General features: G+C 38.4%; 4 protein-coding genes, 1 long non-coding RNA gene and 1 pseudogene across 8 annotated transcripts; 4 read left to right on the top strand and 2 right to left on the bottom strand.

Annotated features, from left to right (window-relative positions):
- Window positions 1–27,538: 27,538 nt before the first annotated feature.
- LOC112164382 lies at window positions 27,539–28,881 on the bottom strand (annotated as a pseudogene).
- Window positions 28,882–32,456: 3,575 nt separating this feature from the next.
- LOC112165333 (disease resistance protein RUN1) lies at window positions 32,457–41,437 on the top strand. Its single transcript, XM_024301827.2, has 12 exons — window positions 32,457–33,007; window positions 33,220–34,306; window positions 34,642–34,923; window positions 35,029–35,088; window positions 38,170–39,358; window positions 39,451–39,611; window positions 39,882–39,973; window positions 40,061–40,145; window positions 40,233–40,360; window positions 40,552–40,661; window positions 40,948–41,033; window positions 41,108–41,437. The coding sequence occupies exons 1-6, from the start codon at window positions 32,484–32,486 to the stop codon at window positions 39,525–39,527; spliced, it is 3,219 nt and encodes a 1,072-aa protein (XP_024157595.1). The 5' UTR covers window positions 32,457–32,483; the 3' UTR covers window positions 39,528–39,611; window positions 39,882–39,973; window positions 40,061–40,145; window positions 40,233–40,360; window positions 40,552–40,661; window positions 40,948–41,033; window positions 41,108–41,437.
- A 267-nt stretch (window positions 41,438–41,704) lies between these two features.
- On the bottom strand, window positions 41,705–43,172 carry LOC112165334 (peroxidase A2). The gene is made up of 4 exons (XM_024301828.2): window positions 42,954–43,172; window positions 42,630–42,830; window positions 42,289–42,454; window positions 41,705–42,198 (listed from the first exon to the last, which is right to left on the bottom strand). Exons 1-4 carry the CDS (start codon window positions 43,170–43,172, stop codon window positions 41,744–41,746), a joined length of 1,041 nt encoding a protein of 346 aa, XP_024157596.2. The 3' UTR covers window positions 41,705–41,743.
- A 371-nt stretch (window positions 43,173–43,543) lies between these two features.
- LOC112165337 lies at window positions 43,544–46,632 on the top strand. The gene is made up of 4 exons (XM_024301830.2): window positions 43,544–43,847; window positions 45,269–45,347; window positions 45,695–45,898; window positions 46,029–46,632. The coding sequence occupies exons 2-4, from the start codon at window positions 45,320–45,322 to the stop codon at window positions 46,529–46,531; spliced, it is 735 nt and encodes a 244-aa protein (XP_024157598.1). The 5' UTR covers window positions 43,544–43,847; window positions 45,269–45,319; the 3' UTR covers window positions 46,532–46,632.
- Window positions 46,633–55,944: 9,312 nt separating this feature from the next.
- On the top strand, window positions 55,945–59,057 carry LOC112166501. The gene is made up of 5 exons (XR_002923293.2): window positions 55,945–56,099; window positions 56,205–56,527; window positions 57,419–57,568; window positions 57,744–57,880; window positions 58,753–59,057. It is a non-coding gene; the product is annotated as an uncharacterized LOC112166501 (long non-coding RNA).
- Window positions 59,058–64,651: 5,594 nt separating this feature from the next.
- LOC112168345 (proline--tRNA ligase, cytoplasmic) lies at window positions 64,652–66,676 on the top strand. 4 transcript variants are annotated; one of them, XM_040507373.1, is made up of 7 exons: window positions 64,652–64,772; window positions 65,015–65,107; window positions 65,205–65,290; window positions 65,381–65,473; window positions 65,905–66,141; window positions 66,323–66,427; window positions 66,562–66,676. In XM_040507373.1, exons 2-5 carry the CDS (start codon window positions 65,032–65,034, stop codon window positions 66,019–66,021), a joined length of 372 nt encoding a protein of 123 aa, XP_040363307.1. In that variant the 5' UTR covers window positions 64,652–64,772; window positions 65,015–65,031; the 3' UTR covers window positions 66,022–66,141; window positions 66,323–66,427; window positions 66,562–66,676. The 4 variants fall into 4 exon arrangements, with proteins under 4 accessions (XP_040363307.1, XP_024161237.1, XP_040363308.1 ...); XM_024305469.2 differs by lacking the exon at window positions 64,652–64,772 and having other exon boundaries at window positions 64,905–65,104; XM_040507374.1 differs by lacking the exon at window positions 64,652–64,772 and having other exon boundaries at window positions 64,905–65,107; window positions 65,905–66,065.
- The last annotated feature ends 4,730 nt before the right edge of the window (window positions 66,677–71,406 follow it).

Here is a 71,406-nt window from a genome sequence, read left to right as displayed (position 1 = left end):
AGGCGCTTTAATGAAGATAAAGCAAAGCCTGTAAGTACTCCCATGATCGGCCGAAGTCTTGAGCCCACAAAAGATCCGTTTCGTCCAAGGGATGAGGACGAAGAATTATTAGAGGCTGAAGTACCCTATCTAAGTGCAATAGGCGCATTATTGTATTTAGCACAATGCACAAGACCCGATATCTCATTCGCAGTGAACTTGTTAGCTCGACATAGTTCTGCGCCAACACGCCGCCATTGGATTGGCATAAAGACAATCTTTCGATACTTAAAAGGTACGATTGATATGGGCTTGTTTTATCCCTACAGAGAGAAAATAAAAGACGGAAGATTGGGATCAGACCCTATGAGGCAAAAAGCCACCTTCCGTAATACAGACGCCGGCAACACCATCCATGGTGACCGACGTTCTCCTCCTCCCCTCCATCAAAATAAAAATAATGTTTTGATGGGCTTTGCTGATGCAGGGTATCTCTCTGACCCTCATAAAGGTCGCTCCCAAACAGGTTATGTCTTTACCATGGGAAGCACGGCGATATCTTGGAGATCTACAAAACAGACATTTGTCGCTACTTCCTCAAATCATGCAGAGATTATTGCTCTACATGAAGCTGTGCGTGAATGCATATGGCTAAGGTTTATAAATAGACACATTCGAGGAACTTGTGGTTTGAAGTTTACCACAGATAAACCTACATGCATTTACGAAGATAATGCAGCTTGTATTGAGCAAATGAAATTAGGTTTTATCAAGGGTGACAATACTAAACATATATCACCGAAATTCTTCTACAATCAGCAACAGCAAACACTTCTAAACATTGAAGTAAATCAAATCCGATCAGAGGATAATGTAGCGGACTTATTTACTAAGTCGTTACCAAAAACCCCTTTCGAGAAACATGTGAAGAGTATCGGATTAAGAAGATTATCCGAACTCTCATGATCTTCAGGGGGAGTCTAAATCAGGGGGAGTATCTAGAAACATACTCCACACTCAATACGCGTTGCACTCTTTTTCTCCTTCGACCAAGGTTGTTTTTTCCCATAGGGTTTTATTACTTGGCAAGGTTTTTAACGAGGCAATTTTGAAGCGTACGGCTTAGACAAATACTATCGACATGAAATATCCAAGGGGGAGTGTTGTAGTATATATGAAACATGTTGTATTGTTCATAGTATAAAATGTCTATGTCATGTATAAGATAGGTATTTTAGGTATAGTGACTTGTGAGTCAAGCTTTATGCCAATGGGGAACAAGTGTGGCAATCATCATCATCACAACCACAATGTGGAGCTGCAAATGGAGATGCCACAAAATGAGGCTACAAATGAAGATGCCATCAAGTTGTATCATTATTTACTTCAAATGTATCCCTATAAATACCTCCTTTGAATGAAATGAAATACACACTTGAATCTCTATAATCTCTCTCTCTCTCTCTGTCAATTTTGCTTGTCCTTAAACAGTTATGTAATTCTTCTTTGGTCATACACAATCTATTCTACTGCAGTGTTCAAAACCTCATGGCATTAAATATGTAGTGCTGCAATAAGAGCAGCAATGCAAAGAAAACTGCAGTACTAGTAGTTGACATTGCACTGTAATGAGAAGAAGACATCTGCTCGGGTCTCTTTTAACAAGTTGAATGAGCTAGAGCCGCTAGTTGTACATATTAATGATGCATATGAGATTTTTGTGTAGAGAGTGACAAATTACATATTTCTAAATCTCAAGGTTCTAAAAATTGGCCGCCTAGGCGCTAGGCGCCTCTACCCGGTTCCGATTTTGGCCTAGTCGAGCAAGCTAGGCGTTGGGCGGTTCTGGGCATTGCTGGGCGGTCTACGATTAGGCGGCTAGGCGCTCTCGTAAAACTTAAAAACCAAATCGACGAAGAATCGAAGATAGGGTTCTTGGGTTCAAAATCAAAACGACGATACGCCGTCTCTCGTCTCTCTCTCTCTCTCTCTGCGGCACGGCAACACGGGCCTTCTATTCTCAGCCTCTCTCCCAATCGCCTGTGACACTGTTGATTTGCTACCTCTCTGGTAAGTCGAATTTCTGGGTTTTAGACTTTTAGTTGATTTGCTGCCTCTCTCATGAATTATGATTCTCACAGTTTCTAGGTTTGCACTTTTCAGTCGAAGGCTCGAACTCTTCACTCTTGGTTTGCTCTCTTCGACTCTTCCTCAAGCTGTGATTATGTGAAGCTCGGTGACTCAAGCTTGGAGAAATTTGGGTTTGATTTCTGGGTTCAAGTTCGGTAATTCTTCAAACTCAATTTCTGGGTTCGAATTTCTTGAATCTCTTGTTAAGTTGCAAGTTTCTCATTCTTAAGTTTTTTATTTTGGGGTATGGTGTTTCTGGGTTCGATTAAGTTCTGGGTTCAAGCTGTTTTGGACTACTTTGCTTACTGTATAATATCAATATTTGGCTTCTATATCTATTTTGGATGGGAATTGAATCAATTGATTAATTAATAATTGAATTGCATCTGTTTTGGCCTCTGTGAATGGGAATTGAATCGATTGATTAATTGAATTGCATTTGCATCTATTTTGACCTCTGTGAATGGTTGTTGAATGCTGAATATTGTTTTTGTTTATATAATTACATGATTTCTTCTGGTCAGCCAGTCAATGAGAACATTGATGCAGCTGTGAGACATGTTCTCCTTAGGCAGGGTGTTCATTAAGGTCAAGATCATGCTTGACTAGGATCCCAATGGCAAGCAAGGACCCATGACTCCTCTACCTGATCTTGTTACAATCCACCAACCAAAGGATGATGAATTGATGAGTTCGTCAGGCGGGCACCAGAAATTGAAGCAGCACCTATTTTGGCCCCAACTGATATTGAGGTCCCAGCCATGAGCCATCCCAGCTCTCCCAGTGGCTTAACTCTTAACTTAAGAGACCCTTGGCCAACTCTTATTCATTAGACAAGCCCAATGAATTATTCATTATTCATTGTCTAATGGCTAAACTCTTATCTTTGAATTAAGAGTCTTAAGACATGTGCTGAGTTTCTCAAGTTTATAACTTTAGCGTCAAGCTCTTATATTTTTGATCAAAAGTTTAGCCTCAGACTTCGTTGTTCTAGTTTTATTGTTTCCTTTGGAAAATTTTGTGTACTGAAAAGACGGGGCGGATTGTTTATCTTGAATTGTTTCATACTTAATACTTTATTTAATATTTTCTTAATTATGTTGTAAATAGTTATGGCTAATATCATGTAAATAGATGGAGAGTCATATATGCCTTTCACTATGGATTAGTGATTGATAGAATTGTGAATAGGAGTAATTGACGTTGCTATTAAACGTTGCCTATTTGTATACATCATGTACTCCTATATAAATCCCCCTCATGGTGAGATGAATAGACACACTCTATCTCCATGCGTCCAAACTCTCTCTTCTTCTAAAACACTTTTGCTTTCATTTTATAACACGTTATCAGCATGAAGCTCTAACCCAAGCCCTAGCCAAGAAAAAAACAACCCCCCTGCTGCAGCCTGTTTGCACGCCCCCAAAACCTCTTGATTTAGACCTCAGATCAAAATCTTTCCTTCATCAAAGTTGTTCGTCTCTGCCTCTTCTATCTGCCCTCCAAATTTCAGCTCTATCGGAGTTGTTTTGAGACCTGTACACTATTCGAAGTGGAAGCTGTTCAGAAGAGGCGAATAGCTCTTGGATTGGCTGAGAAGACAACCTTCTCAGTTCTGCACACATAAGCTGAAGATTCATCCGTTCTTCATCAAGTAATGTTTTCCAAAATCTAATTTCATATTCATGTTTATTGTAATGTCCCGTACCTCAATTTACCAGTTTACTAGTCATTTGGATGGTAAACGACAACTATTTTAACTTTTACTTTCGTTTCCGTACTTTTAGTGGCCCTAAAAGTTGACTTTTTGTTCGGGTCAAAATTTGAGAAAATGTTCTTCATGAAAGTTGTAGAGGACGTTAAACCGAGCGCGTGCATATGTGGTACGTAAAAATCGCAGTTCGTATGCAAAAGTTATAAGCAAAATATGAAAGTTACTGTTTATGGTGGATTGGTATAAATTTGAAAAGTTACTGTAGCCGGGTAACTTTTCTTTCTTTTCTCTATCCTTCCCCCGTGCTCTCTCTGTCTCTCTTCTGCAACTCTGTCTCTCTCTTCTGCAATTCTCTCTTCCTCCACCTCTAGGCCACCAAATGGCGAGCTGCGAGCGTCAATAGACTCGTCTCCTCCTCCGTAACACGCATGTAGGAGTTGTTTACGGCGGTTTGGCCGGAAATATGGAGATCGAAGCCAATATTTTTACTGTAGCAAATCGGTCAACGCCGATTTCCGGCCACCTCCGGTCATAAACCTAGGTCCATTAGAAGCGCCTTGAGCCACTCTTCATGCTTGCCAAGTTTCATAACCCAGATCGAAGCATGGAGGAAGAAAGCATAATTGGAAAATTTCACTGTACTTCGGTGTGCTTAATTGTTCGGCCACTTCAAGGTACTTTCTGACTTTGTCACAGTTGATAAAGTTATTGGAAATGTTGAGATGATGCTGTGGATGAAATTTGGTGGCCGGAGGAGGAGTTGGCCGCCGCATGAACAGTGTTGCCGCATGAATAGTGCGACGGGTGAATAGTGCGGTGTATGAACAGTGATTAAAATTCTGTTTTTATTTAGTTAGTTAAATCACATAAATATTGTAGAGCTTGTATGTGAAGTTTGGTAATTTTTGGAGAAATTTGAAATTAATTATGAATTTCTGAAGTTAAGGGTTTCGATTATCGAATTACGAGAATCCGACCGTCGGATATCTCTCGGTTCTGCCTTGGAACCTTTAAATTAACGAATTGGTATTAGTGGTATAATTTGGGCTGAATCCGAGGAGAATGGGAGATGAAATTATGAGGAATTGATTTTAGGAATTGTATTAAATTATTGGAGAATTATTCACGGAATATAATTGTGTACAGGACGACGTACCGAGCTATTGCTCGATGACGGAACACGAATGCGTGATCGTCGGAATAATACTGTGAGTGGACTTTTGTTTTTAAATAAGGATGCATGCATTTATTTCTTAAAATAATGCTCTAGTTAGTAATCATATTACATTTTGAGCAAATGAATTGATTTTCGGAATTTGATTTCGGTTTATCTCGTGAAATTGCTTTCAATAATGAGTTTCAAAGGTTGGTTATGATTTATAATATTATTTGACGAATTACTTATTTCCGAGGTAATTTCCGGAATTAAGTATATTTCTAATCACCGATTTAAGTTCCTGGAAGATTTTCGAGACGAGTTTCGATGGAGTTGGATATTCTCAATTGTTTATTGACTTTCGGTTTTGGCATCAGGAATGCCTAATTAAGGATTTTGGATTTGGTTGGCTTCTTAGAGATTTTGAGAGATTTTTGGAAATGGGATTTACCTATACTAATTTCCGGTTTTGGTTACGGATTTGAGAATATTTGGGCGTGTGGGACACGCCGTCGATTTATTCCTATTTCTCACTTATCCATTTGAGATTGAGAGTAATCTTGGCGTGCGGGGTCACGTCGTTGAATACATGGTTTCTATCTCGTGAGAAATGTGGGGAAGCTACATGGATTTACTGGTTTTCGATGATTTTTCCTCACCATACGCGGGTTATGTGATTAGGTCTCCTCCTCACTGACTTTGTGTTGGTGAGTGGCAGTTGAGGTAGCTTGTTCTCCTCCTCACCTACTTTGTGTTGGTGAGTGGCAGTAGAGGTGATTTATTCTCCTCCTCACGTGGGTGGCAGTCGAGGTTATTTGGCCTCCTCCTCGCACAATCTATGTGTGAATGGAAGTTGAGGTTATTAGTTCTCCTCCTCGCACAATCTATGTGTGAGTGGCAGTTGAGGGTTGGTAGAGCCTGGGAGGCTCCATTTCCCGTATGGTGATATCTCTTCCCCATATCCTATCATTTCTAGACTAGCGGGGCCTAGTCTGATTTCCGTGTAACCAGCGGGGCTGGTCTTATCCTGTTGAGTATCGGAGTTTCGATCTTTCCTCTCAATTGTTTGTGACTAGCGGGGCTAATCGGTTTTTCTTGAGCGGAGCTTCTCGTGATTTGTTTTCTAAATCGTTGCATGCATCGAGAGTTTTTAAGGAAATAAATGTGGGAAAGTATAAAATCCATTTGGTTTAAAAATTGTTTATTTTTGTCCACTCACACTAACGTATTTTATGTACTTTCTCCTGGGCCCTTCAGTTTCAAATGCCCAGTTTGCAGGCGAATTGGTTGAGGTCGGGCGTACACAGAGTTGAGGCATAGTCAACAGCATGGCTTCCGCATTTGCCTTTGAATTAGGTTTTCCTCTTATACCTTTCTGTTAGAATTGCTCTGATTACCTATGAGATTTATGCTATTTGAGTTGAGATGTGTGTTTTGTGAATTGGAGACTGATGTTGATTTGGGGAGCAGGGTGGCTCCAGGAGCATAAGGATGAATTGATTGAGAAGTGTAAATGTTTTCTACAGGTTTGGGTAGCCCATTTTAGGGGAAGTTCCGCCAAATTTTTGGTAGAATTTCTTCTAAGGGGGGCTCCGCAGGGTCACTTCGGATTTCAGGGTGAAATCTGGGGCGGGTCCTGTCATTTATTGAGCCTAATGATTGAATATGAACAATCACCATGATGCATGAACCCTAATATTTGGTATATACATATTTATATATATTCGTTTATGTGTCTTGGTTTATTTGGCTTTGGATTGTTTGGTTGGAAAAGAAAAAAAAAAGGTTAGGATTCTTGGATTTGAAGCATTTGGTCCAGTAGTACCATATAGTGCATACCAATTAAAAAACAAGCAAAAAGAAAAGGGATTCTGCTGCTCCTGGGATTTGAACCCAGCCACATCATGCATTAGCCTAGCACATTGTCCACTATGCCACTATGGCTAGCTGGAATTTATCAACACCATTTAATATTAATACTGCCATAAGCAGATTCAACTCCATATAATTGGTGATTGATCAATTGATTCAACCTGTGATTTGATTTTGATTGATTTTATCCAAAGCAATTACCATAGTAATTTATGCTCATTACCACAATCACTTCATAATCACATTGAGACAATTTTCAATTATTACGTGAATTATGATAGAAGAATTATGGGCTTAATTTTTGGTTACACTAATTTGAATTATGCCATTATAATTCCTTATGGTAGAATCATTATTGGCTAAATTATTACGTGATTATTACATAAACATTATGCCAGAAGCATTTGCCAAATTTATTACCTGAACGTAATGTCAGAAGCATTAATGGAATTTGAACCCATTTCCTTAGGTATATAACCTCTGCATTAATATATTTATGTTACGATTTAATAACATATATTGAATTTGGTTATGTTATAATTGTGAATATTAATAGAGGCTGAGTCAGAAGCTCAAATCAAGCCCAAAGTCATAACAACAAATTCGAGCCAGAAGCTCAGGCCTAAGTTGCAAGGCCAGAATAGAAGCTCACTACATGTTACCATGACAAAAGTTATGAATCTTCTCAAACTAGGCTCATCCAGTTGGATGCGATGTCTAGGAAAGGTTTAGATGAGGCCGTGTACTTAAGCGAGCCTCGCTCCACCGAAACCTCATCTTTCCTTACCTGGTCGTATTCAATTGGAGTTACCGAAAGGGTTGAGTAATAACTTTTCATTCCTTGGCAGATTAGCCTGAGCCCAGCAGGCTCACTCTCCCTCTGCAGGACCTAGTAGCCCAGCAGGCCTCACATACTCTTTGACTAGCGCATGAAAGCCTAGGTCACGAGCCCGCATACTAAGCCCGATAGGCTTCACTATCAAGCCCACTCCTTTGGTCCATCAGAATCAAATAAAAGGAAAAATGATTTGATATTGTAAATAGATTCACCATATTTAATATGTGTAATTAATTGCCAGAAGCATTTATTTGCATAATTGTGTGATAATTAATCTGTTATATTACTAGCATGCAATTAATATCTCAATTGATTTGTGATTTCCATTTAGCCAATTTGTGAGATATTATTACAATTTGCTCTATTCAATATCATTTTGTTACTTGCCAAATTTTCGCATTAGAATATATGTGTAGAAAATGCAGGTATCTGATGAACCAGTAGTTCATACATAAATTGAACTTGTAGTTTCGATAATGCCGTTTAAGAAACTTGAAGTTTCCTTTCATAAATTCACCACACATGATAAAACCAGTAGATTTTACATGTCTAATCCGATTTTTCATACCATGTTATAGAACCTGAAGTTCTCATTACTTGCTTATGGATGATATTACCCAAAGCACTAATATTATTTGTTCCTTTCCTGTAAGAAATGTCAAATCTCAACATGTTTGACTTTGTTACTTTGGAGGTCTCCAGAAGAAACTATCTAAAGTGAACTCAAGATGTGAATATTCATCTGACTGCAAAGAAGATGAGATCAACAATCGATACTGACAATGTCGTCACTGAGGCTTTTAAGGCAAGTGCCATAATGTTCATAAAGAAACATATGGAGAGAGCACTCCAAGTTAAGTACCCGATTAAGAGGATACACAGACTCTTTGGATTGCTCTGGAAGAGCACTTTCACCATCAGATGACCATTTTCTTGCTTGAAGCAAGACATGATTGGCAGAAAAAAAAAAACCCATATGACCGTCATCCACGTGGCCAAGGCCCACGTTGTGGGAACCGTGATGCCCTAACTCAACAAGCCTGAGTTGAAAGGAACACTGGTCAGGCCTGTCGCCACAAGAATCAGCATGATCTTTGTTATCAATGTGGAGGAATTGACTGCTAGTCCCACACCTGTTGTGCGATAGCCTAAGGAGTAGATGAGTATTACGCCGGTCGCGGAACTCGAAATACCAACTTTATTAAAGGGTCATTTTCTATTGATTCCACACTAGAGATCATGGATTTTCAGGCAATTATTGAACATACCGAATACCGAGGATTAGAACTCGGAGACATGGGTATAATTGATCCCTTGTGTCATATCTATTTCATCTTAATGAATGAAACATCTTCAGATTTTGGTGATTTATGTTTTCAATTATTTTGGATTATAGAAATGTGGTTATGTTCGAATATATTTAATTCAATAAACTTATTCATACATGTGATCTATTGAATTAAATAAATGAATAGGTATATTATGTGGGGAAGTTTGTTGTCTGGTTAAAAGTGCTATTGTGCACACCATACTCCCAGATCGGAGATATTTTTCAAACTTATTATCTATTCATACCTCTGTGACAACCGTATCAGGCCAATCCAACCTGATAGAGGGTTATGGCAAAACCCACTATATGTTGTCAAATGATATTGAACCTACCATTAATGAGGCCTTATAATCTCCATGTTCCAGAAGAACGTTATTGAGTATTAAGGATATTCGAACCAACGGTTATCACGCTGAAACCACTGAGAAAAATGCGTGGAATATCTTTGCATAACCTCCGAGTGTGCGGCCAAAAGCGTACATTGGAGAAATTGAAATCTGTTAGCTAGAAGCTAACTAATTCAAGCAACTGCTTGCTATGGCATGACCGTTTGGTCCACCCAGGTCAAAGTATGATGCACCGTATCCTCAATTCATCACAGGTGCACCCCCTTCTAAATAAGGGTCTTGTATATAATGACACACTATGCCATAATAGACCATCATATGCAAAGACTAGTACATACACCACCATTTTTCTGCACAGAATGCAAGGGAAATTTGTGGACATATCCAACCACCATGTGGACCAGTTAAATATTAATGGTTTTTGTTGATGTATCGACAAAGTGATCACATGTTACACTATTGTCCACAAGAAAATACTGCTTTTGCTAAACTCTCGCCCAAATCATGAAATTGAGGGCTCACCACTCGGATTATCTCATAAAGTCCATAAGACTTGATAATACCGGAGAGTTTACATCGAAGTCTTTCGATGATTATTGCATATCCCTTGGGATTGATGCTGAACATATAGTTCCCTATGTTCACACCCAAGATGGTCTCGCAAATAGAATCTTGGTAATGCGCACCAAGCTCCTAGTTTTTGTGTGGGGCTATGCAATCTTGCATGCAGCTATGTTGGTCCAGTTGAGGCCCACTGTTACCCAACCTTACTCCGCATTACAGTTGGTGACTGGGTACGAACCTGATGTTTCGCACTTACGCGCATTTGGGTATGCAGTCCTCGTGCCAATTGTGTCGTCACAACGTACAAATTGGGTCCTCAACAAAGGATGGGCATACATGTCGATTATGAATCCCATCCATTATGTGCTCTTTAAAGCCCTTGACAGGCGATCTCTTTACCGCTAGATTTGCGAATTGTCACTTTGATGAGACAGTCTTCCTGCCGTTAGGGGGAGATAAGAACGTTACCGTTCCTGATGAATGACGTGAATTGATGTGGAATGTCCCCACTATGTCTCATCTTGATCCCCGAACCGCACAATGTGATAATGAAGTGCGGAGAATTCTAGATCTACAGAGTGTAGCCCAAAATATGTCAGACGTTTTCTCTGATCTAGCTAAAGTGACGAGATCATATATACCTGCTGCAAATGTGCCTGCAAAGATAGACGTCCATGTAGGATGTGTCGTTCCAGATGGACGAGGTACGACCATGGCGGCTAACCAGTCATATGTCCCTGCCCAGAAGTGAGGTAGACCATTAGGTTCGAAGGATTCTTATCCCCAGAAGAGGGTAAACTTGGCACAAACGAATCCTCTTGACATCGCAATCTCAAACCTATTCATCTCATGAGATAAATCCGGATTATGGGTCTGTCCTAGAAGAGACGATGTTGGGGAACGCTCCAACATTTGAACCCACTCCCGAGAATAGAGAAATCTCGGTAAATTTAGTGAGATTTGGAATCGGATTGAGATTATCATCGATGATATATTAGTATTTGCGGTGGCCACCCAAATTATAATAAGCGATGACCTCGAACCCTACTTTGTTGATCAATATTAACGTAGAGACGACTGGCCAAAATGGAAAGAAGCAATCCAGGTCGAATTAGATTCCTTGATAAAGAGAAAGGTGTTTGGACCTGTTGTTCCTACACCTCCCCATGTTAAACCCGTAGAATTTAAATGGGTATTTTTAAGGAAGCGTAATGAGAAAAACGAGATTGTGATACACAAGGCTCGTCTAGTGGCGCAAGAATTTTCTCAACGCCCTGTGATTGATTACGAGGAGGCGTATTCTCCCGTAATGGACGTCATAACGTTCCACTACCTTTTCAGTTTGGTTGTTTCCAAAAAACTGAATATACAGCTTATGAATGTGGTCACAGCTTATCTCTATGGGGATCACGACACAGAGATATACATAAAAGTTCCAGAAAGACTTAATATACCCGATGCAAATAGTTCTAGACCACGGAACACGCTCTTCATTAGTTTTGAGGCGTTCACTTTATGGATTGAAACAATTTAGACGGAGGTGGTATAACCGTCTAAGTGAATATTTGATCGGGATGAGATATGTGAATAATAAACTATGCCCATGCGTGTTTATTAAGGAAACAAGTTCCTAGTTTGGTTTTGTGGTGGTCTATGTCAATGACATGAATTTGATCGATACTCCTGAAGAGATCAAGGAAACCGCAAAGCACCTGAAGTTGGAATTTGAGATGAAAGGCCTTGGGAGAACAAATTATTGTCTCGACCTGGAGCCCGAGCACAGTGCAGATGAAATTTTGGTCCATCAACCAAATTACATCCAGAAGATGTTAAGATGCTTTAATGAGGATAAAAGCAAGCACACCCATGGTCGTCTAAAGTCTAGAGAGAACCGTATCGTCCTGCAGATGATAACGAAAAGAGATATTGGTGCCAGAAGTCCCATATTTAAGTGCAATAGGAGCATTATTGTACTTGGCTTAATGCCCTAGACAGGACATCTCATTTGATGTGAACTTGTTAGCTAGATATAGCTCTGCGTCAACATGCTGCCACTGGAATGACATAAAAGACATTTTTCGCTACCTTAGAGGTACGGCGGATATGGGCTTATTCTATCCCTATGCATCAAGGAATGGATCAAACCCCCTTGATCCTCAGAATGATGCTCGCCTTGTTAGATATGCTGATATAGACTATCTATCAGACCCGCACAAGGCATGTTCCCAGATTGGTTATGTCTTTACCATTGGGAATACTGCAATTTCTTGGAGGTCTACGAAATAGACAGTTGTTGCTACCTCTTAGAATCATGCTGAGATACTAGCTCTTCACGAAGTAGTATGTGAATGTACATGGCTAAAAGTCGTTACAAAGCATGTTCAAAGCACATGTGGACTGCATTCCACCACTGATGAACCAACCACTATCTACGAGGATAATGCTGCTTACATAGAGCAGATAAAGATGAGTTTTATCAAAGGAGACAACACCAAACATATTGTATCGAAGTTCTCCTTCAATTAGCAACAACAGGAGCATCAGAAGATTGAAGTTAAGCATATTTGATTTGAAGAGAATTGTGCAGACCTCTTTACCAAGTCACTGCCAAAGTCTGCATTCCAGAAGCATGTTCAAGGTATTGGTCTACGTAAACTATCTGAATTACCTAACATGTAATTTTCAGGGGGAGTTGAAATCAGGGGGAGTATCTTGAAGCATACCCACTTGACCATCGTGTACTCTTTTTGTCCTTCGTCCAGGGTTATTTTGTCCCACTAGGTTTTGTTACCTGGCAAGGTTTTAACGAGGCACATCCTTAGCATGGTCACCCCACTTATACTACATCTTGAAGATGTTTTGATTTGACATATATGCATTTGCTCATCTTTTCCCTTCGACCACGAGTTTCTCCCACTGGGTTTACCGGGCAAGGTTTTGGTGTAGCAACTCTAATGCATACCTCTCGTAGACATACTATCTACTTATGATGCTGATAAGAAGACTTCACCTATCTCTATTGTGATACGACTACTCCACATTCAAGCGCGTTGTGCTCCTTTTCTCCTTCGACCAAGGTTGTTTTCTCCCACAAGGTTTTTATTACTTGGCAAGGTTTTTGACGAGGCAACTTAGAAGCGCTCAGCCTAGGCAACACTATTGACATGAAATATCCAAGGGGGAGTATTGTAAATAGTTATGGCTAATATCATGTAAATAGATGGAGAGTCATATATGCCTTTCACTATGGATTAGTGATTGATAGAATTGTGAATAGGAGTAATTGACATTGCTATTAAACGTTGCCTATTTGTATACATCATGTACTCCTATATAAATCCCCCTCATGGTGAGATGAATAGACACACTCTATCTCCATGCGTCCAAACTCTCTCTTCTTCTAAAACACTTTTGCTTTCATTTTATAACAAATTAAGGATTTTATGAATTTTCACTTAAAATATATATATATATATATATATATATAATTATATGTTATAAAAATAAAATAAAATTTAAAAAAAAAAAAAAAAAAAAAAAACTGCCTAGTCCCCGCCTAGGCCCCTAGGCCCTAGTCCCTGGGCTTCCGCCCAACTAGTACCTAGAGTTTTTAGATCCTTGCTAAATCTAAAATTAAACTAGCTATGTGTGGAGAGAAGAAAGAGAGAGCTGACAGGAACCCTAAGCGCTAGCCGCCACCAACGCGCCACCGTGCACTGCCAATCAATTGCAACATGCTACAGTGTAAGATCCTCACATGGAATTGTCGTGGTATTGTGAATTGTGAGACACAAAGAGCCCTGGTGAATATGGTACAAGCAAAGAACCCTAGTTTTATTTTTCTAGCAATAACCCTAGCCCAACCTGATCACATAATATCCCTCAAAGATCGATTGGGGTTTGAAGGTAGCATCTGCTATGAGGAGACTGAAGGCTCGCATGGGGTTGCCTTACTGTGGAAAGCAGACATTCTGGTCAATCTCAGATCTTACTTCCCGCATCACATCGACGTCGAAGTAGGCAAACGTGGATCAAATGATTTGTGGCGTTTTACAGGGCTTTATGGCTTTGCAAGTCGCACTCAAAGACATAAAACCTGGAACCTGATCAGAACTCTGGCAGCAGAACAATATTCGCTTCCTTGGCTCATGGCTGGGGACTTTAATGAGATTTGGTGCAACCTTGACAAATAAGGAGGTCCACCGAGAGCTGCCAGACCAATGGAAGAGTTTCATAGAGCAATGAACAGCAGTGGCTTATTTGATATGGGTTACTGGGGTAGTCGGTATACCTGGTCAAATCGTTTCACCAAGGAACGGTTAGATCGAGCCTTCCAATCCATTCCCTAGAGAGAATGCTTCCCTTTCTCTACGGTGCTCACGCTCCCTCCATCTGAATCAGACCATTGTCCGTTATTGATAGATGTTGTAGCTGAACGTCTGCCATCTTGGAAAGCTCCACAACGATTTCGTTTTAAAGAACTTTGACATCAATACCCAAAGTGTACCGAGATTATTCAACAAGGTGGGCACAACCACTAACGGGGAATGCCATGCAGCAATTAATTGGGAGTAAAAATTAAGTCCACTAGGAATCACCAACTTGAATGGCACATAAGAGAAGTGTCACAAAATAAAGTGGAGATGAGAGTGTTACAAGAGAAGATGAAGGATATTATGTCACATCCATACACTCCTCAACAACACGAGGAACAACGGCAATTGCATGTCAAGTATAGTGCTCTACTTGCTCAAGAAGAAACATATTGGCGACAGAGGTCAAAAACATATTGGTTGAAGGATGGAGATAAAAATACTGCCTTATTTCATCAAAAAGCTTCAAATAGAAGATGCAAAAATAGAATCAAGGGTTTAAAGGATGAGAATAGTGTGTGGTAAACTGAACATGCAGCAGTACAACGTCTCCTAATGTAATACTTTACAGATATATTTACCTCTACAGGAACTAATCTCAATGCCATCTTACATGTCCTAGAAGCAGTTGATGAGAAAGTGACAACAGATATGAACCTTGAACTCATGAAACCCTATGATGACAAGGAAATCAAAGACGCATTGTTCCAAATGCATCCTTCAAAAAGTCCTGGCCCTGATGGTATGTCACCCTTCTTCTTTCAAAAGTATTGGAACATTCTTTCTGCAGATGTGTGTTTGGTTGTGAAGACGTTTTTAGAGACGGGTGAGTTAGAGTATTCTGCAAACTTCACTCACTTATGCCTTATTCCAAAAATCCTAGATGCATCAGAAGCTAATCAGTTTCGACCAATCGCCTTATGCAATGTTCTTTACAGAATCAGCTCCAAGGTAATGGCAAATAGGTTGAAAAAATTAATGCCTTCTATAATCTCCTCATTGCAAAGTGCATATGTACCCGGCAGGTTGATCTCAGAAAATACACTTGTGGCAACTGAAGTTGCTCACTTCATGTACCAATTACGTAGGCAAGAAGAAGGTTTCTTATCACTCAAGTTAGACATAAGCAAGGCTTATGACAGACTGGAATGGGGTTTCCTGAGAGCTATGTTAAATAAGCTAGGATTTCAAGATCAGTGGATTAATATCATTATGAAATGTGTTGCCTCTATTCACTATTCTCTTCTGATTAATGGACAACCTTCTGAAACCATTGTACCAACCAGAGGCATTAGACAAGGTGATCCCCTCTCACCTTACTTATTCATCCTATGTGCAGAAGGCTTATCTGCTTTAATCTCTAAGGCAGTAGAAAGATCTCAATTAAAATGTCTAACTATGTGTCCGGGAGATCCCACTTTGCATCACTTATTTTTTGCAGGTGATAGTCTAATTTTTGGAGCTGCAACTGAATCTGAATGCCTAATTCTGAGACAGATTCTAAATACATATGAGTTGGCTTTTGGACAAAAGGTTAATTACCAGAAAAGCAGAGTTGTGTTCAGCTGGAATGTACATCCCTCTATTCAAGATAAATTGGTTGCCATATTAGAGGTTCAAAAAGTGCAGGAGCATGATAGATACTTGGGCTTACCATTGAGAGTTGGCAAGTCTAAGACTGAAATCTTTGCCTATATCAAAGAGAAATTGACAAAAAAGCTTACAAGGTGGAAATAAAAAATTCTCAGCTCTGCTGGTAATAGGGAGATTTTACTCAAAGTAGTTGCACAAACAATGCCTTCTTATGCTATGAACTGCTATCTACTTCCAAAATCTCTATGTGATGATATCCATCAGCTATGTGCTCAGTTCTTTTGGGGTGACACTGACCAAAAAAGGAAAATTCATTGGCGAAGCTGGAGTAAACTCTGCATGACAAAAAAAGAAGGAGGACTGGGTTTCAAGAACTTGTATGCTTATAATCTAGCTATGCTAGCAAAACAAGCATGGAGGTTGATTTCTAATCCACACTCATTAATAGCCAAGGTGTACAAGGCCAAATACTATCCAAACAACTCTTTTTGGGAAGCAGAATTGGGAGATGCTCCGTCCTTTTCTTGGAGAAGCATATTGGCAAGCAGACCTGTTCTTGCTGCTGGTATCCAATAGAGAATGGGAACTGGAGAACATATTAATGTATGGCAGGATAGTTGGATTCATGAGTGCTACGTGCTACTATCAACAAGGTTGCAGATTTGATTGATGCTACTCACTGAACGTAGAAGCAAGATGTGTTGAATGCAAACTTTCAACCCCTAGTTGTTACAAAAATTCTGGGAATTCCCTTGAGCAGAGTTGCAGGAGAAGATAGATATCGATGGATGCCTGAAAAAAATGGCAAGTACACAGTGAAGTCGGCCTACTGGATTGCAAGAGAGAAAGTTATGAGCAACCTCCTGGCTTCTACATCCTCTGGTGACCCTTATCAAGGTTTTTGGAAAAAGATTTGGAACACCAAGGTTCCTGGCAACCTCCTAGCTTCTATATCCTCTGGTGACCCTTATCAAGGTTTCCCTAAACTCCTCAAGGGTGCCAATTATGTTCATGTCATCGACAAAAACCGCTATATTGCAAATTCGAAACTTGTCTTTTTTATGAACACACATGGGCATAGTTCATTGTTGACATATCTCTTACCAATCAAGTAGTCATTTAGACGGTTATACCACATCTGTCTGGATTGTTTCAATCCATATAGTGAGTGTTTCAATCTAATCGCAAACGCGCTCCGTGGTTTAGAGCTACTTGATTTGGGTAACTTAAGTCCATCTGGGACCTTCATGTATATTTCTGTATCTAGATCCCCATATAGATAAGCAGTAACCACATCCATAAGCTGCATGTTCAGATTTTATGAAACTACCAAACTGAGAAGGTAGAGAAACGTTATGACGTCAATTACGGGAGAATAGATCTCCTCGTAGTCGATTCCAAGGAGTTGTGAGAAGCCTTGCGCCACAAGGCGAGCTTTGTATCTTATAATCTTGTTTCTCTCATTACTTTTTCTAACGAATACTCATTTGTAACCAACTGGTTTGGTGTTGGGCAGTATTGGCACGACTGGTTCGAATACCTTTCTTTTCGCTAAAGAATCAAGTTTTGCCTGTATCACATCTTTCCATTTAGGCCAATTGGTTCTACGCTGGCATTCATCAACGGAGCGTGGTACGATGTCATCGGTCTCAATATACGCGCCACTGAATACCCGAATACATCATCAATGATGATGGAGCTTCTTTCCCACGTCCCATGTATACTAGTGTAATTTACAGAAATCTCTACGTTCTCAGGGATAGGCTCTGACATTGAGGCATCCCCCAATGATATCTCCTAGACATAACTATAATCCGGAACATTCTCATAGGACGAATTTTGAGTATCGATGATCAAAGGATTTGTTTGTGCCTCATTCACTCTCTTTCTAGGGCGAGTATCCTTCGAACCAATCAGTCTACCGCGCTTCCTTACTGGACATGTGGCCATAGACGCCATATCATTGCCATTCAGGTCAATGGCGCCATCTCCTGGTGTCACAGGAGTGGCCTTATATCCATTATTCGGGACATCAATCCTTGCAGACACGTTTGCAGCAGATATGTGTGATCTCGTCACTTTGGCAACATCAAAAAACGCATCAAGCAGAGTGTCTACTACGTTATGAAGCTCGATTATTCTTCGCACTTCAATGTCGGACTGTGCAGTATGGTACGGGGATCGAGATGAGATATAGTGCGGACAGACCACGACAATTCCTGTCGTTCCTGTTGAACATCTGTGTTCTTATCTCCCCCTAATGATGGGAAGACTATCTCATCAAAGTGACAATCCGCAAATCTAGCAGTAAAGAGATCGCCTGTCAAGGGTTCAAGATAGCGGACGATAGTTGGAGATTCATAGCCAAAATAGATGCCCATTCGTTGTTGGGGACCCATCTTAGTATGCTATGGCGGGGTAATAGGCACATAAATGGCACACCTAAAGATGCGTAAGTGCGAGACATCAAGCTCGTACCCAGTCACTAGCTGTAACGCAGAGTAAGATTGGGTTGTAGTGGGTCTTAGACGAATTAGCATGGTTGCATGTAATATTGCATAGCCCCAAGTAGAAACAGGAAGATTAGTGAGCATAACCAATGTTCGTGATATCATTTGTAGTCGTTTGATAGCGGCTTCTACGAGAGAATTTTGGGTATGAACATGAGGAACTGGATGCTTTATATCAATCCCCAGTGACATGCAATAGTCATCGAATGTTTTCAATGTAAACTCCCCAGCAGTATCAAGTTAAATTGACTTAATAGAATGGTCAGGGTAGTGAGCCCGTAGACGGATAATCTGGGCGAAGAGTTTATCATAAGCAGCATTTTGAGTGGATAATAGCGCGACATGTGACCAGGGTGTCGACGCATCAACCAATACCATAAAATATTTAAAAGGTCCACATGATGTTTGAATTGGTCCACAGATATCCCCTTGGATTCTCTGTAAGAATGGAATGAGTATTTTGGGATCCTTTGCGTAGGACTGTCTCGGTCCTAATTTCCCAAATGAACAGGCTTTGCAGAATGAGCGAGGGGTCTTAGAAGCAACCAATGAGGATTTTGGTTGGGCTTGAACATTTGTAGCACTCGTAGAAGCAAAATGTGTGACTACATCACTCATGATGGTGTTGGAACCATGAAAAGTGGCATCCATGGCACCTTGGCCATGGGGAGAGTCATCCATGGCGTCATGGCCATGGGGAAGGATATCCATGGCGTCATGGCCATGGGTAGTGCCATTTATGACATTGTCACAAGGGACTTGGGCGGCCTTCTGGCATCCCAAGACAGCTGCAGCGCTAGATGCTGCAGTGGCTGCTGCCTTACTAAGTCTGGGAATCAATTTTTGATTCTTGCTTCTTCTCACTCTGAAGAATGGATATCCGTGTGAAGTATTTAGTATACGGAGCATCATATCATGACCATGCCAAGATGTCCTAGTCGGTCATGCCAAAGCTAGTATGTGTCAGAATCCAAGAGATCTTCTCTTATTACATTATTGGATTCAATAGGTCGAATTGTAGTGACATAAAGTCCACTAGATTGACACATAAGCTTCTCTAAGATGCGCTTCTATCCGCAATCATTAGAGGTAATAGAAAGGAACTCTTTTTCGTTCTCAGTATGCGTTTCCGCATGGAATCAGTTGGCTCTTATATCTTCAGAGCTCAATAAAGTTTGATTTGCCTTAGGAGCGTAGAGAGCTTCTGCGACTTTAATCAAGGTGTCATTTGACAATAGGAATTTGGTTATTCCATGTCCTTGAACTAAACCTGAAGGCCCAGCCATCGTAGTCACAGAGGAATGTATAGGCAACATCTTTAAGAATAATTGCTTATGGCGTAGAATGGTGTGCATAGTCGCACTATCCGCAAGACACTGTAGTTCTCTAGAATCCATTCCTAAAAGAAAAACTCATAATTAAAAATGAGTCATAAAGAAAAGAACTCAACTTTTATTAATAAGCCAACGGGATTACATCATTGTCTCTTTTATTAGAGGAAATCTAATCCAAAAACTAGCGAATGCAAAACAACGGTAGTCGTCTAACTTCTTTTGGTAATTCCAACGCAAATGTGACCAGGTGAGTAGAGAGATGTCAGTGGAGCAAGGCTCTCTTAAGTACCATTAATCTCAAAGCCTTCCTAGACATCACATCTTTATTGAGTACGCCTACTTTGAAGAAAGATTAAACCATTGGCATCTACTACAAAAATAATATGGAAATTGCCTACATCTCTTGGAAAATAAAAGACTTAATCAAAATCGCCAGTTTCTGGATCTTGATCCTTGAAGTCTTCCACCTTTAGATCGAGATCGCCATCTTGATCTTCTTGTTCCATGTAATTTGCCTCTCTTGCTTCACGATACATCTTGTATGCGTTTGCAACATTCTGGGATGCTTTACACGCCCTTGCCCAATGTCTAGGTAGTCCACATCTAAACAAGCATCTTTATGGTCAGGTTTCCTTGATCGAGGCGCTTAAGAAACATTTTGGGGGAGGTTTTTCTCCTTGGTGGCGTCACCACCAAAACCGCAGTCTTGGCCTCTCTCTCTCTACACACGTTTACCACCAAGGTTTCGTGCACACCTATCTTGGCGGTTTCCTTCCTCTTTAGGGTGAGAATTATCTCTACCCTTAGGGTTGCGCTCCTTGCGACCTCTCTTAGGGGCGCGACTATAATTAGACTCCGGAATTGACTTGGCTCCCACGGGTCTAAAGTTATAGTTCTTCACAAGTATGTTATCGTACTTTTCAGCCACGTTCATGGCACTAATGAGCTCATGAAATCTTGTGATGCGTCTAGCATTGACATCAATCCGATAGTTCTTGGCTACCATCAATGCAGAGACGGGAAGGTAGAGAGAATCTTCTCGATCAACATCGTATCAGTGATTTTCTGTCCACAGAATTCCATCAAAGACTTGATTCGAAGTGCTTCCGAATTGTAGTCAAGTACAAACTTGAAATCATAGAAGCGAAGGCTATGCCATCTCACTTCTAAGTCTGGAAGTAGGGAGTCACGGGCGTTGCCAAAACGCTGCTCGAGTTCTACCCACAGTTTTCTTGCGTCTTCCTCATTAAGGTACTCATTCTAGAACGCGTCATTCATGTGCCTTATCATGAGAATGATGGCTTTAGCTTCATTCGCCTCTCTCGTAGCTCTATTTGCTTCAAAAACAACAGCTTGTTGAGGAGTAAGCACGTCCTGACTTGGCTTTTGGATCGTACTCAAGATCCCATCAGCCTTAAGATGTTGGCGCACATCACGGACCCACTTGTGGTATCCTGCGCCTATTATCTCTAGTGGAGGAAAGATTAACTTGTTCAGGTTACTCATCTTGAAAAACAACAAGAAAGTAGGGCTAGTTTCGGAGCGAAATAGGCTACCACGAAAACAATAAAAATTTCTGAGCGTAGTCGCTTCCAAGAAATTTTCTTGGAGAATTTCCGAGCATAGTCGCTTCCAAGAAATTCTATTCCAAGAGGGGTTGGATTAGATCGAAACTGTATGTGGTCGATCATTTTATCTCAACAAACTCTAAGTTTGGAGGACTCTACAAGCTCCAAACTTGGAATGAGCATGAATCCCCACAGTTCGGCTATTTGGTCTCCCCTATGAAGAAAGGGGGGTAGATGAAGGGAGGTTGCAAGTCCTCGAGAAAAGAAGAAAAAGAATGAAAAACTTCAAAACCGGGAACTTTTAGAAAAGTTTACCTTGAAAAGTTGCCGGAATCTGGTGGCCAAAGGTGGTGGCTGGGTTGTGCAGGGATGTTGCTGGGTCGCTGCAGGGGCTGCTGAGGGATTGCTGCAAGGATGTCGCGGTGCCGCTGCGGGGATACTGTAAGGATGTCGCGAGGCCGCGAGGATGCCGCGGGGCGGCGAGGATGCTGCTGGGATGCCGCGTGGCCGCGAGGATGCTGTGGGGATGCCGCATGGCTACTAGGATGCTGCGGAGATGCCACGGGGCCGCAAGGATGCTGAGGGGATGCCGCGTGGTCAAAGTGTTGAGGGTCGCGATGTCCCAGGGTCGCGGGGTAGCTAGCGTGAGAGCAGGCGAGCGTTCGCAGGGGCTACAGGGGCAGCGAGGCTAACCAGGTAGGGTTAGCGTTGAGTTGCGACATAGGGGCTGCTGCGGTGTTTTGAAGGCTATGATTTTAGGGTCTCAGGATTAGGGCTTCATGCTGATAATGTGTTTTAGAAAAGAGAAAATCGTTGTGTGTTCTCATTGATAATAGGGACCTCTTTATATAGAGAATTACAAGGTATAGAATCCGAACCATACAAAGAAAGGTAATTATACATTGAATAGGAATATCTAGATCCTTCTAAACCCTATTACCACTATATTAAATAACCTAGAGTTTGGGCCAAACACAAAATAAAAATTTATTTGAACACACACACACACACACACATATATATATATATATATATATATATATATATTTTTGCCTACAGGATGTGCCCAATTTAAAATCACTCTGTTTGGAAGATTGTGATGCTGTAACAATGTTTTCCGACTTCTCTAGATTCCCAAACTTAGAGGAGTTGATAATAACAGACAATACAAAAGTTAAGACATTTGACATTATGAAAGAGATGAAATCCTTTAAAAAGCTGAATTTAAGGTGGACTGCCATCAAAGAATTGCCTTCCTCAACAATCAGATGTCTCATTAATCTAGAACGGTTAACTTTAAGATGCTGCGAGAAACTTAAACATGTGCCGTGCAACATTTTTGAGTGGCAACATCTACAGCTTCTTGATGTCCATGTGTGTGAAAAGCTTGTTACATTTCCAATAAAATCTGAGTTTTCAACTGAATCGACCAGTTTACAGGGCAAGGACTATGCTCCGTTATACGTCGATTTGACAAGATGCTCTAATCTTGTAGAAATTGCAGACTTTCCGAGAGAAATATGTAGCCTAGATGTGAGTAACTGCCGGCGATTGCAAAAAATTTCAAAATTGTCAAACATTTTGGAAGGTAAAGAGTCAAAATTGACCCCTCGGATGAAGTTGCTTAATTGCGATGAACTGTCCCGCAATCTGGCTCGTGAGGTGGCAAATGTGAAAAAGAATTTACCGGATAATTCTAGGTTAACATCTCTGCTTTCTCTCTTTTTCTCATGTCGGCAATTGGAGTATCGGGTTTACTTTCCCCGGACTGGTATTTTTGAAGGAGCGAGATTGCCGGGAATTCCAGAGTGGTTCACTTGCCGCAGGGATGTCGATATGAAAGGACTTCAAGTATGTGAATTTAGAATTGATTTTCCTGGAAATTTCAAATGGGAGGATAAAGGATTGGCTTTCTGTGCTGAAACTGTTGATCCCGATTGGAAAAAGAATTGGGCTACAACCCTTTCGATATTATATTTCAGAGTTAGAGCGAGAATCTACATTAATGGTGTATGCATCATTGAAGCATCTGAAAAGACGGGACGGGTCTCTGATTCTGTGAAGTTGTACTATATGCCATTCGATACTATAATAAAACGGCTGAGTGAGAGCGGGTTACCGCCCCCTTCCATGTGTTTGGTTAAGTTCGAATTTGAATTTGAATCCTGCAATTTTGGGTTTGAGAAGATTAAGGACCAAGGGAGCCGGATGCGAAGCTGCGGAGTCCACGTAGTAATGCCAGAGGATGAAGGCCAATTTGTAAATGGGTATTCCATCGGGACTGACTCCTACTCTGGGGACGATGCTGAAGGTCATGATTGTCAAAGGCAGGGGCGTGTCCAAGTAGTGCTTGGGGAGGACCCAAGCCCACCCCAAATGTTTGGACTTAAAAAAAAAATAATACTTTTTTTATTTGTATTTGTATTTTATTATTGGCTTGGTCAAGCCTACCCAAAGTCCCAACTTCCAGTACTAGGAGTTCTTCTTCTGGTAAGATTGGTGCTGGGGGTGTGCATTTCAAGTTAATTTAGGTGTTGGTGAAATTCTGGATGCTGAAGCCTGGGGTCTTTATTTTGGTCTTAAAATGGCTGTAAACCTGCACATTACTCATCTGGAGGTTGAGTCTGATTCTGTAGTTTTGGTACAATTGATGCAGAGTGCTGATTTTGACACCCACCCTCTTGGTTCTTTGTTGACTGGTTGTTTGAACTACATGAATAGCATGGGGAATGCTCATATATGTCATATCTTCCGAGAGTGCAACATGACTGCAGATGCCTTGGCCAAAGACAGTATTAATCAAGAGCATGGTTTCATCGCTGTCGACAACCCTCCCGTTGTGTGTGGAGCTAGCAGGAGCACATACTCTAATTCTTAGTCCTTTTGTTTTTTCTGTTTGGGCCTTTTATGCCCCGTTTGTAACCAAAAAAAAAGCAAACAAAAGAAAGAGAGTCCCAACTCCCAAACATCCGAACCTGAACCCCGAGTCCCGACCACGATCGTCTCTCTGCTCTCGTTGCTTTCGTTGCTTTGCAGCTTCACTGCTTCACTCCTTCTCAGTCTCTCACGGCCTCGCCTTCTCTTCTTCTCTCAGAGATCAAAGTCACATTCTCTTCTACTCTTCTTCTTCAATTTGGGGCAATCAATCAATTGAATGTAAGTAGGATTCAATTTTGTTCAATTTATTCAATTCAATTTGGGGCAATTTTTAGGGTTAAGAATTGATGTCAAATTCAATTTCGTGGGTTTTGATTTAGCAGTGGATTGAAGATTTTTTTGGTGTGCTTTGCTGTGGAACTTGCTTACGAAAAGTCGAAAATGGTATGGCTTCTTCCTTCCAATTCGATGTGTTTTTCAGTTTTATCCGGTTCTTTGTTCAAGGTATACTTAACTAACGAACAATGGTTTAGAAGAAGGCTTATTTCTGATCCTAGTAGTTGTTATTGTCATAGTGATATGCTGCATCTTTTTCGAGGTTGTTTTTACAAGTCTTTAATATTCCTGTTAATTTTGGTTGGAAGGAATGGATCTTTGCTAATGTGAAGCAAATAGCTTACACTATGATGGTCTTCCGGTGGAATAATTTTATGATTTTCGGCTCTGGTTTATTCGGAAATAGAGATGTAAAGGTGCTTTTGATACTAGTTTTTGTCTTCCTTACAACATCAAAGGACTCGATTGTCTGAATACCTCTTCATTCAGTTAGTTATTTTCAGTGCCTTCAGAATGTATGTGATCTTTAAATCCTGTGAATAAAATTAGTTGTTTGGCTTATTATTTTCTTTGTGAAATTCAGACATACGGCCACACGGCCCATACTTCCCCCATCTATAGAGTAATGTTTATCCAGTGGACCAATTTCACAACACTTACACTGAAGAATGACTGTGATCTAAACGCTATGAAAACAGAGCAAATGAGCGATATGCTCCAACAGGGAAAGGAATTGGTGCTGACATATCATCAAAGTATTCTATTGTACTTTCCATATGGTGGGAATCTACTATCTGTATCTGAATCTTTTTTCTCTTTGCTTATTTTGTATTTGTTGTTATGAAGCAATAGAATACTAAGGTTACTTATTTGCTGTTTTAGTTGGTGTAACCATTAGAGATGAAGTTGAGTTGATAAATCAAACCATGGATTCGTCGTTATCTTCATTTACCAGGCCAGGAAACCAAACATTGAGATTCAAAGAAGATGTGGGCTAAGATGAGGAGGAAATTTGGTTTCATCACATTATGGAGGTTTCTATAAACATTTAAACGTGCCTTGAAGTGGAAATCTTCATGTATCTGAACTTTTTTGCTTTGCATATTTTGTCAAGGAGTTTGAATTGATGGGGACTTGGAATGCTATCCACACGAACATCATGGAGTACATAAGGATTTAAGTTGTCTACATGGCCAGATAGACTCGGTAAAGTCGACACTAATAGCTTGATGTTAAATTTTATGATTATGCCTACTCTGAACTTATCATTGCAGCTGTTGGATTGTTTACTAGGTAAATACCCTTATGCTAATACTGGCCTTAACAAGAGTTGATTTGAAACTAGATGGTACAGAAATTGCTGACAGATTGACAGGTAACTGCTTCTTACTGAACTCTGTATTATGTTGGTTGATTAAGGGATTTGGGCATTTGTGTATTCTTAGAGCAATTACTATCTCAGGGCAAGAGGATTATCTACCTAATTGCCAAGCATGTACAAAGGTGGACAGCTGCTTTCAAAGAGGACTTTTGCATTCTTGGTAGTTTTGCTGCAATGGATACATCCATATGTCGATTAAGTCAGTTCTCGGTATGTAGTTATGTACACCATTATTCTCTGTCTTGTAAGATCTTGAGTTCCTCTTTGCTTTTAATGGTATAGAGGTTTTCCAGTCCTCTTGGCACTTAAAGTTACTTGGTTGGCGTTAATATTTGAGATGGTTGAGTGCTTGAGTTGATATTGTCTTATTATGGTAATTTTCTTACCTTCATGTAGGATGCTACAGATTAGGCCCTGAAAATTTTACGTTGCCAAAACAAAGAAAATGTGGGCTGATATGATATGCTCCTGTGGAGGAAGGGATCTGGTGCTGACACTAATAAGAGGTATAGATTCTATAGGTCTTTGCTTTGAATTTGCCATATATTCTATATATAAACTGTGGAAGGTGGATTCTAATTAACAAGCTTGTCATGCGAGTGTGAAAAACTATGGAGGCTAGTTTTGACAGGTCCTATGTGTATATATTCCTTTCCAGTTCTATTGCTGCAAAGAAACACTTTGATCATATACTACCGATCTAGATGCATGTATAACAAGTGGTTTAGTTTAAGTATCTTTTTGCACCTATCTTTGTAACTTCTATTTTTTGTTTACTAGGTACTAAACCTGATGCTTTGTTGGTCTAAAGGAGAGCTGATAATTTAATGAAACTTGATGGTCACAATATATATTGCTCCAGACAGGTAATTGTTTCTTCTAGAGCTCTACTTTTGGTTAGTGAATTAGCATTGACAGTGGACTTTTTTTTATTCTCAGGAGAAATTTGTATCTCTGAGCATGATTGAAGGTTGGACAACATGTGTTTGACATTGTGAAGTTGCTGCCTTTGAACTACATCTTATGATTGATGTACAATGCAATGTGAAGTTCATACAGACAATCAAATCTCTCTAGCTCTCTAATCAGGGGAATGAAGACTCCAATGTTCCATGTAACATCACGGAAATGACTGGTTTCAGGATGGATGGTCGTCCTTTAATTTACGAAAGCTGAATTTGACTGAGGAGGACATTTGAGGCTTTTAGAAAAAACGGATCGCAGTCCTGCTGCAACTCTGGTTTCCCTGATACGGAAGCTGTGCTCTCTGGACAGATTCATTCCTAAAGATGTTGTGGAGAAAATATCTTATGTAATTCTTCCATGGTCATCACACAATTTAATTTAGTTCGTGTTTGTGTAACCTCATGGTTGGAAACTGTATGTATAACCAATGCTAGTAAATTTGAAATGACAATTTGTGAACAGAAGTCTAAAATGATGTGGTCGGTAATTGTGAATCCTAGCTGTCATAGCTTTATTCTAAACTCATAGCAGTGATCATCATCATATCATACACAAAGCTCAAGTAGCTAGTGTAACTAGGTAGACTTAGCTTCTTATGAGTAGTTTAGTACTCAGCTAGCAAAGCAGCAGATGATCCAAATGAATCTTTGTTAACCCTAGTGCAGTTCAATCAAATCTCTCCATCAGTTCCTGTCAAGAGGCTTATATTCCCCATTTTAATCATCGAATGTGGTCTGATTAACACTGAAGTACTTGTTAACTATGTCAATGGCATCAGCCCCGCTGGTCGAAAACAGCACTTGGTCGCTTTGGAGTAGACCCTTGTGAAATTGAAGATTACAGAAATAGTTGCTGTCGAAACCATCAGGTGTTGAGGGATCAAAGTTGGCCAGGGGCCCAGGACACTCACATTCCCATTTTGTGGGCATATGTCACTCAAGGTTTCTATGTAGGTCGAGTTTAAGGTTTGGTCAGGACTCCCTGTGTTGTTGAAGTTGTATAATCGATCAGTGAAAAGCTGACACCCGGCGTGTCCAAATGTGTGAGCACCTGTGAATATGCAAATCCGATCAATGTTATCCATTACTAAAAACTATGTAACATTTATATTTGCTTCGCTTTCTTTTCTAACCGGAGAGTGCAACCAGATCGGTGGTGTTTAGGCCTACAGCTGAGAACTTGGACTTGTGTACGTCAAGGTTTGCGGTGGGAGCTCGAAGGGCTACATTAGCAACGGTTCGGTTTGCTGTTGTTCCATCCCTTCTTCCTAGTAGGACTGTCCATGAGGGGCCTCCAGATTGCAAGTTTGCAACCATAAACTAGTTAATGATTCTTAGCATTTTGCTTCATCCCTGGTGTGCCTATTTGTGGTATAAGCTACGAACTTACAATCCCTATTAATGAAATTGTTTTTTATTTTAGGCCATGTCACAAAGAGTACAAAATGGTGTTGGTGAAGTGAAATATATATACCAAAGAAACAGACTCTTCTGCTGCAATGGCAAGAATATCAGCACAAGAAACCGTGCTGGGACAAGCATTCTCCAATGCAGTCCTAATCTTGTCCACAACATCAAATCCTCTCGCTGAATTGACATTCGGAAAGGCTGCTTTCTCGCTGTCTATGCCATCGACACTGCTACTGTTGTCCAGCAAAGTTGATGCATCACAACCCTGCAGAACCAGAGTTAATTAACATGTCCTTTAGTGCTAAATTAAATTTCAGAAGTCATAACAGAGAAGCAGCTAGTTCTAAAAGAACTTTTGTGCTTAGCTAGCTAGCTAGTTAGTTACATTGACAAAGCAATCATGGAAGTGAAGCCTAATGAGGCTTGCAGCGATACGTGGATCCGTCTGCAAAGCTTCCTGAAGGACTCCACGGACAATGCTAGTGACATTCACATCGGGGCATGCTTCATTGTAGAACGTCGGGGTCAGCTGAGCCTCACCATAGCCTCCTCCACACAATAAGATCAACAATGCAAAAAAAACTGCAGTACTATTAGTTGCCATTGCACTGTGATATAGAGAAGAAGGCATCTCCTCAGGTCTCTTTTAACAAGTTGAATGAGCTAGAGCCGGTAGTACGTGGTATATATTAATGCATATGAGATTTTTTAGGGGTGGGTTCGGTACGTACCAGGCCTTGAAGCCCAATACCACCTACCGTACCAAACTAAGTTGGTACACAAAATAGCCTACCATTACCGGCCACAAAAGTCGGTATACCAACTTCTCGGTATACCGAGATGTCGGTTGGTTTCGGTTGGTTGGGCCTCGTACCGAGTTTAAGATTGGGCTACATTTAAGCTACAGCCCAACTAAATTTTTAAAAGCCCAAACTTGTCAGCAAATGAAAAACTGCAATCCTCACATCAATTTAAAGGCCCAACCTACAAATGAACAACCTGCAAATGAAAAATAAGCTAAAAACTCTCATACATCAAGTCATCAACTTCACTACTTGAGTTCATCTGTTCAGTTCAGTTCATCCCCTTCATCACTCCATAGTTCATACAAATTTTAAGTCAATAATTCATAGTTCACAGTTCCACACAAATGAATCAAAATACCAAATGATACAATAACTAAGTGCAATAGTTGAAAACAAAGTGTTCAAGGACTCAAAGTTCATCTCATCATCACTTCATATTTGCTTGCTGCCTTGCTGAGTTGCTGTGGGATCTTTGTAGAAGTGGGATCTCATCTTCAGTGGGATCTTTGTAAAAGTTTGGGGGGTCAGATTATAATCGCATTAGCTGCATAAACTCCAAACAGACAAAACATACAAACATCAACCATATATATATATATATATATATATAAACAGTTCAGTGGTTCACAAATCACAACTAAACAACTCAATGAAATCATTGCTGAAACAATTCACAAAGCTAAACATATAACAGTAAAAGTGTAAACATATAACAATTCACAAATCACTAATTCTTACAAACAAAAGTTCACAGAGCATATAACATATATATATACTAATATACATAACATTTTCATCATCTAACTTGGCAAACAAACTGACCTCTTGCTCCAAACCGACCAACTGCCGTGCTCCTATGTTGCTCCAGGTTTAATGAGGCCTTGATTAGTTGATTCCTTGAATTGTTGAGATTAGGAACAACACTTGAAAATTTATAATAAGAGATGACTTAAACCGATAACAAATTGAAACAAAAATTGGAACAATAATAGATGACTTAAACCGATAACAAATTGGAACAATAACAGATGACTTAAACCATAAATTGTCGGTGACTCATAATTTGTCCGTTGTGCCTTCACTCATTTCAAGGAAATTTGTCTGTTGTGCCTTCACTCATTTCAAGATAAATTGTCGGTGGCTCATAATTTGTCTACCAAAAAATATTTTTGAAAAAAGTAAATTGCATAATTATGACATTAATTATCCATAAATATTTATTATTATCATTAAATATATTTTATTTTTAAAAAATTTTTTTATAAAAATCCAATGAACAGTAAAACCACACTGGTGAACAGTGATTGTGAACAGTAAAAGTAAACAGTGTTGACCGGGCAAGAAAAACAACGGGTGTAAACCCATGTCCAGTGGTAGTGAATAGTAATTTGACTGGTCGAATTCTTGACTTCTCGACTTTGCCTTTTCTTGACTACGGGTGAACTTGCTCTAATAAAAGTTGAGATGAAACTAGATGGTCCGAATATTGCTGACACATTGACAGGTAACTGCTTCTTACTGAACTCTGTACTAGGTTGGTTGATTGAGGGATTTGCATTCCAAGTGAACATTTTTGTATTCTCAGAGCAATAAGTATCTCAGGGTAAGCGGATTATCTACTTAGACAAGCTCAGATCCCTTGATCTTGAACCTAGAAAGCTCATATGCCTTTGTTCTTGTATCCGATGCCTTTATATTGGCATTGCTCTTCATGGCAGGCTGTAGGTGTGAAGAAATGAAAAGCAAAGTCATGCTTTTCCATTTCTTACGTTCTATGTTTTCACGCTAACATTAATTGCATGTTTCCTTCATCAATTCATGACAAAGGCTCCAAGTCTCCAACCACCATCTTGTACTACAATTGTTTCTCATCTTCAACAAATAACTGCTCCGTGCTATAGCTCTACAATGTAGCTATAGCCTTCTTCAATTAATGGGTCACCAAAGCAATAGTTTCTTATGCTTGCTTCATGTTTAATTCACCACATGGTTTCTCACCTCCAATTAAGGAGGACTCACCTTAGCTTAATTTCCAAAAAAAAAAAAAAAAAAAAAAAAAAAAAGTTCTCTTAGGTTCCTCTTTCCTTAAAACAGAAACTTCCTGTTTGTAAGTCTAATTCCAGTCTTTATTTTTCTTTTGCAGGTATTTTTTATCAATAAGGCAAGCAGTACGTACCTCCAAAAGTAGGTTGAATCAGGACTTCCTGTGCTGTTGAAGTTGTATAAAGGTTCAGTGAAAAACAGAAATTGGGCTCGTGCAGATGTGTGGGCAGCTGTGAATAATGCACAACTAGCCTCTTCACTGAAATAAGCATCATTTATTTGCTTCACTTTCTTTTCATACTAGATAGTGCAACCAGATAAGTGGTTTTGAGTCCTCGATGTGACTTGGACTTGAATGTCGATGGTTGAAGCTGAAGCTGGAAGGGCTGCATTGGCGGTGGTTAGATTTTCTGTTGTTCCATCCCTTCTTCCTAGTAGGAGAGTCCATAAGGAGAAGCTTCTAGACTGTAACCATAAGTTGGTTATCGACTTACACAAGTTGATGGCTTTTAGCATTTTGCTACATTCTATGCGTGCATATTTTATGGTATGAGCTACAAACTAGCAATCACTTTTGATAAAAAAAAAATCCAAATCCCTTTGTATGTAGAGAGTGATAACAGTTCAATTTAAAACCAAACAAAATGCAAGTTCCCCATCAAAAGTGACGGACACAGTAGGCAGATGAGTAGTACGAGTAAATTAGTAAATTAGCACTAGACATATTTTCTGTAAGTGAGATTTAGTGGATGTACCAATAATGCAGAGTTCACCCAATGGCTCTACAAATATTGGTCAATCTCCGGCTTTGAGCTTTGGACCCAGGTTTTATCTTCCTCTATTGGGCCAGTTCAAGCAAATTAAAGTTGCTATAGGATGGCTTACAAGCCCGATTAGACATCATATTTTTGCAATAGATTGCAAATTTAAATTTAAATTACATCAGTTGCACGCCCCCGAAATAAAGAAAAGATTCTCAAAGTGGTTATTCAAAAGAAATGGGTGGGTCAGTCTTCCCCTCTTAAGGTCAGTTCAATGATTTAGAGTTGCAGTCTCCTTTTCAGCTAATGCCACTGAAGTCAAGTTCCAACTTGCATTGCGTGGTGCCCACGTCCTAATGAAAAGAAGAAAATTGTAACTCGAGTTCATATCTCGGCTGGTTACAAATTTGAATTTTCACATGCATCGAAAGTAAAAGGAATCATCTTCACATGCATGGTGTGGTGCCCACACGTTCCAAAGAAAAGAAGAAAATTGTGTGGTGCCCAAAGGCCTAATATATAAAAGGGAGATATATTTCTAATGATCCCTGTCTTTGGAGCCTGGAATATTCTGTAGATCTAGTTATCCTACAATAATGACCACTCAATTTGGGGCCTCTTCTTCTTCTTCCTCTTCTAGTACCATTCAGCCCTCTTTCTCTTCCTCTTGTGCTACCATTCAGTCATGGACATACCATGTCTTTTTGAGTTTTAGAGGAGAGGATACGCGCAACACTTTTACAGGCCATTTGCACAACAATTTGGTTCAGAAGGGAATTAAAACCTTCATAGATGATGGCCTTACAAGAGGAGAAGAAATATCAAGCGCACTTTTTAAAGCAATTGACGAGTCAAAAATTTCTGTCATTGTGTTCTCTAAAAGTTATGCTTCCTCAAAATGGTGTTTAGAAGAACTTGTGAAGATCATGCATTGTAATGAATCAAAGCAACAAATTGTATACCCTATTTTTTACAAGGTAGATCCATCAGATGTACGAAACCAAGAGGGTAGTTTTGGTCAGGCACTTGCTCATCATGATAACTTGGAGAAGGTGGCAGGATGGAAGTCAGCTCTTACAAAAGCAGGAAATCTTTCTGGGTGGCATTTCTCACACGGAGGGTAAGTCTTCTACTATACTTTGATAGTAACTGTGATATTCTTCTTCAAGCTTTTATTTTGCATAAATAGTTGTGGTTTTGTCTCTACTAGGGAAGGTGTAGATCTCTTCTTGTTTAGTTTGTTTTTCATGTTTATAATAATCTTCTTCTTTTTTCTACAATAGATATCTGATATTATCGCATTTAATATTTTCTATTCTTTTCAATTGACAGGCATGAATCTAAATTCATTCATAAAATTGTTGAAGAGATCTCACAACAAGTTTTAAATTTTACATATTTGAATGGGCACAAATACTTAGTTGGAATAGAGTCTCATTTAAAACATATGGAAAAGCTTTTATGTGTTGGAGAAAGTGACGTACGAATGATAGGGATATGGGGCATTGGTGGATTAGGCAAAACAACAATTGCAAAGACTGTTTATAATATAATTTCCCACAAATTTGAAGGCAGTTGTTTTTTGGAAAATGTTAGAGAAAGATCGTTGAAATATGGAGGCCTACAAGAACTACATAAGTTTCTTCTTTCTAAGACTCTAGGGTTGAGAGATTTAGAGGTAAATAGTCTTGATGAAGGAAGCATCATGATAAAAGAAATATTAAGCCATAGGAGAGTTTTCTTAGTTCTTGATGATGTGAATGATTTGGACCAGTTAAAAAGTTTAGTCGGAAAGTCTAATTGGTTTGGTTCTGGTAGTAGAATAATCATAACAACACGAGATAAGCATTTGCTACATGATGTTAATCACATATACCAAGTGGAGAAGTTAAGTCACAGTGAAGCTTTGGAGCTCTTCAACTTTAATGCATTCAAAGGAAAAGGACAGATGGGTGATTATGTTGAACTCATAGATAATGTAATATGCTATGCTGAAGGGCTTCCTCTAGTTGTAGAAGTTATGGGTTCATATCTACGTGGTAGAAGTACGGACACGTGGAAAGATGCATTAGAGTCTTGCAAAAGAGATCCTAAGTTTCAACAAGTGCTCAAATTAAGTTATGATGCACTTGAACCTTCGATGAAGGAAGTTTTTCTTCACATCGCATGTTTCTTTAAAGGTAAAAATAAGAACTATGTGATGGACATATTAGAAGGATGTGACCTACGACCTAAACACAGCATTGAAGTACTCATAGAAAAGGCTCTCATAAGTATTACTGAAGCAAATGATGTTTGGATGCATGATGTGCTAGAAGAAATGGGCAAAGAAATAGTTTGTCAAGAGTCATCAGAGCCAGGAGAACGTAGCAGATTGTGGTTGTACGAAGATGTTTATCACGTTTTTGTGCACAATACTGTAAGTGAAATATATAGATAGATAAGTGTTATTTATTCAAGAGCAACACATCATGCACATATTAATTTATATTCAAACATAAAAAAGAAAAAATTAGAAAAAGGATTCTGCCACTTCACTTTATTATTTGCACTTCATTTTGAACTATACAAAGTAAAATGCAAGTGGTAAAATATATGGCTAAGTGAAGTGCCAAAATCATCACAAAATAAAATAAAACTAAGAGTTTTTCCATACATATTAAGACCCAAAAGAAATTTAAAAATTTTACATTTGAAATTTCTTATTGAGGAAAAATGTCTTTGGTAATCTTATTGTATGTTTTTTCATACTAGGGAACAAGCAAAGTTAAAGGGATCATGGTTCTGAAAGGTGTACCAGATGAACAAATACCCTTGAATAAGAAAAGCTTCTTAAAGTTAAACGGTCTTCAAATTCTTATAATTTGTGGTGATGTATTCTATGGAGATCATGTGGATTACCTTCCCAATGATTTGAGACTGTTAAACTGGAAGGATTGTCAGTTACAATATTTTCCATCAGATTTTTATCCTAGGAAACTTGTTGCACTCAAGATGGATTTCAGTGAGATATCATCACCATGGAGTGTACTTAAGGTATAGTTTAGCAAATTTTGAAGCTATGGTGTAAATTTATTCACAATTTTATCGTCGCATACTATATTATGTTTAATTCAATTGAATACATTTTTTTTTTCAAAGGGAGGTTTTCTACGTCAGATGACTAGGATCTACACATCACCATTGGGGAAGAGACTACAGGTAATTTAACGTAATGATTACTATTTTTTTCTTTTTCTTCTTCTTCTTGTTTTTTTTTTTTGGCAAGAGTTCAATATTGTTAATATGAAGAGGGGGGAATTATTAGGTGGTACTCCGTGGCATTGCCATGTGGTGATCCCAACCAATAATATTACTTGAATCTGGTGGGGACCATGCAGAGGGTGAATTTGGAGTTTTGTAGTAAAATAGCTAATTGGGGATTATTTTAGATTTTTTTTTTTGAGGAGGGGCCAAATACGGCTGCCCTAAGTCTTAATCATTAATGAAACCATAGAATACTTTTTTTTGGGGGGGGGGGGGGGGAGGACATTGAGCCTAAACCCCAGGGAGGGGGAGGAAATTGAGCCTAAACCCCAAATTACCATAAGCATTAACAGAACATTCTGAGATAATAACAGGAGTCTAACCTAAATATATGTATTCGAAAAACACTAATTAGCGAAGAGTGTTCTATTGGCTACTCTATTAGCAAAGAAATGTCTAATTCTTAAAACTCATCCAAGACTTTTGGGTCTTAAAGTAATATGAAAATTTTGGGTGCCCAAAATTATTTGGCTTCGCAGACCAATCTGAAATGCTATTTGGGTTTTGGGCTCAAATTAGATTGTTGAGTTCGTACCGTATTTGGGACCCTGGGTGAGTAATTTTTTCCTTCGATTTGGCGACTGCATGTGCCTACATACTATAGGATAATTTTTCACACCTAACTAGTTTAATGAAACTTCTGAAACACCGCAATTGAGCATATTAGTGAAGCGAGATTCAATCGATCTAAATTATCTTTGTCCAAGGTGATAGTTATAGACTGTTGGCTCATTTAATAATTGAACTTTGATGTATAAGTAAATGGTGCCAAATTTTAGGATAGTTATATGTGCAATTGTAGTTTGAGTTTCTAATGAAATATCATATTTACTCCAAAAAAAAAAAAAAATTTCCTCACCCAAGACATGAAGACATATTCTCTCTTTTTCACATTTTTTTATAATTACAATTAATTTTTTTTTATTACTTATAAAACAGCTTTGAGTATTATTAACTTTATATATATATATATGGGTTTTTTACTTCAACAGTGTCTGAACTCTTCGAGGACTTTTGAAATGATACCTGAACTTTCAAAGTTATCAATGTGATACCTGAACTCATTTTTTCATATCAACGTCGTACCTGCGGTCGATTTCCGTCACAGAACAATTAACTATGACCACGTGCCTAGCACGTGAGGCACTTAATGAGGTTAAAAGACTAATTTACCCTCAAAAGTATATACTTCAACAGTGTCTGAACTCTTCGAGGACTTTTGAAATGATACCTGAACTTTCAAAGTTATCAATGTGATACCTGAACTCATTTTTTTGTATCAACGTCGTACCTGCGGTCGATTTCCGTCACAGAACCGTTAACTATGACCACGTGCCCAGCACGTGAGACACAAAATAAGGGTAAAAATGACCTTTCCCACTTCCTTTAGTTCTTCACGTGTCCAGTCGTACCTTCAGTTCTTATTCTCCATTTCTATTTCCTTTTTCATCTGTAAAATGCAATTAGATGGGTTGATGACATTTCCTAGCAAAATGCAAAACCCAAAGCAAAACTTGAATCCAATTCTCTGATGGACGGACACCGTTGGGGACTCTATCTCGTCGGAGTTCTCCAAGCACAACTTGCTCAACGGCTTTGCTTCTCTGAATTTATTGCAGGCCGGAGCGGTGTAGACGGTTTCACGACTCTTGGCCTCCAGATTTGAGACTTGGAATTTACCTGAGATTTCAGACAAAGGGATCAGAGAGAGAGAGAGAGAGAGAGAATATGGCCGGCGGCAATCCAGACCTTCTTGTGCAGCTTGCCAGATATATGACGGAGGCGGTCCACGCCGTCGTGGCACTCAGCTTCCTCACCGCAACTAACATCACAGCATAAGTTCATGAATTTCGAAAATAGTCCGTGTCTTTGTAATTGAATCAAAATCTGCAAAAGTGAAGGAGACTGAGAGTCTCTCTCTTTCTCTCTCTCTCTCAACAACGGCGAAAAGGCGAAGGATGGTGATGATGGGAGAAAACCCAAAATTGATTTTTTCGCAACTGTGTGTCTGTACATAACTATATTTATCTGTATATGATTTATCGAACAATGGGGTAATGATCATTTCACTGATTCCAGCTTCTAATCAATTTGTCCAAAAAAGAACCGGCCTTTGGTTATTCGCGACTGTAATATCAGTACTTAGTGGGAGCATAGGAAGAGGTACTCTGGCGAGGCAATCAGTGGCAGTCGGGGCAGGTGAGGAACAATTTGAGGGTTTTACGGCTGTGGAGGTGGATGACGGGGCTGGCGGATGGGCTGTACATAGGGCTTCTGGCGATAACGGGGCATTGAGTGGCGAGGAGCTTGAATTTTTGCAAGGTAGCCATATGGATCTAGCTGAGTTCAATGTGGTTGTAGTCAAGTAGTGCTTGGAAAGGGTTGGGTGGTTGAGAGAGAAGGTGAGATCTGATTTGTGGCCATGGCTTCCAATCGGAGGGGACAAATCAAAGGGAAGAAGACGTCGAAAAAGAAAAATAAGAAAGAAAGCAAAAATAAATAAAAAAAACAATACTTTTGAGGGTAATTAGTCTTTTAACCTCATTAAGTGCCTCACGTGTTGGGCACGTGGTCATAGTTAACGGTTTTGTGACAGAAATCGACCGCAGGTACGACGTTGATATGAAAAAATGAGTCCAGGTATCACATTGATAATTTTGAAAGTTCAGGTATCATTTCAAAAGTTCTCGAAGAGTTCAGACACTATTGAACTAAAAAACCCCATGAAGAACTAAAGGAAGTGGGAAATGTCATTTTTACCCTTATTTTGTGCTTCACGTGCTGGGCATGTGGTCATAGTTAACGGTTCTGTGACGGAAATCGACCGCAGGTACGACGTTGATACGAAAAAATGAGTTCAGGTATCACATTGATAACTTTGAAAGTTCAGGTATCATTTCAAAAGTCCTCGAAGAGTTCAGACACTGTTGAAGTAAAAAACCCATATATATATATATATATATATTTTGCCTACAGAATATGCACAATTTGAAATCAGTCGATTTGGGAAATTTCAATGGTGCAACAACGTTTTCCTACTTCTCTAGATTGCCAAACTTAGAGGAGTTGAAAATAAGAGACAGTCAAAAAGTCAAAAAGTTTGAAATTGTGGAAAAGATGAAATCCTTGAAAAGGTTGGATCTAAGCGGTACTGCAATCAGAGAATTGCCTTCATCAACAATCAGATGTCTCATTAATCTGGAAGAGTTAACTTTATCTGGTTGCAAGAAACTTAAACATGTGCCATGTAGCATTTTTGAGTTGCAACATCTAGAGCTTTTGGATCTCTCTTATTGTAAAAAGCTGGTAACATTTCCAACGAAGTCAGGGTTTTCAACGGGATCGACCAGTTTACAGGACAAGCACTATGTTCCATTATCCGTCAATTTGAACAATTGCAATCGTCTCGTAGAAATTGCAGAAATTCCGCGAGAAAGATATGACCTAGATGCGAGTGGCTGCTATAGATTGCAAAAAATTTCAAAATTGTCAAACATTTTGGAAGGTAAACAGTCAAAATCGACCCCTTTTATGGATTTGCTTAATTGCTATGAACTGTCCGGCAATCTGGCTCGTGACGTGGCAAAGGTGAAAAAGAATTTACCGGATAATTCCAGGTCAACAGCTCTGTGGTTTCTCGTTTTCTCATGTCGGCAATCTGAGTGTCAGGTTTTCTTTAACGGCCCGCCTTACAAATTTGGGATTCCGGAGTGGTTCACTTGGCGCAGGGATTTCGATATGGAAATGGAAGGACTTCAAGGATGTGAATTTAGAATTGATTTTCCTGGAAATTTCAAATGGGATGAGGACAAAGGATTGGCTTTCTGTGCTCAAACTGTTGATAACGATCACCAGCGCTGGGCTATGAGATCATGTTTCAGAATAGTCACAATCTACATTAACGGTGTATGCATCACTGAAGTATACCTAATGACGGGATGGTCCGTGTGGGGGTACTTGCCATTCGATACTATTATAGAACGGCTGAGTGAGAGTGGGTCACCACCACCTTCCGTGTGTCTGGTTAAGATTGAATTTAAAACCCGCGATGTATGGTCTAACGAGATTAAGGACGAAGGGCCCCCGATGCAAAGCTGCGGAGTCCACGTTGTAATGCCAGAGGATGAAGGCCAATTTGTTTTGAGCTTACCGACCCCATCAGTCAGTAAGTTACTTTCAGTGCCTTCAGAATGTACCTTATTATTTACCTGTGAATAAAATTAGTTGTTTACCTATTATTTTCTTTGTGAAATTCAGAACAAGGCAAGCCATACCTCCACCACATATGGAGTAATGTTTATCCTGTGGACGAATTTCGCCACACTTATCACTGAAGAACGACTGCCATCTAACGCTGTGAAAACAGAGCAAATTTCGCCACACTTACCTATTATTTTCGGTGCTGACATATCATCAAAGTATTCTATTGAACTTTCTCTTTGCTTATTTTATATAACTAAGGTTACTTATTTGCTGTTTTAGTTGGTGTTAACCATTAGAGATGAAGTTGAATTGATATTATCTAACCAACCATGGATAAGTCGTTATCTTCATTTAAAGGGCCAGGAAGCCAAACATTGAGATTCAAAGAAGATGTACATTATGGAGGTTTCTATAAACATTTAAACGTGCCTTGAAGTGGAAATCTACATGTATCTGAACTTTTTTCCTTTGCATATTTTGTCAAGGAGTTTGAATTGATGGGGTCTTGGAATGCTATCCACATGGACATCATGGAGTAGATAAGGATTTAGGCCGTCTACATGGCCGGTTAGACTTGGTAAAGTTGACACTAATAGCTTGATGTTAAATTTAATGATTGTGCCTACTCTTAACTTATCATTGCAGCTGTTGGATTTTTTACTAGGTAAATACCTTATGCTAATACTGGCCTTAACAAGAGTTGATCGAGATGAAACTAGATGGTACAGATATTGCTGACAGATTGACAGGTAACTGCTTTTTACTGAACTCTGTTTTAGGTTGGTTGATTGAGGGATTTGGGCATTTGTGTATTCTAAGAGCAATTACTATCTCAGGGCAAAAGGAGTATCTACTTAATTGCAAGCATGTACAAAGGCGGACAGCTGCTTTCAAAGAGGACTTTTGCATCCTTGGTAGTTTTGCTGCAATGGATACATCCATATGCCGATTAAGTTAGTTCTTGGTATGTAGTTATGTACACCATTACTCTGTGTCTTGTAAGATCTTGAGTTCCTCTTTGCTTTTAATGGTATAGAGGTTTTCCGGTCCTCTTGGCACTTAAAGCCACTTAATTGGTTGGCGTTAATGATTTGAGATGGTTGAGTACTTGAGTGGATATTGTCTGATTATGGCAATTTTCTTACTTTCATGTAGGATGCTACAGATTAGGCCCTGGAAATTTTACATTGCCAAAACAAAGAAAATGTGGGCTGATATGATATGCTCCTGTGGAGGAAGGGATCTGGTGCTGACACTAATGTGGGGTATAGATTCTATAGGACGTCTTTGTTTTGAACTAGCCATTTATTCTATATATAAACTCTGTAAGGTGGATTCTAATTAATAAGCTTGTCATGCGAAGGTGAAAAACTATGCAGGGTAGTTTTGAGAGGTCCTAATGTATATATTCCTTTCCAGTTCTATTGCTGCAAAGAAACACTTTAATCATATACTATATACTACCAATCCAGATGCATGTATAACAAGTGGTTTAGTTAAAGTCTTATCTTTTTGCGCCTATCTTTGTAACTTTTGTTTTTTGTTTACTAGGTACTAAACCTGATGCTTTGTTGGTCTGAAGGAGAGCTGAGAATTTGATTAAACTTAATGGTCACGATATATATTGCTCCAGACAGGTAATTGTTTCTTCTAGAGCTCTACTTTTGGTTAGTGAATTAGCATTGACAGTGGACTTCTTTTTTATTCTCAGGAGAAATTTGTATCTCTGAGCATGATTGAAGGTTGGACAACATTTGTTTGACATTGTGAAGCTTCTGCCTTTGAACTACATCTTATGATTGAGGTACAATAAAATGTGAGGTTCATACAATGTGAGGTTCATACAGACAATCAAATCTCTCTAGCTCTCTAATCAGGGGAATGAAGACTCCAATATTGTTCCATGTAACATCACGGAATGACTGGTTTGTGGCTGGATGGTCATCCATTTAATTTAGGAAAGCAGAATCACTGAGGAGAACCTTTGAGACTTTGAGAATAACTGATCGCAGTCACTGCTGCAACTCTGGTTTGCCTGAAACGGGAGCTGTGCTCTTTGGATAGATTCACTCCTAAAAATGTTTTGGAGAAAATATTTTATGTATTCTTCTGTGGTCATCACACAATCTAATTTAGTGCGTGTTCATATAACCTCATGGTTGTAAACTGTATGTATGACATGCTAGAAAATTTTGAAATGAGAATTCTAAAATGATGTGGTCTATAATTGTGAATCCTAGTAGTCATAGCTTTATTCTAAACTCATAGCAGTTATCATCATCATCATATCATACATAAAGCTCAACTAGCTAGTGTAACTAGGTAGCCTTAGCTTCTTATGAGTAGTTTAGTACTCAGCTAGCAAAGCAGCAGATGATCCAAATGAATCTTCGTTAACCCTACTGCAGTTCAATCGAATCTCTCCATCAGTTCCTGTCAAGAGGCTTATATTCCCCATTTTAATCATCGATTCCACAAAGCTCTCAAAGAATGTGGTCTGATTAACGCTGAAGTTGTTAACCATGTCAATGGTATCAGCCCCGCTAGTCGAAAACAGCACTTGGTCGCTTTGGAGTAGACCCTTGTGAACTTGAAGGTTAGAGAAATAGTTGCTGTCGAAACCATCAGGTGTTGAGGGATCAAAATTGGCCAGGACACTCCCATTCCCATTTTGTGGGCATATGTCACTCAAGGTTTCTATGTAGGTCGAGTTTAAGGTTTGGTCAGGACTCCCTGTGTTGTTGAAGTTGTATAATCGATCAGTGAAAAACTGACACTGGGCGCGTCCAAATGTGTGAGCACCTGTGAATATGTATGCAAATCCGATCAATGTTGTCCACTACAAAAAAGGTACTATGTAACATTTATATTTGCTTCGCTTTCTTTTCTTACCGGATAGTGCAACCAGATCGGTGGTGTTTAGGCCTACAGCTGAGAACTTGGACTTGAGTACATCAAGGTTTGAGGTGGGAGCTGGAAGGGCTTCATTAGCAGCGGTTCGGTTTGCTGTTGTTCCATCCCTTCTTCCTAGTAGGACTGTCCATGAGGGGCCTCCAGACTGCAACCATAAATTAGTTAATGATTCTTACTTTCTTAACATTTTGCTTCATCCCTGGTGTGCCTATTTGTGGTATAAGGAACAAACTTACAATCCCTATTAATGAATTTGTTTTTTATATTAGGCCATGTCACAAAGAGTACAAAATGGTGTTGGTGAAGTGAAATATATATACCAAAGAAACAGACTCTTCTGCTGCAATGGCAAGAATATCAGCACAAGAAACCGTGCTGGGACAAGCATTCTCCAATGCAGTCTTAATCTTGTCCACAACATCAAATCCTCTTGCTGAATTGACATTCGGAAAGGCTGCTTTCTCGCTGTCTATGCCATCGACACTGCTACTGTTGTCCAGCAAAATTGATGCATCACAACCCTGCAGAACCAGAGTTAATTAACAAGTCCTTTAGTGCTAAATTAAATTTCAGAAGTCATAACAGAGAAGCAGCTAGCTAGTTCTAAAGTACTTTTGTGCTTAGCTAGCTAGCTAGTTAGTTACATTGACAAAGCAATCATGGAAGTGAAGCCTAATGAGGCTTGCAGCGATACGTGGATCCGTCTGCAAAGCTTCCTGAATGACTCCACGGACAATGCTAGTGAGATTCACATCGGGGCATGCTTCATTGTAGAACGTCGGGGTCAGCTGAGCCTCACCATATCCTCCTGCACACAATAAGATCAACAATGCAAAGAAAACTGCAGTACTAGTAGTTGCCATTGCACAGTGATATAGAGAAGAAGGCATCTCCTCAGGTCTCTTTTAACAAGTTGAATGAGCTAGAGCCGGTAGTGGTATATATTAATGCATGTGAGATTTTTATGTAGAAAGTGACAAACAGTTAATTGGAAACCAAACAGATCAAAAATGACAAACACATTTGGCAAACGAGTACTACTCTTGGACTTATGCAATGAATGCAGCCCTACTTTACGTCCCAAAAAAAAAAATGCGGCCCTACAAATTTATACTATATACTGAAGGAGTGTTTTCCTTATGAACAGTGGATTGTCTATTTTGCCCTTCTATGTTTTCCGAAATTACCAAGCCCACCTGTTGATCTGCTGTGCCGCCACCGAATACTGGGCTTCTCGCGTCTTCGTTTATTTGATGCGCAGAAACAGATAAGAGGCTGTGCAAAAACAGCTTAGAGATTGATAGAGACAGAAAGGTTATTTGCTTCGCAGAGAGAGAGATAGAGAGACGTGTTGGTTTCCGGTTATTTGCTTCATCTGTGCAGAAAGGGTAGATAATTCTGGGGCTTTTCGGAATTGAAGGAGGACGAACAAAGTAATACAAATTGCTTGATCTGTCTGGTTTTGGAGGTACAGATCTGGGTTGCTTTTAATCGGTGGTGTACATATCATTTGGGTTACCTCTGGAGAAGCTACATAGGTTAGTCAGTACTTCGTTTCTGAGTTTAAGTTTCGCTTCAATGATTGTTGAGCTCTTTTGGGTAATATTTGATTTGTATGAAATGCTTATGGTTCAGAGGGGCTCGATTTTATAGCGTTATCTAACTTTTGAGAATTTGTATTTGACTTCATTCTTGGTATTAACCAGTTTACACTAAAGAATTTCACGGAGCGTGAATCATGAATAACAATGAGAGCAAAGAACTGGTGTTCCCCAATTTCATTAATAACCAGTCGTGTGTCCAGTGATGACTTTCAACACCATTAGTTTAATGCTATTAAAATATTGATCATGCTTATCTTCAATTGACTATATTAATCTCAGCCCCCAGCCAGGTAGATTCAGATTTATGTATGCCATATTTGGTTTAATCATATCTCATTTTTGGAAATCAAATAGAGCTAAAGCCCTGTTACACTCATGGATGGACCAGAATAGTGCCATTAGAAATAAAGCAGCTTTGAGTTATTCAATCTATGTTTTTGTGATTATACGTAGCAATAAGAATAACCAAAACTGCTTGCAGCATTTGGTGGTACAAAATCAGAAAGTATTGGGGATATTACTTTTTTGATTTATTGAACTTTTGTCATGATTGAGTTGCATGTTATGCTGCACTTTCTGTTATGATGTTGTTTATAACCTCTGCCTCTGGATTTCATAAAAGCTGAAAAATGATCTGGTTTTTATCTTTTGGTTTTAATGGTTTTCACACTTTACTGATATTGTATGCTTTCGATATGAACTTTCAACCTGCCGCTTTATTCTTTTCCCATGTTTGTAAAAAGTTTTTTTTTTTTTGGGTTGTGGAATGGAGAATTTGTATATCACTACGTTCACTATTAAGGATGAGCAAATGGGAGGCAGGTAGACTCTGTCGGGAATGCCTCCTCCATTTGGGGTATAACGTCGGAGCATTGATTTAGTTGTTTAGTTTTGAAGCCTTGGCTGAAACATAACCAAATTGGTATAACAATGAAGAATTGTGTACCATTACTCCTCTTCAGCTTTATGTTTTGTGCTGCTCTTCTTTCTTTCTAGGCTTTGAAGTGACTTAGCTTCTCAGTTATGTACCTTTTCATAGGTTTCTCTCTCTTTATGTGAATGTGGTTTTTTCTTCTTGCTGCCGATATACTTCAATCAAGCCTTTTGGTTGCTGGTTTCATCTGAACCTTGATTTCAGTTATTTTTTTATGTTTTTTTTAATACTCAATTGGTGGATTGATATTTTTTTTAATCAATATGAACATGCTGATATATTTTCCAGCTCTTGGTTAGATGTATAGATAGGCTATGAAGTTCTGATGTCTTGGATTGTCTTTGATATGATCATTTCATAATATGCAATTATGCATGTCGAATGTACAATCTCTAATGTGCTGCTCCTTTTTTTCCTTCAGGTTGCCGCTGGGTTCTGAAGATCTTTGTTGGCAAAACGAATATCAATAGATATGGAAACTTACTCGAATGCGGTGTCAGGTGGAATTTTCTATCTTATTTATTTTTGCATACAATTATTTAGCTCTTCACCAAATAGTTATAAAGTTAATATTCAAATTTGAATTAAATTATTATAAATATTGATGTATAAAGTATCGTAAAAGCGCTGTGAAAAGGATTTTTACTGTACTATTGCAGGAACTACAATAATCAAGATTGCTGTTATTTTCATAATGGTTGTTAATATTGTCATCAACTCAGTTGTTCTGTTCATTTTGTTTCAATTAGCTAGCAGACTAATCCAAGATATAAATAGTTAGCAGATTAACACAAGATCCGAATTCTGCATTTTCTTCTTCTAAATATTTCCCCCCCTTTGTTTGTAGATCCAATGCCCAAACGGAGAAAAAGTAAGAGAGATTTACTTTTGCAAAATGCTGAAAGTGTTGATAAACGCAAACGAAGAAAGACTACATCTGCTGAAACAAGCTGCAATTCTGGTCCAAGTATGTCCAACATTCAAGAAGTTGAAAAAGTTGTTTTGCATGAACACAGCATTGGACAAGCGTCGTATCAAAGAAACAAGCATGGTATGGGAATTAACATTTTGTTAATCCTACAGTTATCTTCGAACATAATAATTTCATTCCCTATTTTTTTATTTCATCTATTATCAATTTAATATTTGTATAATGTTCTATTGCCCTTTTTCATACACAGGACCAACTTCTACATATTTGGATTTTGGAGATATGGCTCATGTTTGCACTGATTGTGATGCTCTATTTTGGTTAAACGAATCCAAAAAAAGAGTGTCAAGAAAAGCTGCTCCGATCTATACAAAATGTTGTCAAGAAGGTAGGATCAAACTCCAGACACCGCATCCGACACCACCTTTTTTGGAGAAACTACTTGATCCAAATAATGGTCCGCAAAGTGTGCTCTTTAGACAAAATATAAGAGCCTATAATTCTATGTTTGCGTTTACATCTATTGGAGCTAAAATTGATCGAACAATCAATGATGGATCAGGACCTTATGTTTTTAAAATTAGTGGTCAAGTACATCATCTAATGGGTACTCTGTTGCCTTCTCAAGATGAACCTCCTAAATTTGCACAGCTATATGTTTATGCAGTCAAGATGAAGTTGCAAATCGAATTCAAGCAGTTGACTGTAACAGAACAAATAAAAATCTCGATCCAGACATTGTTAAAGGTTTGATTCAGATGTTTGATGAGAACAATGAGTTGGTCAAGTACTTCCGAACAGTTAAATATAAATTTGATAATAATACTTTGCGGTCTTTAAATTTATCAATTTTAGATCATGAAGATGTTCGAGAAAAACAATATGAGCAACCAACATGTAATGAAATTGCTGGTTTAATAGTTGGTGATATTGGGCTTTGCGATTCAAACAAAGACATTGTGATAGAACTGCATGACGGAGGTTTACAACGAGTATCAAGATTACATCCAAAATTGATGTCTTTTCAATATCCAATTCTTTTTCCGTTTGGCGAAGATGGTTATAAAACGAGTCTTAAGATGTTGCCTCCTAAAGGACAACGACAAGCTAAGCGTGATAAAGTCTCTATGCGCAGCTTCATAGTATATCAAATTCAAGAGAGATATAATCGATCAGACACTCTATTGAAAGGAGGCAGATTATTTCAACAATTTTTAGTTGATTGTTATGCAACTATTGAAGAAGATCGACTGGATTATATCAGAAAGAATCAAAAAAAATTTGAGAAGTGATGTTTATAAAGGTATGTGCTGTTGGCGTGAGTCATACTTACCTTATTTATGTAGATATTCTGTAATATTCTGTGATATGTAATATTATGTAATATCTGTAGTATTATTAGGTTTACTACTTACCTTAGGAGTAGTACTTGTCTTATCAGAATTTGTATATAATTCCTTCTTGTAAGGTGAATGAAATATCTGAGAGTTATTCAGTCAAAATTATCTCTTGTGTTTCGTTATCTTTGACTTGGTATCAGAGCAGAGATCCGATCCTGGACTCTGACTCATTGTTCCTTGATTCTTGACCCTTGTTCTTTGTGCTTGGATTTGTTCCTTGTCCTTTGATCCTTTCATCACCGTTGCCTTCTTATATTTCCAAGTACTTTATTGTTCTTTTTCTTCCGCTGGGTATTCACCATGGTGAAAGATCAAGACGTTTCAACCGTGATCAAGCAAGATGGAGATGGTGAGACTTCTCATGGTTCCAACCAAATTTCTGTCTCTGTTAAAGATGATTCAACTGGAAGTTATGGAGGTGTCAAACTCAATGGCTCTAATTACCGAACCTGGAAGAAGATGATGGAGGCTCACCTTTGTGGAATCGATAAGGTGGGCTATGTTGATGGTTCGATTACTGAACCACCAATTGCAGCCAACAATTATTCAAAATGGAAGACTGCAAATGGCTCGGTAACCTCTATTCTTTACAAATCCATGACTGAAGATGTTTCACAGATGATTATGGGGTGTAATACAGCTGAAGAAATCTGGGAAAGCCTTAAGGAGATCTACTTTAACGGAACGGATTTTGCTGAAGTTTATGAGTTGAGCACTCAAGCCTCCCGTATGACACAAGATGGAAAACCAGTTGCCATGTATTTTGCAAAACTAAAGGGGATTTGGCACGAAATTGATCAAATGCGCCCATGTCGCATGAAGTGCCCGGATGATTTCAAGATGTATAAGGAGGAGCAGGATCTCATGAGAGTTCATGTTTTTTTTGGCTGGCCTAGATCCAATATTTGAGAATGCAAGGAGTGAATTGCTTCGCCGGACTACCACACCAACCTTGCAGCAAGCCTTTGCTTATATTCGCAAAGATGAGACCCAGAGGGCTGGAACTAGAGTAGTTACTCCAGAAGTTGCAGGCCTTGCAATACAATCAAAGCCATCCAATCCCGCAAGTCATCGGTCACTCTCAGGCAATCGGCCTCCTTCCTCTCTGCGTCCCTCTCCTCAAGGTCCTCCTCCAGGGTTTTCCTCAAATCTGACTTGTAATTACTGCAAGAATCCAGGCCACATCAAAGCAAATTGTTACAGGTTAGTCGGTTTTCCAACAGGCTACTTTGATAGGCCCCGACCTCAGGACAACAAACCCAAGGGAAAGGCTGCTGTTCATCTTGTTCAAGACCAAGATTACTATGCTGTGACAGAACCAGATTACACCAACTTTGCTGGTAAGGATACCGCATCCGTAAGTCACGGTGGTAATGGTAAGATTGGAGTTGCTTTAAAAATTTCTAGCTTTACTGGTGGCAATACTTGGATAATTGATTCTGGAGCATCTGACCATATGACCTATGATCGTAGTTTCTTTCTTTTTCTCAATCCACCCTCTATTTCCTCTGTTGTCAATGCCAATGGTGATTCTTTTCCTGTTTTAGGAATAGGGTCTGTTCGTCTCACCCCTTCTTTGACACTACATGATGTTCTTTATGTCCCTGCTCTCTCTCATCATCTTATATCTGTGCCTCAGCTTAATACTCAATCTCGGTGTTCTGTAACATTTTTCCGTTGTATGTGATTTTTCAGGACCTCCTCACCAGGGAAATAATCGGCAGGGGTTATCTGAGGGGTCGACTATTTCATCTGGATTGCATGTTCGCCGGAATGAAGCCGGAGAAGGCAGTCCAAGCAGCGTTGATTTCGACTGGGGTTACTAATCAAGTTGAAGAATTATGGCTATGGCATCGGAGATTGGGACATCCTTCCTTTAGTGTCATGAAGAAATCTATGCCATCCTTGTTTCTGGGCATTGATGAGTCTAAGTTGCACTGTGAGTCATGTGTCTTAGCTAAAAGTCATCGTACTAGTTATCCTTTGAGTACTACTAGGAGTTCTTTTCCTTTTGAGCTTATTCATTCTGATGTATGGGGACCTTCCCGTGAGTCAACCTTGTCTGGCAAACATTGGTTTGTTTTGTTTATTGATGATTATACTCGTCTTACTTGGGTCTCTTTATTGAAACACAAATATGAAGTCTTCTCTGCTTTCCAAGAATTTTTTGCTCTTGTTCAAAATCAATTTGGAGCCAATATTAAAGTCTTTCGTTCTGATAATGGGGGAGAGTTTGTCAATTCTCAATTTCACCAATTCTTTCATTCTCATGGGATTATTCATCAAACTACTTGCCCTCAAACCCCTGAACAAAATGGGGTGTCAGAAAGAAAGAATCGTCATGTTCTTGACATAGCCCGGTCTCTTCTATTTAGTGCTCATATGCCTAAGTATCTTTGGGGAGATGCAATTCTCACTGCCTGTCATCTCATTAATAGGCTACCTTCCTCTGTTCTCAATGGTCAAACCCCCTATGCTGCCCTTTCAAATCATGTGTCTGTCCCTTCGTTTTCTAATCTCCCTGCTCGTGTCTTTGGGTGTGTTGTGTTCGTCCATGTTCCTAAGAATCAAAGGTCCAAACTCGATGCTAGGGCATTAAAATGTGTTTTTGTGGGCTATGGTGTTAATCAGAAGGGCTACAAGTGTTTTCATCCCCCTACACAGAAAGTTTTTGTTACCATGGATGTCACCTTTTATGAGGATGCATGTTACTTTTCTCCCATCAATCCTTCACTTCATGGGGAGAAACACACTTTTTTGGAAGAGAAGTCTTGTGGGATTGAAATTCAGCCCATTGAAGCCAACGTCACTCCTGCCGAAACGGAAAAGGCAATTGCCGAACAGTGCATTGCGAGTTCCGAAACAGAAACAGCAATTGCTGAATCATCTACCCTTCGCCATGCAACTGCCGAACAGAGCATTGCAAGTTCCGAAACAAAAACGGCAATTGCTGAATCGTCTACCCTTGGCCATGCAACTGCCGAACAGAGCATTGCGAGTTCCGAAATAGAAAAGACAATTTCCGAATTATCTACCCTCCGAGAAGGCCGAGCTCCTCCACCCCTCTTAGATACAGATAACCCTTGTCAACCAATCCCTGAGGAGCGTCCCAATCTTGAGGTTAGTGGTGTTTCTTCTAACTCTGATATTGGTGATAGTGTGCATGTTTTGCCTCCTAGGTCCACCCGTGGTAAACCACCTCGTCAATATGAACCAAGTTTAGATGTTAAGTCTAAGTATGCCATAGCTAACTTTGTATCCACCCACCGGTTATCCAAATCCCATGCTTCTTTTGTGAATCAGATATCCTCTGTATGTGTTCCCAGTAAAGTGCAGGATGCTCTCAAGGATCCCGAATGGTCTCAAGCAATGAATGAAGAGATGGAGGCATTGGAGAAGAATAATACTTGGGAGTTGGTGCCACCTCCACAAGGAAAGAGAGTTGTTGGATGTAGATGGGTGTACACTATCAAACACAATGCAGATGGTTCAGTGAACAGGTATAAAGCAAGACTTGTTGCAAAGGGATATACTCAAACATATGGCGTGGATTATGAGGAGACCTTTGCTCCAGTAGCAAAGATTAATACTGTTCGAGTGTTGATGTCTCTAGCAGCTAATCTAGATTGGCCCTTGCAACAGTTTGATGTGAAGAATGCCTTTTTACATGGAGAGCTATCTGAAGAAGTCTATATGGATCTACCACCAGGATATGAGGCAAGCACAGGAGGTAGATTTGTCTGTAAGTTAAATAAGTCCTTGTATGGACTCAAACAATCACCACGAGCTTGGTTTGGAAGATTCTCTCAAGCTATGCGTCGTTTTGGGTACAAGCAGAGCAACTCTGACCATACATTGTTTCTGAAACGCTGTGAAGGTAAATTAACTGCCTTGATTATTTATGTTGATGATATGATAATTACTGGTGATAATTCAGAGGAGGTTGAAAGATTAAAAGATCTGCTTGCATCAGAGTTTGAGATGAAAGATCTTGGTTCTCTTAAATATTTTTTGGGGATTGAGGTCGCCAGGGGGAGTTCAGGAATTTTCTTATGCCAGAGAAAATATGTGCTTGATTTGTTGACAGAGACAGGAATGCTAGGGTGTAGACCTGCTGATACTCCTATTGAGCAAAATCATAAACTGGCTGAGTACCCTAATCAAACTCTTACAGAGAAGGCTCGCTATCAGAGGTTAGTTGGTAGATTAATCTATCTCTCACATACTCGGCCAGACATTGCATATGCAGTTAGTGTTGTGAGTCAATTCATGCATAATCCAAGTGAAACTCATATGGAAGCTGTGATCCGTATTCTGAGGTATTTAAAGTCTGCACCTGGAAAAGGATTGATGTTTTCAAAGCATAGTCATCTGGATATTAGTGGTTATACAGATGCAGACTGGGCAGGTTGTGTTACGGATAGAAAATCCACTTCTGGTTACTTCACTTTTGTAGGTGGTAATCTTGTTACTTGGAGGAGTAAGAAACAAAAGGTTGTGGCCAGGTCAAGTGCTGAAGCAGAGTATAGAGGTATGGCTCATGGAGTTTGTGAATTACTTTGGTTGAGAAATTTACTTCGTGATTTGGGATTTAAACCCAAACGAGCCATGAATTTGTATTGTGACAACAAGGCAGCGGTGGATATTGCTCACAACCCAGTTCAACATGACAGAACTAAGCATGTTGAGGTTGACAGACATTTCATTAAAGAGACGCTCGATGCTAAGCTTATCTCTTTTCCTTTTGTCCACTCAGAAGAACAATTAGCTGATGTTCTCACAAAAGCAGTATCGAGTAAGGCATTTCATGACTCACTTGACAAGTTGGGCATTCGTGATCTGTATGCGCCAACTTGAGGGGGAGTGTTGGCGTGAGTCATACTTACCTTATTTATGTAGATATTCTGTAATATTCTGTGATATGTAATATTATGTAATATCTGTAGTATTATTAGGTTTACTACTTACCTTAGGAGTAGTACTTGTCTTATCAGAATTTGTATATAATTCCTTCTTGTAAGGTGAATGAAATATCTGAGAGTTATTCAGTCAAAATTATCTCTTGTGTTTCGTTATCTTTGACTTGTGCGATGCTGTATTGAGAGGTGATAATGACAGTCGCAATTTAGGACAAAAAGTTATCTTGCCTGGCACATTTACTGGAAGTCCTAGATATATGATGAATAACTATCAAGATGCTATGGCGATCTGTCGACATTATGGTCATCCTGATTTGTTTATAACTTTCACATGTAATGTAAAATGGCCTGAAATTTTAAGAGCACTTCAAAACAAACAAGATTGTAAACCAGAAGACAGATCGGATATAATATCACGAATCTTCAAAATGAAACATGATGACCTTATTGCATATATCAAGTCCGGTAAACCTTTTGGAGAAGTTGAAGCAGGTAAATTTTCGTTGTCTTTTATTTCATATTTATATTTGGCTTAACTATTTCTTTATAATATGTGTACTAATCATAATTTTTCTGTTGTTTAAACAATCAGATGTCTGTACGATTGAATTTCAGAAAAGAGGACTTCCTCATTCACATATATTAATTTGGCTGGAGAAAAATTATAAATGCTATACAGAAATAGATATTGATTCAATTATTTCTGCTGAACTACCTGACAAAAATATTGATCCAGTGTTGTACAAAATTGTTACTGAGTTCATGATTCATGGTCCTTGCGGAGAATTAAATTCAAAGTCTCCCTGTATGCGAAATGGAAAATGTTCAAAATTTTATCCAAAGCCATACAAGATGAGTACCACTTTTGAGACAAATGTTGCACCTATATATAGACGCCGTGATGATGAAACAAAATTTGTAATAAAAAAAGGCATTAAAATTGATAATCGTTTTGTTGTGCCATATAATCGAGATCTATTATTAAGGTATAACGCTCATATAAATGTAGAATCCTGCTCTCATTCTATGTTAATAAAATATTTATTCAAATATATTAATAAAGGCCCTGACAGAGCTAGAGTTGCTTTCCAAGAAAACCTAAATGATGAGATTCAAACATATCTCAGTTGTAGATATATATCTCCCCAAGAAGCTGTTTGGAGATTACTTGAATATCCTATTCATTCTAGACATCCTCCTGTCGAACGGTTAGCAGTCCATATGTTTTTAGAGCAAAATATTGTTTTTGATGAGAATCAATCACTTGACTCAATTATTTCCAATAAATGTTCAGAAGACACAACGCTTACAGGATGGTTTAAAGCAAATGAGAGTTACCATGATGCAAGATCATTAACCTATGCAGAGTTTCCATCAAAATTTGTTTGGGATCATAAAAAGAAATTATGGACACCTCGAAAACAAGGATTTTTAATAGGCAGAATAGCTAATGTTCCTCCTACATTTGGTGAATTATATTATTTAAGAATGCTTTTAAATACGCAAAAAGGATGTACAAATTACACTGCTATCAGAACTATTGACAACGTTGAGTATCCTACATATCAAGATGCATGCAGAGCTCTAGGATTATTAGGTGATGATAAAGAATGGTCTGAAGCACTCACAAATGTTTCATACACAGCATCATCTTCAGAAATTCGTCACCTATTTGTTACAATTATCTTATTTTGTAATGTAGCAAATCCACAACAACTTTTTAATGCTTACTGGCGATTCATGTGCGATGATATTTTATATGAACTTCGAACCAATTTTGGAATGCCAGATTTAATTGTGCCTGACTCAGAATTACAGAATTCTCTTTTGTTTGAATTAGAGAAAATCTTTAGCACATCATCTAGCTCTTTGAAAGACCATAAATTGCCTATGCCAAATGAAAATAAGATGATAGAGCTTAAAAATAAATTGCTCCGAGAAGAATTAGATTATGATCGTATTGCTTTACAGCAGGAACATTCAATCTTACTTTCACAATTAAATGATGATCAAAAAATTGTATACGAAAACGTTATTCAGACAGTTTCTGATAAAGCATCCAGATTGTTTTTCGTATATGGCCATGGTGGGACAGGTAAAACTTTTTTATGGCACACAATAACCAGTAAATTACGATCTGAAGGAAAAATTGTTTTAGCTGTTGCTTCATCTGGAATTGCTTCGCTATTATTACCGGGTGGAAGAACTGCTCATTCTAGATTTAAGATACCCCTTGCAGTAACAGATTCTTCAATATGTTCAATCAAGAAAGGAGCTCATTTGGCAAAGCTAATTGAAAAAGCTGATTTAATTATTTGGGATGAAGCTCCCATGAATCACAGGTATTGTTTCGAAACTTTGGACAAGTCTCTTACAGATTTATTATCACATACTGACATATCTCAAAGTAATATTCCATTTGGAGGCAAACCTTTGTTACTTGGGGGAGATTTCAGACAAATATTACCAGTTGTACCCGGAGGAAGTAAAGCTGAAGTAATTAACGCTTCTTTGAATAATTCATATTTATGGCCTTTTTTTAAAATCTTTCATTTAAAAGAGAATATGAGATTATCAAAAAAAGAACTGAACATTTCAGAAAAAGAAAGAATATCAAAGTTTGCAAATTGGATTCTACAAATCGGAGATGGTAATATTCATGCATTTCGTGATCCAAATGATAAGGATGCTTCTTGGGTTGAGATTCCAGATGATATGCTTATTCATAATTACACAGATCCAATAAAAGCAATATTTCTTGCGACTTATCCAAATTTTGAGACAAAATATAACAATTTTGATTATCTAAGAGAGCGAGTCATTGTTACACCTAGAAATTATACAGTTAATGACATAAATAATTACACGATAAATTTAATACCAGGTGATGCAGTTACATACTTAAGTTCAGATACTATATGTTCAACAACCGGAAACAATGAGAATCTAGATGTACTATATCCGCCAGAATTTTTAAATAGTCTTGAATTAAACGGATTACCATCACATAAATTGACTTTGAAAAAAGGAATGCCTGTCATATTATTAAGAAATTTAAATCAAACATCCGGTTTATGTAATGGCACAAGATTAGTCATTACCAATTTATTTGAAAGAATCATTGAAGCCAAGGTTTTAACCGGTAACAACATTGGTTCAAAGTATTTTTTACCTAGAATAATATTAACAACTTCGGAAAATAAGTGGCCATTTATATTAAAAAGACGCCAGTTTCCGGTTAAACCATGTTATGCAATGACAATAAATAAAAGTCAAGGACAGTCTTTAAAACAAGTTGGCTTATATCTTCCAGAACCTGTCTTCACTCATGGACAACTGTACGTTGCATTATCTAGAGTTACATCAAGAGAGGGAATAAAAATTTTAATAAACAATAATAATGAAATACCAAACAAATATACAAAAAATATAGTCTATAAGGATGTTCTCCAGAATCTATGATATCAAGTTCTCAATGCTACAGGAAAATTTTATCTATCGACATACGAATCATTCTCATATATGAAGGACAAAACAAAGACTTCACTCTCAATGTCTCCCTCTGTATAAATAACAGCAAACAACTATAAGAAGTGGTAATGAACATCTCCCCTGTAATTGTAAATGCTCCCATGTCTATAACATATTTTGGTTCAAGAATTTGTGAATTTATGTATCCTTATAGGTGAGATGTTAATTTGAAACCTTTTACATTTAAGTTGTTGATCCAAATATAACATACATGTGATTTAGTTTCCATATCAATAGTATATAACTATATATGCCATTGTATCCATGTTTGGACATGAGTAGGGTTTAGAAGAATTTTGATTTTGTCCCCATTTAATATACCTCTTTGTTAATTGCAAAGGCACACTATAAAAATATTGTTATTTACAGATTTGTTGTTTTGCAGGGACCCTGGGCGTTCTATGAGGACTTCATCCCAAATTTTGGACGGCTAGGATCTTCAAATGTGATTAGGTTTCTACCTTTGAGCAGGTGTCTTTCAGCCTTTTGTGTTTTCTGGTCTTCTCTGCCCTGATTTTCTAATTTCATATTAGTAGCACCGCGAACTGCAACTTAGAAATTATGAATTCAATGCAGGGATTGAAGCAGAATTTCCATGGCAAGAGGAAACAAAATTCAATCACAACTCTGAATTTTCAAAGTGCACCACCTTATTTCTATTTGGGGTTTACCTACTTTGCCCCTGACACCTGTACGTCTCCTATGAGCTATTAAAGAGTTGGATAGACAGAGTGACACTGTCTTTGTTTCGTCGTTCACACCGACGGGAAGCGAATGAGAAACAGACAATCTATGCTGGATCTGCTTAGAAGACAAAGGAATTAGAACAGAAAGGTCAGAGTTTGCTGGGTTCATCTTCAATACCTGTCGATCGCAACCATACCAAGTTTTTGGTGCAGGTTCAGGCTTTTCTTCATCCTCATCTTTTTTTTTCTTGGTTGGGGTATATCTTTGATTCTTTCTTTCTTTAAATGGCAAAATTTTATTTGGGTTTTGTTGTGATAATGATATTCATTAGAAACATTTGATCCACCCGGTCATATCTCATCAAAAAATATCCTTGGTCATCGCAGAAATTTCATAGGATTAACTAAGATTTCGTAATGTTATATTAGTAATTTTGTTGATTGAAGTAAGTTAGATGATTAACTTATTTCAATAGTGGGACTTTTCATCGGTGATGCTATGTGTGAGCGTTTCTGTGATCATTTTGATATATGAGAACTGTAGGTGATTTGACTTGCAGATAACTCAATTTTATTGTGCAGATAGTAATAGAAACTGAAAATAGAAGAAAAAACATAGAAACAGAAGAAATTTGATCACCTCTATAGTTATAGGGATCCTTCAAAGTCAGCCAATTACTTGAATGTTTGGTATATTCTCAAAAAGTAATAACAGAAGAAACTAATGACATTCTTGAAAAGTATCAAGTATATAAAGTTAACCTCCATTATTGCTGAAACTTGATACTCAGACTGTTCCAGACTATCAACTCAGCCATAATCGAGAGATAGAACGGTCAGGTGTTTTTCTTTGTTTTAAGCAAAATCATTCTGTCATAGCCATATGTACATGCCACTGGCCAATATTAGTGTTAGAATAACCTGTGACTGTGAATTTTAAATCTGCAAATCATTTAGGTCAATATTGCGCCATTGGCCTCAGAGAGAGTGTACGATCAATAATATTTTTGTCCATGAGTTGTAGATTGATTTATTTGGATTTATTTGTACCACACTTTCCAGTCTTGCTATAGCTAAATCTCTTGCTTATATGTGCTGCTGCAGGCATATACCAATTTCTTTCAATAAAAAGAAGAAATAGACATTGCAGCCTGGTTTTGGCTTCAGTGGGGATCCCATCATTACAACTCATGCAAGCAAGTTAATGCTGTTGAAATCAAATTCACACCATCCAGAATATTACATACTAGCAAGGTATGATCTCGGTCAATTATTGTAGATGCTCAATTTAACATTCAATGTTGCTTTAAACCTTTTGTTTTGTTTTGGCTCTGTTACTTTGTTGCTACTTGCTAGATGACTAATCTCATTCACACGTTAAAATTCATCTTAAACTTTCCAGTCATCTGTGTATTCATCAATTGTTCAGTAACAGAAGTTGCAGTTTGTCTCTTTCCTCATCAAAAGTGAAGTTGAAGGCATATGCTGATCGAGCTTCATGAGCAAGAAGCAGTCGAACAGACGTTCCATAATTAAAAGCAACTTCTTCAAATGCAAGCAACTAATGTAAGGCTGGTTACTGAGTTCACTTCTCTTGCAAATTCTTATTTGTTTCCCCTAAATTTTTCATGTTCTACTAGAAGTATGCTTTGTCCCTTAAAATTCAAAGAATGTAAGAAGAAGAAATAAAAAATAAAATAAAAAACTGATGAAAAACAGAAGGACGATTCAAAGTCCCTTAATTGCCTAAAAGAAATTGGTAAATGATATTGGGGCTGGAATTTCTTTTCCTTTTTATGATTTGGGTTGTGAATTGGGAGCACATTCTTTGGTTTTGTAAATAATTGTCTCCCAATTTAGGAAGAGAAAGCATTAGCGAGTAAAAAGGTGGAATGATTCAAAGCCACTTGATGTAGATGGCTGGATATATAAGGTAGTTTCTTTATTCAAAGTGAAATCCTAATCGAAGGCAGATAGATAAAATAACCAAGCAAAAATCTTGAAAAGTTGTTTGTTACATTTCTTTTTTTATTCGTTTTTATTCTTTCATTCCCTTTTGATTTGAACAAAACGAGAGTGTATCTCTCAATGGTTACCTCTGATAGTTTAAAGCGTATGCTGCATATAACTCTCAATAACCTGCATAATTTCCGTACCAGCATAATTTCTATACCATTTGTTACCAATCCATTATTTATCTTTACTATTATGTATCTAACCTCATAGATTTCAACAGCTTTGCATATCTTCTGGTTGCGTTCATGATGTACTGATCAATAGAAAAGACAAAGGAATCTTATATTTCATCTCAAACAACTAGCATAAATTAGCTTCTGACATTACTGAATCTACTATTCATCTGTACTACTTTAATATAACATCTCATTCATGTTATTTATCAGAATAGCTGAGAAAATCATGCTAATTGCTTTCTGCAGGCAACAGTGACCTCACTCTTTTAGGCGGAAATAGGATTCCTCTGATCACTATTAGAGGCAAGAAATCTGCAAGGATAAATATACCTCCTCTGTGCTCCATAGCTCAGCTTCTTCTTTTGGTAAATATTGATGTATTCTTTTTAATTATAAGTCATCCTCGCTTGCAGAGAGAACAGTTGTAGTTTTATTTTTCTACTATAAAATACCAGTTTTTGTAATATGTAAAATCAAAACAGTTTCAATTAACAGTTTTTACCTTACAATTGTGACCATTACGAATAAATTAGAGAGAAGAAAAAACAAACCCGCAGCATCGCGCGGGAATGTTATCTAGTGTACCAATAAAGCGTAGAGTCGGTGCAAGGATAAAATGTAGGGATGGCAATGGCGAGGGTAGGGTAAGGGGATTAAATTACCATCCCCATACCCGACTTCATTCTTCATCCTCATACCCTCTCCAATCCCCGTAATAAGATACTGGGGATTCCCCGTCCCCGTCCCCATTGGGGATTAGGTCCCCATACCCGCCCCAATCCCCATTAAGAATATTACCAATTTATTATATAAAAATTTATACAAACAATTATGGATTGTAAAATATGAAGTTAAAATTGAACATCAAAATAAAATAAATTTCTTATTTCAATTAAGGAAAATTAACATATTGATAAAGATCTTTTATTAAAAGAATCTTCTTCTTTTTTATCATATTTATTAACAAAATTTAAATATTGACAAAAGATGAAGTTTACATAAATATTTATTTATAAATAATATCAAAAATATATATATATAATAAATAAACAAATATATATATATGTATTTCGTATAATTCTTATTGGGTGGGTATGGGGATGGGGATCAAAATACCATCCCCGCCCCGTACCCGATTTCAGAATTCGAATACTGGGGATCCCCATCCCCGTTACCCGATTTTCCCGAATTTCTCCCCATTAGGATCGAATACCCTATGGGTACCCTACCCGATGGGGATTTTTGCCATCCCTAATAAAATGTCGGTAAGGTGTATATATTATCAATTTTTAACTTTTAACCTCAGTCTTTTATATAAAGACCAAAGTTGAAAACCTTCATCATCATTTTTTTTGAAACTGAAACTTATATTCGATCAAGGGTAATTCTATTCATACCTCTAAATTTACTATTTGGACCTCCTAATTTTTTTGAAAATTTTAAAATCCTGTTTTACCCCTTAATAAAAAAAAATTTCAAATACGTACAATCCTCACTTAGTTATCGAATGAATCCCCTTGCCCAACCTCAAATAACACTGCTCCAACCCTCCTGGCGTTGACGTTGTGTCAGCTGCACTTATGAAAAATGTTTCACCACGTTGATCTAGTAAATCTATTAATTGAAATTAGAGCAATGTTCTTCAATTCTCGAGCATGAGGCAAAGAAGTAGTCTTCCAAAGCCATATATAAACATTAGTAATTAAGTTAGAATAGTTCAGAACCATATCATGAATGTCAATAACTCTCCGTACAGTGTGCAAGCAAAAGAAAACATTATCGATATTAATTAAAATGGAAAGGCAAAGGAACAAAAGCGTTGTTCAGGAATTTCAATATCTTTAAATTTTGTGAGCAAAATTCCTATGTTTAGTTTCTGATTTGCAATCTCTCTATTGAGATACCATAACATCTTTCTGAACAGAAGACACCATCAGTTCCATGACTTGTAACAACTCCCTCATCATTTGTACAACCAATTCCTCGTCATTCTCAAATGGTAACTGGATAATATTATTTTCAACGTATACCTGAGACTGGATAATATATGGTGGACTGTAGGTCCTCTGTTTCCTGAAAAGACGAGGGTCGATCTTGGTCAGATCAGAACTTGATGACGCAAAGAAAAAAGGAAGAGAGAGAGAGAAAGAGGGTAAATATGGAAGTTTGATGACAAAATTTTTGAGAGGAGGTATAAATAGTAAATTTGGAGGTCTGAATAAACCCACCCTTCGATCAATTGTATTTTCACGATTAAATTGAAGAAAATTTGCAATTTTGGTTTTGTGCTTTTGTCAAATTGTAATTTTAGTTGTGTGTTTTCATCCTCGTGTTTCACAATTATTTTATATTTTTCTATTTCTTTTATTTTTTTTAATTTTGGTCACTTCATCATTTTGAACTTTGAAATGATTTGGGAATATGAACAATTGTTTTTCACCTTTAGCATCGATTTCACCCCCTTGTACTGCATTCGCTATATTGGTTTGGGATCTTTTCCCAGGAATTGTTTTCTGGGCCTGCCCTTGATATCAAGTCTAGTTTCCAAAAAAAAAAAAAAGTAAACAAATAAATGAAAATTTGATCTTACTGCAAAATTTAAGACTTATGATAAAAGCAAACATTTTATAACGTCAAAACAATGAAAATGTCAGACTTATATAGATTATCAAATAAATGGACTAAGATTTTGAAATTCAAAACATATAGATTGAAATAGCAATTGCACAAATACACACTAGTATAGAGGCCACAAAAATTGACTGAATAACTGGCCCTCAAATTTAAGAAAGGGCTTAAATTGTTCAAAAAAAAAGAAGAGTGGGCTTAAGGATTGGCTTCAATTCTGTTAAGTTCCTCTTCGGCACCATAATAAAGTCATTAATAATAATTATATGAGAGTTTCTATTTGGAACTCCGCTTTGAGTTTTTGTGCTAGGGTTTTGGCCCTAGTGCATTAATTATGTTTTAGCTTAGTCTTTTACAATAATTTCCTTTTAGGAAGTGATTATACGCATTTATATGCGTGTAATTATATCTAAAACACTATAAATAAGCAAATCCCCATGTCAATTAATATGTAATTAATCCATTTTTATTTACTGTGTAGAAAATAAGCGGAATTGCGGAAACGAGAGAAAATGGTGGGAAATTGGAGCAACTAAGAGTTTTCGACAAAATGACGAAATTATGGTAGCGGTCAAGTGTGGTCAACACTAACAAAGAAAAGAAAAAGGAAAAAAAAAAAAAGAGAATAGAGGCTAATTGATTAATCAATCTCTGATTGATTAGTTAATTATATAAATTGTTGGCAATGCATTTGCTCATTATGCAGCACGTGTGACCCTCTTCTCTTTTCCATTAACCATTTGGTTAATTGAATTATTGCCATCAGATGAAAGGTGCAGCACATGTTCCATTATCAATTGATTCAATTTTCCTTTTCCTCTCATCACCAGCAGCCACGTATCCTTATGATCTTTCCTCTTGACCACAAAACAGCCACCTACGTCGGACTATATATATATTCATCCTATTCTCACGCAGAAGGGAACCCTAGAAACCAACAGTGGCCGCACCCATCCCGTTTTTTTTTCTAACACCAAACCAACCACCCCATATTCATCTCTTCTTCTTCCCACCAAAACTCACCACCACCAACCCATTTTCTATAATTTCTTCACTACTCCACCACTAATTATCATCAATTTCACAAGATTCAAAGGGAAGCCCAAGCATCAAAATCTTCATCAAATCAAATTTGGGTAAAAGTGGGGAGCCATAATTCAGGGCTAGCCATAATTGCTTTATAGCAATTTGTGGCTTGTTCTTGTTACTCCTACTTCTCTTCACTTTGTTCCTCTTTAAATTTTGTATATTGATGTTTGTTTAATGATGGGTAGTGAGTAGATTTGTTGTTGGGGGCTAGGGTTGTGTGCCCTAGTCCAAATCTTGTGTAAAAGATGCTTATTTTAATGTAATGATGCAATTTTCATATGATGGATGCTTATATCTATTTTTGTTTGGTTAAAATGCATGTCTAGGAGTCTAGTCAACTCTAGGGTGTGTATTTTGAGCATGTCTAGGACGGAGTTAGAGGCTTGACCCCCTCTAATTCCTAAGCTAGAAACCTTCAATTTCGTATTCGAGGGGTTATAAGTATGGTGATTTACACCCGTTGTATGAATGCGCGGGGGGTCGCTTAGTAGTCTAATTCTTCGATCTTTAGGCCTCTTGATGTGAATTAGAGACCCTTGAACCGGCTCTAATTCATGCCAAGTGAGTTTCTACGACCCTTGAACCGGAGTAGGAATACCATGAAAGGGAATTTCGATCCTTGAGCCTTGAACCGCCTTGGATACGACTACCGCCAAAGTAGGAAATTTGCATCAATATTAGATTAGCTTCCGACACATGAGATTTGGGTGAAGAAACCTTCCTAGCACCCGACATTCCCATTATATTGTTCACACTTTTCTAGTTTAATTTCCTTGCATTTTTATTAATCACTTTACATTTTATTACTTTTTGTTAAGTTTAAATCCACTCTCAAACATTAAATCCATCGACTCGTTTGTGTATACCCATCTTGAGGCTACAAGTTAGTGGCTTTGAATAGGCTTGGTGTGAGCTAAGCCGAGCATTGCCAAGACTTGGTGCCTTGATTGTTTATAGTCTTATTTTACTTTTTATTTTTCTTGTGTGCTTTTAGTATCTTACCGCCAATTATCTTGGTTAGGTCCAACACCTAATCCCCGAGGTACGATAAACTAAGGTCCAATTACTTCCCTTACTTGACAACGATTCGTACGCTTGCCAAGAGTTTATGAACCAAGTCAGGAAGCTAATGCACGTTAGGTGCACTCTATGTATCTCTAGCGCCTCTAGAGTAGTACCAAAGGAGGATCTCCGCTATATCTACGCACATGAATATCTAATGAGTAGGTCTATTTCTATGTACTATTGTGAGTACTACCACTACCTTCTTGTCTGTCTATGTCCTTAAATGAAAATGGAACGGTATGTAACGGCCTATTCTGGCTTTAGATGAATATACCTATGGATACCCGATTTCGGGTTTGGTTAAAAAAAAAAAACATATATTTAATATTTAGAAAAAAATACTTATGTCATAACAATGATATAATGTTCACTACTACAAAAAGTTAATCACACAACACTAATCACACAACGGAACACAAATCATCTGTTGTGTGTTGAAGTCAGTTTTATCATACAACGGTGCTGATTATATTCTGTTGTGTGAATGCCAACAAAGTGATAACTTTTTTATCGGAACTACATTGCACAACGGAATTAAGCATGGACCGTCGTCTGAGCCTTAAAAATTGAGCGGCAGATTTCCCTCCACTCTCGAGTCTTGGTTGCCTCTTGAAATCTGAAATTTGGGCTACTTGATACAACGGTGCTTGAGGTTTCATTTGTGTGATTGAAAACTGGATGCCAAATTTTGAGGAAGCTTGCTTGAATGTCTTCCACAAGGTAAACCTAGTGCAAGTTGTAGAAATTAGACAACAGAAGTTATACTTTTCTGTTGTGTGAAGTTGGAATATAGGCGGCAACATTTTAAGCCAAAATGCTATGGGCGCGGTATATTTCCCTCCATGTGTTTGACATTTTGATTTTTGTAGTGCACTCTTACAACAGTTTGTTACGTTTGTGTTGTGTGAGTCACTTTAGAATTTATTTGAAGTTTAATTATACCTCCTACACTCTTGAAACTCTCTCGACAAAACGAAATGAAACTCCCCTCTCAGACACACCCTAAATCTCAGTCAGATCTCAATCCTCTCTCACAAACCCTAAGTCTATTTGGATCCCAGTCTATTTGGATCTCTCTCACCATCCTCTCTCTCTATCTCTGTGCGAAACCCCTATCTCTCCTGAAAGCTCTCTCAATCTCGATCTGCAAGTCTGCAACCATGGCCGAAGCTCAAGAATCCGATCAAAAGAGTGAAGAAGAAGAAGAAGAGGAACACTATGGAAGCCGAAGCTCAAGAATCGAGCCCCCAAGATTCGAGAGGCACCACACGAGGCCACAAGTCTCTCGTGGTTGTTCCATGGCGGCCGCAGCTCGGGCTTTCACTCTCTCTCGCCTCAACGACCTGTCACTCAAGCCTCGCCACCCACAACCACCACCGCTCTCTCGGTCTGCAACGAAGCACGCCATGTCTTCAGAGAGCTCTCCTCCTCTGATTGCAGCTCAGCTCAATCACCTCGCTCTTCACTTCCCTCTGCTCGCTAAGGTAATGCATAAGCTTCTTCAACCCTAAACTCTTTTGCTTCATTTCTACTAAACCAAAATTCGAATTGCCAGAAACTTGGAAATACCAAAGTTAAATCTCTTTTTTTTGGTTTCCGATTTCAACCTGGCGTTATTGGAATGTTGAGTCTTGCTCTGCTTTTGTTCTTCTGGGTCTGAATTTTAACTGCTAAGAATTGTTGAATGAGCCCTAATTGTGGTGTGTATGATATGCTCCAATTTTAGGTTAGAACAATCAGGACATGGCTGACACCGGTGACAAGAAGCCTAATGCCAATGCCAAGGTGAAAGTCAAGCATGGAGGTGGTGGTGGTGGTGGTGAGTTTGCCTTGCTTTTTCGTTTCTCGATTTTCGGGTTTTTACTTTGATTTCGTTTTGCTGTGAGCTTAGCTCGGAATTTGTTACTGATTATTAGGGGGGAAGAAGAAGGAGGTGAAGAAAGAAACCGGCCTCAGTTTGACCAAGAAGAAGGATGAGAATTTTGGGGAGTGGTATTCGGAGGTATGATGTTTCTTTGAACTAGGTTGTGTTCGGCAATTTATTTGAACAAGTGTAAGCGAGATTTTTGGGTGTTGTTTTTGTTCCGTGCAGGTTGTTGTTTTCGGTGAGATGATTGAATACTATGACATATCTGGTTGTTATATTTTGAGGCCATGGAAAATGGCAATATGGGAGACCATGCAAGTAAGTATACTTTTGATGTTTAGTGATGCAGTTTCATCTGTTAATTGTGTTCTTCTTTCGCTTGTAGAGCTAGTAAAAAACTATCTGGTGTCTGCATTGTGATATGCGTTTGTCTAGTGTTTAGGGGGTCGCCAGATGACTCTTTTTCCCTAGTTTTATTTCTAGCTGTCTTACCAACTGCTACTTTTTAGTGGCATCCTTATGTAAACCCCTGATCTTGGACTACCACACATTGCACTTGTATAATTTAGTATTGGTGCCGAACTTGTGATATGTCCATCCCCAGTTTCAAAGTTATGAACTTTATCCAGTAGCTTCTAATTGAGTATTTTAATAGCTTTTGCTTGCTAATTTATCTATTCATTTGACAATTTGCCATCGTAATGTAATTCCAGCACAGCTGCTTACCTCATAGTTCTGTTGATGTGTAGGCATTCTTCGATGCAGAAATAAAGAAAATGAAGATTAAAAATTGCTACTTTCCTTTGTTCGTCTCCCCTGCTGTTCTGGAAAAAGAGAAGGATCATATAGAGGGTTTGAAACTTTGAAGGATCATATAACGGGTTTGCTGATGAGAATGTGATTGGTGAAGGTGGATATGGGATTGTGTACAGAGGTGTTTTGGAGGACAACTCAATGGTTGCAGTCAAGAATTTGCTCAATAACAAGTAAGTAATTGCTTTCTAGTCAGATTGTAATGTATTTGAGGTAAAGTTGAGATCTTTATTATGTTTACTATGAGAACCCAGTTGAGAAATTTGAGGCTTTGTTGGGCAGTATATATCCTTGTGTGCTATAAATGGCTGCTACGTTGAGAAAGCTTGATGATTTAGTTGGGTTTTGCTGCAGGGGACAAGCTGAGAAGGAGTTCAAGGTTGAAGTGGAAGCAATTGGTCGTGTTCGCCATAAGAATTTAGTGAGGTTGCTTGGCTACTGTGCTGAAGGTGCTCACAGGTATGTTGGTCTTCGGTTCTGATATGTTGTGTCTCTTTTTCATCAATTTTTTTTTTTTTCAGTTCATTGAATTCTGTTTGTGGCTTACTTATTTATCGTCTTTGCACTAATATACTTGAGAGTTTTTTTTATAGGATGCTTGTGTATGAGTATGTTGACAACGGAAACCTGGAACAATGGCTTCATGGAGATGTCGGGCCTCTCAGCCCTCTGACATGGGAGAATCGCATGAATATAATACTTAGGACCCAAAATAAACCAACCAGCTAGTATTTTATAGGACCCAAAAAAGGAATTCCCAAATATATATATATATATATATATATGTATTGTTGTTACTGTGATGTAAACTGTTAGAACAAATGGTCGGACAACGTACGCGAACAAGTAATTCTTTGGGAGACAGTTCTATATTAACAGATCTCCATGTATTTGCAGGTTGTCTTTCCCGTCTTGGAAGACCTGAACATTAGCCGTCTGGGCAACTGGAAAGAGATATGGAATAGCCGACTTTCACCCAACTCCTTCTCTGAATTAAGAACACTCACTGTCGAGGATTGTGACAAACTATTACATCTGGTACCAACACAAATGCAAAAGAGATTGCAGAGATTGGAGACCATAACTGTAGTCAACTGTTCTTCACTGGAAGGGATTTTTGAAGTCGGAAGATCGACCGTCAATGAAGGGATGCAAATAAATGATACCAAGGATTTCAAACAATCTTGTCAAGGCTTTCAGAATTTAACCGAACTAGTAGTTAGATCTTGTGGCAGTTTGAGATACCTTCTCACTCCTTCGATTTTCAGAGGTCTTGTCAAGCTCCGAAGTCTATCTATAAGATCTTGCAAGAAGATCGAAGCAATAGTCGCAGCAGATGAGGGTGAAGAAACAGAGAATGAAAGCATGCTCCCTCAGCTATATTATTTGTCTCTTTTAGATCTACCCAATCTTGAAAGCTTTTCGCAAGGCAAATATAATTTTGATTGGCCACTAGTGCAAGGGATCAGTATTTTGAATTGCAACAAAATGAACGCCTTTTGTTCAGGATCCCTCAGCATCCGAAGGAAAGTGAGCATATATGTCTCTCACTCTAGTGAGAATCTTAAGCAGGAGCTGAATGAAAGCAAGAAAAAAAGCTAATCAGGTATGCAATTGCAATTCTACTGCTGTACAGTCCTATCAGATGTGTTTTGACCGAGCATCAGGATAAATGTGTAATCTGTGTAATATGTTTCAATGTTGAATCCAATTTTGCAGATCTGGACGCAGTGCATTTCTGCTCGTGGAGAAGTTAATCTAGGAGTGGCTTGGAGAAGTTAATCTAGAAGTTACTCATTCTTTGTTCTGGAACTCATCAAGCAGGTATAGGCTCCGGCAGTTCTTGTAACTCTACTTGGTGCATTGAATATAATGGGTAAGTTTTAGATATGTTTGAGGTCATTTCTGTGCTAGTTTATGATGGAAGGTAGTTTGTTTAGTGACTTTTTTAAGTGTTTTGGCTCAGTATATCAGTTTGAGTTTCCTTGTTCATATTTATAAGTATTGTGAGCTATGGATGTGATTTGGTTTGCTATGCAGGGATGACTATTCTTGTTATGGATAATCCTCTGGAAAGATATAATTTTCTTGTGAGATAAGTTGTTATTTCAATTGTATGAGCATGTGTCACTTTCACGAAATTGGATATTATAGTTCAAATGAGAGAGAAATGATTTCTGACTTACATTTTTCATGGAATTTTTACAACCCATATTGTTGGGATTGCTATAGGTGCAGAACAAATTAGGGGGTTGGAAAAATAATTGAAAGAGTACCATCTGATGTTCCCAACATAGTTTCCAGTGTTTAGTTTTTTTTTACTCTTCATTCGGATTCTGACTCTTTTGTGGATGTATAAAATGAATAAGGAGAGAATATATAGCCTTTGCTCTAATTCACCACCTCTTTTGTGTTAGTATCAATGGATTTACTGCATAACGTGATGACTTTGGGGTTCTAGTTATTCATCTATATGCTGTGATTGTCATTCATACAGTTGTTAATGTCCTCATTGCATACTAATATATGTTGTGTTCTTTTTATCTGGACTTGGGTTTATTTTGATGCTGATATTGATATTGAATTGGTTGGTTGTGTGTGTAATGTGCAATGTGCAGTGATCCTGCGCAATCAAAGACTGCGTTTGTTACTTTCAAGGATGCCAAAGCTCTTGAAATCGCACTCTTGTTATCGGCTCTTGTTCTTGGGTTACATGCTCTTGTTCTTCATTCCTCTGGAAAACCAACCCCTTTGGTACTGTATCATGCTCTTCTGCTGCAATATGTGCTAACTCGTGAAGCTTCACAATAAGCTTGGAGGTGATGCAAATGAGAATATATATAGTGCACAGGTTGCTTGATAAAATGGCACAAGAAGGTTTTGTTGAAGCAAAAAGATATTATATCAGCTTTTGATTCATGTGTAGCTAGCTAGGAATGCTTTATTGTTTGGTACATTACCTAGTCACTTGAATGTATGGATGTTTGAAAAATGGTAATGGAATGATATGGATTTGAGTACTTTTTATGTGGTAATTACTGTCCAATATTTAGTCTTACAACACAATGCAAGTCAATGTGTTGTCTGATTGTAAAAGAGTTCAAAATTGAGGCTTTTCCTACAACAGTCACTGGTTTGTTACCCAATTTGATTACAACATTCACACCACAGCCAACCAAATAGAGTAGTTGTGTGAACTAACAACCAACAACAAAAGAAAACAAAGTTCTGTTGTGTGAGATTATAACACACAACAGAAATGAAATCATCTCCGTTGTCTGAGTAATCAACAGACAAGGGAGATAATTTCACTTCAGTTGTTCTGTTGTGTGAGATTCATAACACACAACAGAAATGAAATCATTTCCGTTGTTTGAGTAATCAACAGACAAGGGAGATAATTTCACTTCAGTTGTGTGTTATTAATCTCAGACAACAAAGAATGAGTAATATCTGTTGTGTGTTATATATCTCAGACAACAGAGAATAAGTTATATCTGTTGTGTGTTATATATCTCAGACAACAGAGAATGAGTTATATCTGTTGTGTGTTATGAATCGATCTCACACAACAGTGAATTCTTTCTTCTGTTGTCTGAATGTACCGACACATCCCCGCGCATGCCATGCCAGGCACATGCTTGCACAGAATTCACACAACGGAAACAGATATTCTGTTGAGCAAAGTATTATCACACAACGGTGAAATCACCGTTGTCTGATTTTTCAATCACACAACACTCGTTTAGACCACGGTTAGTTTGGTCATCACACAACAGAAAATCACCGTCGTCTGATGACCTTTTTGTAGTAGTGGTTTCATTTCACTATTTTGACAACACTAATGAAATAGCATTGGTGGAATTCTCATGAGAATTTGAATAAAAAGGTCTAATATTCAAATCTCATCATTATAGTTTTTTAATATTTTTAAAAACAAAATGAAATTTTATGTTTGTAACGGGCCGGCCCACAATACTTTGTGCCTGTGCTGTGCTGGGCTCGGGTCGGGCCAATGGGCCAATATTCCTAGACCCAATCCTACCCATTCTAACGTGGTGGGGTTGTGCCTGGCCACTAATGGGTTTGAGCCGTGCCGGGCCAATGTCGTGCTCGTGCTTAGTGGCTCGTTTGCCACCTCTAGCCTCTTGTATGACTCCACGAACAATGCTAGTGACATTCACATCAGGCATGCTTCATTGTAGAACGTAGGGATTTGGGCTTGGGCTAATAGGCCCGGAGTCTTAATTTCTTTTTTGGGCCTCAAGGTAGTCTTTGCTATCTTGATTTTTCGTTTCTTTTTTTTGTTTTTGGAAGATCCACAATTTGTCTTCTAGTATGTCATTGGCAAACTTCATCTAATCTCTTGTGCTGTTTCGTACCACAATTGTGTGCAGGCGAGCCTCTTTGAGTGAATTGTGAAGTGATATATTAGTTGAGTAGTTGCGTCTCTTTTTAATTCATTTTGAATAAGAATGCAGTCAGTTCTAGAATGAAATTATTTAACAGGGATTTTCTCTGGAATTAAATTGAAAAGGCGTGCCAGTTTGTTGCTTTAGGGTCTAGGATATGATATATGTAATTTTCTAGCAGCGACTCAATAAAGTCGTGCGAATACATGCATATCCCCTAAAAAAATAATGATATGACCTTAAAATTATCCAATGATCTTACTAGCAGCTTGTGTTTCAAATTAATTCTTCCGTGGAATCGAAAAATTGCCTTCATTTAGTTTTTTTGGGAAAAAAATTGCCTGCATCATTTTTCTGACCAATGTGCATAGAGTCTTGAAAAATTTAACTAATTTTTCTACTTGTACGTGCAAAATGCAATAACATTGATGAAAACTTTGTTCATCTCTTTAGGGACTGTGAGAGGTCGACTCAGGCTATGTGGAGATCAATTTTTAAATCTATTTTCATTTAAAACTCATTTGTTCTTGACTGGAATGAGTGGATGCTGCACACCTTCATTATTCTATCCTTGTTCGTGGCAATGTAATTAAATGGCACAACCTGTTTGTGTTCAATTGTTGATTCATATGGAAGTGGCGCAACCTGTTTGTGTTCATTTATTGGTTCATATGAAAATGACGCAACAAACAAATATTTGAACAAACTTCCGTATATCTGCTAATCCTACTAGCATCATCTATAAGGTTGTTGATGAATGGTGTGCTGCTCAAGTAAAGCTCTCTAGTAGCAGAATTTATAGTATCTCTATGTTATCGCGGAAAACGTCTCCCTTACAAATGTTCAAGCTAAACATTGATAGCACTAGGTCTTGCATATCTGGTAAAATTGGAGCTAGTAGTGTAATAATAAGCAACCACCATTGTGAGTAGGTTGTTGGTTTTCAAATTAATTTGGGTGACATATTAGATGTTGTCATGCTGAAACTTCGGGTTTCTATTATGGGTACCAGTGCAGCATTATGAA

The sequence above is a fragment of the Rosa chinensis genome, chromosome 5, assembly GCF_002994745.2.
Source record: "Rosa chinensis cultivar Old Blush chromosome 5, RchiOBHm-V2, whole genome shotgun sequence".
Taxonomy (NCBI): domain Eukaryota; kingdom Viridiplantae; phylum Streptophyta; class Magnoliopsida; order Rosales; family Rosaceae; genus Rosa; species Rosa chinensis.
This window is presented reverse-complemented; position numbering and strand designations above follow the sequence as displayed.

Coding starts and splice junctions, on each gene's coding strand:
- LOC112168345 (XM_040507373.1), top strand. CDS start 65,032: ATGGCTGACACCGGTGACAAGAAGCCTAATGCCAATGCCAAGGTGAAA. Junction 65,291..65,380: donor TTGGGGAGTGGTATTCGGAG/GTATGATGTTTC, acceptor TGTTCCGTGCAG/GTTGTTGTTTTCGGTGAGAT. Junction 65,474..65,904: donor CAATATGGGAGACCATGCAA/GTAAGTATACTT, acceptor GTTGATGTGTAG/GCATTCTTCGATGCAGAAAT.
- LOC112165333 (XM_024301827.2), top strand. CDS start 32,484: ATGACCACTCAATTTGGGGCCTCTTCTTCTTCTTCCTCTTCTAGTACC. Junction 34,307..34,641: donor ACGTTTTTGTGCACAATACT/GTAAGTGAAATA, acceptor TTTTCATACTAG/GGAACAAGCAAAGTTAAAGG. Junction 35,089..38,169: donor CATTGGGGAAGAGACTACAG/GTAATTTAACGT, acceptor TTTTGCCTACAG/AATATGCACAATTTGAAATC.
- LOC112165337 (XM_024301830.2), top strand. CDS start 45,320: ATGGAAACTTACTCGAATGCGGTGTCAG. Junction 45,348..45,694: donor TTACTCGAATGCGGTGTCAG/GTGGAATTTTCT, acceptor CTTTGTTTGTAG/ATCCAATGCCCAAACGGAGA. Junction 45,899..46,028: donor GTATCAAAGAAACAAGCATG/GTATGGGAATTA, acceptor TTTCATACACAG/GACCAACTTCTACATATTTG.
- LOC112165334 (XM_024301828.2), bottom strand. CDS start 43,172: ATGGCAACTACTAGTACTGCAGTTTTCTTTGCATTGTTGATCTTATTG. Junction 42,455..42,629: donor CAGAAGAGTCTGTTTCTTTG/GTATATATATTT, acceptor TTATGGTTGCAG/TCTGGAGGCCCCTCATGGAC. Junction 42,199..42,288: donor CGATCTGGTTGCACTATCCG/GTAAGAAAAGAA, acceptor ACATATTCACAG/GTGCTCACACATTTGGACGC.